The sequence below is a fragment of the Phyllostomus hastatus genome, unplaced genomic scaffold (assembly GCF_019186645.2).
Source record: "Phyllostomus hastatus isolate PE091 unplaced genomic scaffold, TTU_PhHast_1.1 phas_scaffold_216, whole genome shotgun sequence".
In the NCBI taxonomy this organism is placed as follows: domain Eukaryota; kingdom Metazoa; phylum Chordata; class Mammalia; order Chiroptera; family Phyllostomidae; genus Phyllostomus; species Phyllostomus hastatus.
The window spans coordinates 2,375,798-2,445,880 of NW_025334018.1; the positions used below are offsets into that span (position 1 = coordinate 2,375,798).

The window sequence follows — 70,083 nt, forward strand, 5'->3', positions numbered from 1 at the left end:
AAGAGCAGCTCTGACCTGCGTGGCTCAGTGGGTTGGGCATTGTTCTGCAAAGTGAAGGGTCATCAGTTCAACCCCTCATCAGGGCACAGGCCTGGGTTGGGGGCTGGTCCCCAGTTGGGGTGTGAGAGGTAACCAACAGATGTTTCTCTCCCTCTCTTTCTCCCTCCCTTCCCCTCTCTCTAAAAATAAATAAAAGCTTTTTGAAAAATATTTTAAGAGCAAAAAAAGAGGTAAAAATAATTCATGATCCTATCACAAAATGATAACCACTTGTAACATTTTTATGTATTTTCTTCTAATTATACTTGTTTGGTTCTTTTTTAAAAAAAGATTGTATTTATTTATTTTTTAGACAGAGGGGAAGGGAGGGAGAAAGAGAGGGAGAGAAACATCAATGTGTAGTTAGTTGCCTGTCCCACGCCACCTACTGGGGACCTGGCCTGTAACCCAGACATGTGCTGTGACTGGGAATCAAGCTGGTGACCTTTTGGTTTGCAGGCTGGCACTCAATCCACTGAGCCACACCAGCCAGGTTGAATCATATTTGTAATTAGAATTGTGTTATGCATATTATTGTGTAGCCAACTTTCTCCTCCCTTAGCATCATAAACATTTTCCCATATTAAATGAGATATGCCATAATTTAATCAATCCGCTATAATGTAACCATCTTAGATGGTTTAAGTTTCAATATATCAAAGAATGCTGTGCTGTAAATCCTTTGTGGCGTTGTTCTCTCTTCCTCTAGGGAACGACCCTCCCTCCCTCCACGTGACAGGTGGGGTTACTGGATGGTAGAATCAGCCTCGCACTGACCAGACCTTGGGCTCAGGACTCTTGTAAGGACACTAGACCCCTTTCCCCTCTACCATGGGAATTTGAATTCTGAGGGCAGAACCCAATTGGAGCGGAGTCACCAGCTGGCAGCACCCTGGAGAGATGGCCACCAGTTTCTGGCACTGAGGCCCTCCAGAAGGATCAGTGCGTCATCTTCTCCAAGTCAATCATCTCATTCCTTACAACCCTGAGTGTCACTCAGCATCTCCCAACAGATCCCTACTTGCTGAAGCTCCTTGGACTGTGTTTTGTCATTTACAAAGATTCCTTCCTGATCTGTTCTTGCACCTAAATCTTTGTGCCCATGTTTATTTCCTTGGAATGTATTTCTAAAAGGGAAGTTGCTGCATCAAAAGGTAAGCACTTTGTACAGAATCTTTTTACATGTGGCTTAATGTCCTCCAGAGAACCTGTACCAGTAACAGAAAGAAGGAGTTCCAAGAAGGAGAGAGAAAAGTGGTATACCCTGCTGGAGCCAACGGTCCAGGGTCCAGAAAGCAGCTCAGCCAGACTCTTGCAAATCAATGCAAAGTTGTCCTTACTGTGACTTGCAGAACCTCTCAGTTGTCTTTCCAACAGTGTCACATAAGAGAAGCCCTTTCTCCAAAAGAATAATATGGATTGCCAGATGCAATATGGTACCCTGGACTAGATCCTGGGACAGAGATAAGGACTTTAATAGAAAAGTCAAGTAAAATCTGGGGCTTGGCTAACAGTTATATATTAATATTCATTGCTTAGTTTTGGCAAATGTGATGTAAGATATTAACCTTAAGGAAACTGGGTGAAGGGCAAACAGGAACCCTTTGTACTGTGTTTGCAACTTTTCTGTAAGTTTAAAACTGTCCCCAAATTAAAAGGTTGTTTAAAGTTGTATTGTACCACACGGGCTTGTGTGGCTCGGTTGGTTGGAGGGTCGTCTTGTAACCGAAGGGTTGCAGGTTTGATTCCTGGCCGGGGCACATACCTAGGCTGCGGTTCCGTGTATGATCCCAGGTCTGGGTGTGTACAGGAGGCAACCAATCCATGTTTCTCTCCCTCTTCCTCCCTCTCTATCTAAAAGCAATGAAAGTCCTGGCTGGTGTGGCTCAGTGGACTGAGTGCCAGACTGCAAACCAAAGGGTCAGTGGTTCAATTCTCAGTCGGGGCATATGCCTGGGCTGCAGGCTGGGTGCCTGGTGGGCGGCACACAACAGGCAACCACACAGTGGTGTTTCTTTCCCTCTTTCCCTATCTCTAAAAAGAAATATATAAAATCTTTAAAAAATAAAAGCAATGAAAAAATTCCTTTGGTGACGATTAAATAATGTTGTATTGTTCCAGTCCCATTAAGGAGTAGACATGTGACAGTCTTACCACACCTTTGCCAGCAGCAACTGTTTTTAAAATTCAGTCCTTCAACAAATATTTATTAACTGCCCTCTCAGATGTGCCAGGCACTACCTGGGGTTCCTGGGCTCCATTATTAACAAAAGCAGACACAGAGCAAGGCCCAAATGGCACTGACAGCATGGCAGGTAAAGACAGGTACGTTAGCATGTTGAAGTTGTGAGCGCTTTGGCAAAATCAAAGAGCATAATAAGGGATAATACGGTGAAGGAGACGAATGAGGGGCGGGCTGCAATTTTTAATGGGGTGATCAGGAGAGGTTTCATCGAGGAGAAGACATCTCAGTGATGACTTGAAAGAGGGGAAGAGTAAGACATGTACACATCTGAAGAAAAGGCTTGAGAGATAAGAGGTGGAAAGACACATCATGTATGGCCTTGTAGATGCCATATGAGGTGTGGCAGAGACACTCACCCAAAACTTCATGTACTCTGCTACATCTCCCAGCTCCCATGCAGTTTAGGTGGGACTATATGACTCGTTTGGGCCAAAATGTGAGTGGAAGTATAGTGTGTCACTTCTAAGTCTGGCAATAAAAATCCCAGCCTTGGCTGGTGTGGTTCAGTGGATTGAGGGCCGGCCTGTGAAACAAAAGGTCTCTGGTTCAATTCCCAGTCAGGGCACTTGCCTGGGTTGTGGGCCAGGTCCCTAGTTGGGGGTGTACAAGAGGCAACCAATCACAAATAGATGATTCTCTCCCTTTTTCTCCCTTCCTTTTCCTCTCTTTAAAAATGAATACATTAAATCATTTAGAAAAAGTCCCACACGTGCTTCTCTGTTCTTTCTCTCCCTGATATGGTACCTGTCCCTGATGGTGCAGCTACAACATGGTAGCGCCTCTGTCAGCTCAGGTCCCTGAGTGACTACAGGGTGGGCGAAAGTATGTTCACAGTTATTCGTATGGAAAAAGACAGGCAGTTATGATTATTATGGTGGCTTTATTAACTCAAAAGAACGTCACAATGCAACTGTAAACCTACTTTTGTGCACCCCCCATGGGGAGCATGGCCCTCCCTACTAACCTGTGTGTGACATGTGACATGTGTCATGGGCTGTCACCAGCCAGTAGCACCCTGGAGAGACAGCCACTGTCTGGCACTGAGACACAGTGTGTTAATCTACCAAGAGAGGTTTTGAGGGTGTTTATCACTGTAGCGCAACTTAGCTCATCTGCCCTGACAAGGAAGGACTTAGCTCTCACTCCGTGTTAACTGAGTCAATTGTTGTTAACTGGAAAAATGCAAGAGCATCCTTGTTTAGTTTCCATTTCTTTGATAATTAGTAAATGTGACAGATTACACTTTCTTTTTTTTTAAGATTTTATTTATTTATTTTTAGAGAGGGAAGGGAGGGAGATATAGAGAGAGAAACATCAATGTGCGGTTGCTGGGGGTCATGGCCTGCAGCCCAGGCATGTACCCTGACTGGGAATCGAACCTGCGACACTTTGGTTCACAGCCCACACTCAATCCACTGAGCTATGCCAGCCAGGGCTAGATTACACTTTCTAAGATAGCCATAACAAAATCTGCCATCCCCCATGCTTTTCTTATCATGACATTGCCAGCTATCTGTCTCATCCCACTGGAAGATCGTCAGGGCCAATAAAACGTGTGGAGCTGTCCTCTCCGGTGGTAACAATGTCTTCCTCTGGAAGATTTCCTAAAGGACCTGCTGGAGGCTCTTCTCGAAGAGGGTCCCCCTTTTCAGAAACATGCCTGTGGTGGTTTCCTCGTTTTGTTTCCTTTTTCACCACAGATCTGCTTGTAAGCAGATAATGTGCCATGAACACTCCTCTCTGTTAGTGAAAAGCTTCCACGCGTGGGGTCCATGTTTTCCAATTTTATAAGGAGCAATAGCTTCTGTTAAACCCTCCACTGTGAATTTCTTCATCTTTTTCTCCTCAGTTTCCTTTTCTCTTGCCTCTCCTTTAGCTGTGTGTTTCTGTCCCAGTTCCCACGCCTCCTCGTCAGCCAGTCCTCAGGAACCGCCTCCGAGAGCTCCTCGATGTCATCCTCAACCACGCCGGGTTAAAGTTGTTTGTGGTTGACCATCTCAACCACAGCTTTGGTGATTTCTTGTAACCTTTGTGCTATAACATCATGATGGCTTTGACATCACTGCTGATAGAAATTTTTTTTGGCTCCCTTATAATCTTACAGAGCCACCATTGTGTGGGCCGTCTATTGCGGATTGAAAATCCTTATGCAGTACCTAACTGCATGTAGCAATATTTGATATTTGCATGTATCGCCACAATGATGAGAAGTACCTCTCAGTCTTGAATGCTTACATTCAAATCACCTATGAATCTTGTTAAAATGCAAGTTGTAATTAGCAGGTCTGGAGTGGGCTGAAATTCTTGGCAGTTCTACGGTCTCCCAGGTGATGCCCACACTCGAGTAGCCAGGCGCTGGCCACCCCCAGAAAGCTCCAGAGGACCCTGCCTTCTTCTGTAGCCTTCCGGAAGGGGTAGGGTGGGGGAGAGGGCCCCAGCTTGGAGTTTTGAAAATCTCTGAAACATTTCCCTCCTCTGAAACACTGGAGCCTCCTATTTTTACCTCCAGTCTTTTTGACACCTCTTCTATTCTCCAAAATTCCTCACAGCCGGGGGCAAGGCCCCCATAACCATCTGTGCACATTCCCTCCGTGCCGCCCCTGAGCGTCACAGGGTGGAGACAGGAAGTCATTGACGAATGGGCTGTAGATTTGATTCTCACCTTTCCAAAACTTCACTTCTCTTACTTCCACTTTCAATATCTGTCTCAGGAGGAAAACAGGGAGAAAATAGGAGTTGGAAATGGTTTCCCCTTTGTCTGCTGTCACCAGTACCCCACCTGCTTCAGCAGAGGACTCTTCTCGGGCCCTTTCTTGATACTCTTGCTTATTCTAAATGTGACTGGCCTTCCCCTGGCCCCTGCCACGGCAAAGAGAAAACTCTAAAATGTTCCACAAACCTCTGCCAGGCTTTGGGCTTCCTGGTACTACCCCAACAGGTTTCCACCCCTGTGAATTTGCTCTTGTTATATGTGGCCCTCTCGTCCTGCAGGGGATGGAGAGGGGCTTTGCTGCAAGGCACCATTATTTGCATTACCTCTTGTAATCTTTGCAGCACCTTATGAGTATCACTCTCACGCTGTCACTGAGGAAACTAAGGCTCAGAGAGGGTCAATGACATGCCTAAGATCACACAGCTAGAAATGACTGAGCTGAGATTAGGTTTTAGCTTTGTCTGACCCAGCCTTCTCTCCTGGCTTTCTCTAAACCTGAGCAATTCCAAGGTCTGTGTGTGACCGTACCAGATCTCTGAGTGCCCGTTTCTTCCTCATTAGCACTTTCAAACATTGAATTCATGAGGGTATTGTCCTGACTATGCTCTGTAGTCCTTGGTCACTCTGGTACCCCTGTGATCACACAGTGAGGGTTCTAGTCCTGGGCAGCAGTGAAACCGGATTCTCCCTTCACCCTTCAGTGGGTACAGACAGGCCTGGGCTGGAACCCCAGGGCTGCTTCTTGCTATACGAATATGACTATGCTCTTTAACCTCTCTGATCTTCATTTCATCATCTGTAAAGTGAGGGTGATAATTCTGTGTCAGGTAGGCTATTGTATGATGATGAAAATAATGTGTACGATGCCTTTATGAGTGCCTGGCACAAAGCAGGGATGAAAACAAAGCAAGGGCATACCCCTTTTGGCCCCAACTTCTTCTCTTTCTCATGGGTCAGGCCTAAGGCAGCCTCTCACTGGCCTGTGTCTTCTCAGCAACACAGCCCTCCAGGGGCAGGTCTGTTGTGATTGAGATAGAGGGCTCGCAACCTCCGAGCCCTTACTGAGAGGAGGGGCTGAAGCACACACTGTTCCCTGTTGACTGGGGACCTTATCAGCATAGACAGCGAGAAGTTATTAACCAGTCCGTGCAACACGTGCGAGTGGAGAGTCTGGTGGAAGAACCAGAGCCTAATGGGACTCCAGCGGGCAGACTGGAACTATGCAGGAGGGGCTAGGTGTGGTCCAGCACACAGCCCACCCCTCGTCTCTTCCCCAACACCCTATCATAGGTGCCCAGTAAGTGTTTGTTGAATGAAAGTACTCATTGTGAATAGGGGCTGAGACAACGGGAGAAGAGTGGTGATGGCCCGGCGTGAACCATGAATGGCAGCCGAAGCTACTTCCACAGCCCTGCTGGAGATGTGGCTGGGTAGGTGACAGGGCTAAAGGAGAAAGAACAGTCTTTCTCATTGATGGTTACCTCTGCAAGCTCTTGTCAACGTAAAAATTAATTTAAAACAGTAGAATAAAAATAATGAAATACAGTGGAGAACTTCAGCTTTGAGAACACAGACATCCAGATGGGCGAGGGACCCTGTTGCCAGGCTGCCTGTCCTCTGTGGAGCCTCCATCTGACGAGGAGGCTGGTGCAGGTCACAACCAGCTTCTCTTTTTCTGTCTCCTAACAAGCTGCCCCCCTCAGGCCTCTGCATTTCCACAGAGGCTTCTCTACCTTTTAGCAAATGGGGCAGGCAGGTCCTTGACCCTTCCTATCACCCTGTAAAAGATGTTTAACCTGGTCTTTCGCCCCCTTGCCCCTGCCCCTACCAGTCCTCAGAGTCAGTCTGATAACTGTCATAAGGCACGTGCACACAATCACGACATTCTGGAGAAAGACCACACACTCACTAACATGCTTAGTGAGTGATGGAGACACCCCTCTTCTAGGTCATGAGGAAGATGGGAGAGGGAGCCTTGAGCTTTGTCCACCCTGCTCCTTTCCATCTCCCTGCCTTCCCTGTATCAGTGGTGCCAGGGCTCCCTCCTATGTGCCCCAGGCACACAGCCTTCTGTTGCTTAGCAATGGCGTGCCTCTTTCTGGACTTCAGCAACCACCTTGAAGTTCTAGTAGCAGCCACAGCAGGAAAGCCAGGCCGCACCTCCAGGAGCTGCTGCTGCTGCTGCTGCCAGGCCAGGCCAGGCCAGGAGTAAGAACAAGCCCAAAAATGAAGCCCAAGTTTTCCTTTTAACACTCAGGACTCACAGTGGCTCTTGGAAAGTCCTGCCATGCTCCCCTGGCTCCCTCACCTACATTGGGCTTCTCACCTCATGTGTCTCCCCTTCTCTCTGTCCTGGGGCTCTGAATCTGTCTCTGTGGTCTCTCCTTCTCTTGGAGCTTGAGGCCCATTGTCCTTTTGTCCATACTGTAACACCATATCCATGTGTCTCTCTCTGGGTCTCTGTGGCTGCCCCCGCCTTTCTTTGGGCCCCTCCTGCTTAGACAGTATAAATTACAGTCTTCCCTTCACTAACACAATCCCCTTACTCACTGCCTCCAAAGGCACGACCCCATGTTGCTGTAACAAACAGGATCACACCCCTTGTTACAAGAGAAAGGGAGGGCGGCACAGAGGAGGCCCCCAAGGAAATCCTGCTTTGGCCACTTAGCCTGCCTTGGACTTTAGCTTCAATGGAAACTGACCTTAGGCTTCTGGCAAATGAGAAGAGGACTAGGCCCGACAAAGCAAGCAGGTCCTTCCTGCTGCCTCCTCTCTATCCTCTCAGCTCCAAGATCAGAGGCTTCAGAAGAATCCCTTGAAGAAGCTCGCACCTGTGACTGGTATCAGGCACCTGCATGCTCCCAAAAGGGTGCTCCCAGTCCCCAGCTAACAGAGTGCTCTCCGTCACCTGTCTGTATCCCCTGACTTGCCCTCTTTACTCATACTCCCTGCCACCCCATTCCCTTAGGCCTTGGTGCTTGGGTCTGACAATATTGTCTCTGGGTTAAGAACCAGGACAAGAAAGCAGTCAGCAAAGAGACAGCTGAGAGAAAATACTTACAGATCAAAGGGAAAGAGGTGGAGCTCAGCTCCCAGGCAGGCCTGGCTTGTCAGATGCTGAAATGAGGGCATGAGGGAAGCTTGGGGAGGGGGGCGGGTCCTAGATTCTGCCTTCTAGCAGAGGAAGCAGGCAAACAGCAGATGGAACAGAGGAGGCAGGAGGCCAGACCAAGTGACCTCACCCAAACTCTGTTGCCTGCTGCTATTGCAACCTGGCGAGACTCCCAGCTCTCCTGGGTCCCCAAGTAGGAGAGCTTTTTATAGTTCACTCCCCAACTTTGGTTTGAATAATTAAACAAGATGGACAGAAATAGCAACTGGACAGCAAAGGCAGTTATTTTGGGGTTTTCTGGAACACAGAGTGCTCCTGGGCAACACCCCACCCCTTTAGGGGGAGGAGTCAGCATCAAGGAGGAGGGAAGACTGGGAGATTCTTTAATCTCCCCCTACCATCTCCCTTCCTCCCTCACCCTTCAGGAGGGTCTCACTGCTTCTTTCAGGTTTTCAAGAAGGGAGAGAGCTTTCACTACCTCTTGCTCATAGCTCCTCCCCTGACAGGAAGTCCCTTCTATTGTCTGTCAGCCCTTCTACTTCAGAGATAGGAGCAAGATATTGACAATGAAATCAACAAGCAGCTGCAAAACAGGCTGAACCAGGACCAGGGGCTACTGCTCCTCTGGCCAAGAAGCTGGAATCAGGTTTAAGAGGTCTTGTGCCTCCTGCCCCCACTGTAACTATTGTAAAGCTGTGGAGGGAATGTAGGTTGGGGAGGGGGGTGAGAGGCAGAGCTAGAGAGAGGAATTGGCAGAGGGTGGAGGGGCAGTACAAACTAGGATCCAGAAAAGGAAAGGCCATACATGGAGTAGTGTCTAACTGAGGAACTCTGAAGGGGCAAGAAGCCCTCCTCTTCCTGCTCCCTTTTAGTGTACTGCAGTCCTGGCAGAAGCCCAGCCTGGGTTTCCTGGGACAGGGGTTTAGCAGCTGAGCTGGGGATGGGGAGAGGTGAGGAGGCCCCCTCAGGTCTCCATTGCAGGCCAGTCATTTGCAGCTTGTTTGCATAATACTTTTGGTTCAACCACAGAGATTAGGGCCTCACTTCAACTCTACCTGAGGTTCTACCACAGAGCTTAAAACCTGGGCACAGAAAGGACATTTCTATTTTCTCCCTTTGGGTAAAACTTCAGGGGTGGGTTTGGAGGTCAGATTTCAGGAAACACTGATATCATTTATTCATTCCTGTTTATTCATTCAGCAAACATTTTAAAAGCACCAGCTATAAGCCTCCCATTGTGTCGGTGCTGGGAATAATTAGTATCAGCAAGGTCCTTGACTCAGGAAGCTCATAGTTCAGTGGGGGAAATGGCTATCTTAAAACCTATTCCCCATTATCATTGTGCATTTGCTATGCAATACGTATCATACAAGTACTTCAAAGAAATTGTCCCATTTAATCCTCATAGCAAGTCTATGGCCTAAGGAGCATTAGCCCCATTTGACAATTATTAGAACTAAAATGAAGAGACTTATTCAAAGTCACTCAGCTACTAAATAGTATAAATGGGATCAGTACCCAGGTTTACATGACTACAAGTTCTGTGCTCTTAACACTGCCCTGGGGTCACGAATGTGTGGAAGGAAGATACAGGTTCATTGAATGTTGTGGGTGGGTGTTCAAAAGAGAGAGAGATTGTCTTTAGCTGTGGGTATGTGCTACGCATGCTCAGTGGGGCAATCAGGGAAAGAAAGCCTCCTAAAGGAGGTGGCTTTGTAGTGGCCTCTATTCATATCCACTAAGTGTTTTTTTGTTGTTGTTGTCATTTTTTTAATCCACTAAGTGTTTGTTCACTTGGTATCCCCAGCACCAAAAACAAAACACTCAGTGGATAAAAAAAACGACGACAAAAAACCAAAAACACTTAGGGGACATGAATAGAGGCCATGCTGGACAGGAATAGAGGAGAAGCTGAAATTGTAAAAGGGCTAGTCTTCATGCCAAGTCTTCTTCACCCTCAGAGTTGTCCTGCTCCTTCTGGGCCTTTCTCCCAGGCACAAATACTCAAACTTCTAGAGGAAAGACTGGCCCCCTATTCTGGGAAGTCCTTCCTAAGATCCATCCTGCATTTCTTCCTTTTCCAATAGACTTTCCTACCTTTCATTTTACTTCTCATCTTCAAGGCCAAATTTCACAGCAGTAACCGGGTAGTCCGAAAGCTTCTGGCCCTTTAAGGCCACCTTCTTCCCCCCACGTGCCGTCTGGTTGGGTTGGCGACGCTGACGCACGCGTGACGTCAATGGCAGCTGGCGTGGTCTGGGCACGAGGAGCGAAGTTGGAATGGGGGTTGGGGGCGAGAGCAAGAAGGCTGTCATTTGCATTTAAAGGGGCCATTCCCGGATTAGTGATCGGGACTTGAAAGAAATGTGTTATCTAGCAAACTTGACGTGTTGGACTACGGGCAAGGACATGGCGTGGTACAGCTGAAGTCTCTCGTGGAGCCAGTCTGCAATGTCAATTATGTCCTTCCGCGTAAAGGGGAAATAGTCCTTCGGTGCCCCGGCTGGAAGCACGTGACTTGGAGGGGGTGGTGGGGAGGGGAGAGAGAAGGAGGGAGGAGCTGGGAGAAGACTGTCAGGCTTCGTTTCAGCTGCCCCCACCCCCACATCCTGCCCACCCTCCTGCAGCTGCCACCACATCCTGCCCAGGCAGGGAACTCATGTGGGGGGCACTGACCTAGGACCTGGCTTTGGCACCCCTTCCCTGCCCCTTTCAGTTGCAGGGTAGGGCCCCTGATCTTTGCCCCAGCCGGCCTACCCCCTGGCACAGCTTGGGGCACAGCTCCCTGCCTGACTCTTCTCCCCTACCCCACACTTCCGGCCTATGGAACTTGTCCAGAACTCCAGATCAGAGACCCCATTTCTGGGCTAGTACAGTTATCAGTGGACGAGTAGAAGTGTTCAATAAAGTTTTTATAATCTTAACCCAGATGCAGTAATACACACAGAGTCATGTAACAGCCATTTGCTGAGTATGTCCCATGGCCAGGCCCTGCAGACCCAAATTTGAGTTAAACTGCTGCCCTGAAGGAGCTCAGGATCTGGTGAAGAGGAGTCAGACAGACACCAAAACTGTCAGTACAATATGGTTTGTACTGGTGGGGCAGAGATACACAGAGTAGAGAGTACTATGCACAAGTAGCGGCACCGGTGGACATACAAATCCATACGGAGAATGTGTACACAGAAGGACCGCCAGTACTCATGTTGATGGCCCTTTCCCTGACAGCAACATGTACAACGTGGGGAGAGATTGGGGACTTTGCTGGGATCACCGAAAAACTGGAGCAGTGATCTGCACAACGAAAGGGATGGGATGGACGGAGGCAGGGGGTAAAGACTGTTCACCTGACTATGGGGAAGGCAAGAAGGGTCACCAAGCAGCCAGACAGAGACTGAAACAGCAATAATGGCTCCCCAGAGATATGAGACAATGGGCAGGAAGAGAAGCAGCCCTTGGGGATGAGGACCTTTCCAAATTAGGTTAAATTAGGGATGCTTGGGGAGGCATGAAGAAAGGGGGCTATTGATGTCGCTTTGCCGTGGACTTATGAAGATGAGACTGTACAGGGGAGTTTATATATGCTTTGTAGGAGTTAGGCAGTTGTCTTTCTGACTCCTGGGATTTTTTTTTTTTTTTTTTAGCAACTTTGGGCTGTTAGATGATTTTCTATCTCTAGGGAATATGGGGTGGTAGCCAGAGGGAGAGAAGGAAGAAGGAGATCCAGGTGCCTGAGACTGCTCAGCCATTTCCACCTAGAGGATTGTGGGATGGGTAGTCCAGGGGCTAGAAGGAAAGGATGCAGTGAGCCACTTTCAGGAAGTCTTTATTATAATCTGATTTCTAGCAACATTACTCCCTAGAATCTTTCTTAGTCCTCCATGGATATATAAATATATAAATTCTGCCCGTCAGTCTCTCCTACTCTGTCTTTTGGTGAATTATCATTACAGCATCTCAGGGTCCAGGACATTCTATCTCCCTTCTTGACTCTCCCCCCAACCCCCACATCCCCGCCCCCGCCCTCTTCATTTGTCCCTCCTGCTCCTGGCCCTTTAAAACACCCTCCCAGGTGACTCACCTTCCTTCCTCATTCCTTTGTTAAGGACCCAACATTCCAAGGCAACTAACTGGCCAATCACAGCCTTGGCAAACCTGCCTCTGGCTTGAGATTGGCTGGAGCTGTGGTTGGCGGGAGGCTCACCACCTCAGGTCTATAGGAGATTGGGGAGGGGGTTTTTGGGAATCAGCCCTGGGTAAGAATTTGTTCAAGGGCCGCTTCTGTTTTTGAGACAATTCTTCTAGTAGAGCTGGGGCCAGAGAGGTCTCTGGCTTGGGGAACCTCAAACCTGGAGGCTGGTGGAGAACCCAGTTCTCTAGGTCCCCTGGGGGCTTGGCTGCCCCACTTTTTTTTTCCCCCTAGGACCCAATGGTCTGAAGGCTGAGTTCCCAGGCGTGTTCCTAAGAAGCCTTTTCCAGCAGCCCTGGATCTCTCCAGTCTCAACATTCTGCTTTCCCGACATCGGAAACAGCCGGAAAATAAACACCCTGATGACTAAACGGTTTCTCCAGCAAGAGCCTGGGGAAGCACTAAAAATAGAGGCTACAAGTGAGGGGAGGTTCCCCACTTGAGGGAGGGAGGGTGCACTTTCCCATCCTGCTGCTAACAGATCCCCAGGCCTGGCACAAGGCTGTTCTTCTCAGAGTCCTTGGGGACAGGGCAGATGGGCTTCTCTGGCCTACCCTTTAGGGCAAGCTAGCCCTGCCTGGTAGGGAAGACTGATATCTTCTGGTGCTGGGGCCCCATCTCCCAGGTATAATGAGGAACTGAGAAGCTACATTTGGGGACAAAGTGGGATACTTTCAACCAGGTTTCCTGAAGGAGGAGCCAGGTGGAAGGGTTGGAAACCGAGGCCAAGGAAATAGGAGTCTGCTAGCTCCCTGTCTTAGAACATTTAAGACAAGCCTTCAACCTATTTGTAGAGCAAGTCTCCTGAGCTTATCTCCTTTGAGGCTTGTATGTCATAATGGGTCTAAAGGGGTCTTTGCAGTCTGGCCCTTGAGTTATTATAATGCAACATGAGGTACTGTTCTAACCTATCTACTTATATGAACTAATTTAATCTTCATGCCAACTTTATGAGTTAGGTACTATTACCACCGTCTCCAATTTTACCCATGAGGGTCATGAGGTACAGGGCAGTTAAATAATGTGCCTGTGTTTGCAGTCCATAAATGGTGGAATAAGGCTTGGAACCAAGACAAGCTTGACTACTACAAAGTTGATGCTTCGGATCACCATGATATGCTGCCTCCTGTATATGCTAGTCTTTTCAGCATTTAACCCAGAATCAAGTCTTTGTCTAGTAAATCAAACCCAGCTACATAGAAATCACGGTGTGAAGAACTGAGTGCCTTTATGTTCTGCAAGCGTCTTTGAGATCTAAGCCAGATCCCATTATTTCCTCAAGCTCTGGGTAGAAAGCAGAACTTAGAAGGTAACAGAGATAGAAGCTGGAGAAGTCTGACCCGTAAGGCAGCCACACTCTTGTTTAGGGCATGTGAAGATTCACCACACCCTGGAGCAACCAGGAATTTTTATTTATTTATTTTAAAAAGCTACTACTGCTCCTTTAATAAGAAGCTTTGAGGCGTTTCCCGAGCTGGGGAAAATTAGGGTCCCGCCCCTTTAAATTGCTCCCTTTGGCTGTAAGTGCTTTGGGGCCCGCAAGTCGGGGATTAGGTCACCCAAGAACTATGAGCTGTCGCTTTAAATTGCTGGGCGTCTGTCGAGTCAGGCCCTGGTAAGGGAGGGGGTCTGTCACAGGTAGAGGGAGCAAACGAGCTCCCTAGGTAACCCCCAGAAGTGAATGTGTCCCTTTAAGTGAGCTTCAGAACACAGTAAGTGGGGGAGATAGAATCTTTTAATCGCTTAGTGTCTATCCTTAATTTATCTATCTAGACTCCCAATTCTCCTGGGGCTTCGGAGAGTAAGCTGTCGGGGTAGCTTTGGTGTCTATGAGAGCATGCACACAGCGCGCGGAGCCTCCCGGAAAAGGACTGTCTTAAGTGTAAGGTGGCAGCAGCGCTAGGCGGCGACGCGGAGAGCTCTGAGGGGACACCAAGAGCGCGGCCCGATCCCTTTAAAGGCCTCTGAGCCTCACCTCCCTACTTTGCCACCTCCCTACTTTGCCTCCTCCCTCCCTCTCCGCAGGCGGAGGGATCTGCAGCTCATGGTGCTACAGCCTAGCTTGGGCAGGAGATGGGGTGGGGGCCGACCCGACCCGGCCCGGCGGGCTCAGGGAGCGAGGGGCGGGGCCGCGTCTCTGGGCCCGCCCCTGCCTAGGGCCCGCCCCCGAGCTCCATGGGTTTCTCCCATTGGCCTCTCGCCTGTCCATCACCACTTGTTTTCCCACCCCTCAAGCTAGGCTGAGCAGTGCCTACGTCGGCCTTGACTCCCGGGGGCTGGAGGAGTTACCTTTGGAGCCTGAAAGGAGGAAGGAAGCAAAATATCAACACAGCCGCGGCGGCTCGGGCGCTCGGCCCCGATCCTCCGCCTGCCCGCCGCACGCCTGCCCGCCCCCCACACCCACGACGGGGGCCCAGGTTCCCCGGCACCGCCCAGGGCCCGCGTGGACGCCGGCCTCATTTATTATTCCCCCGCCCGGAGCTGCGGCTTCCCGGTGTTGAAGATCCCCCGGACTAGAAGCGAGGGATACCTCTTCCCAGCCGTGACACTCCCCTTCCCCCAGCAGGGCCGGTGAGTAGAGAAAAATAATGCGCTTGTCGCTTTAAGAGGCCCCCTCCCCCACCCCTCCCTGGAGTTGAGGTGGAGGGTGGTCCAGACCGTCCCCTTGGAGGGGTGGGATAGGGTGGCCTCCTGGGCCGGGAGGAACTCGCGAAGCGGGCTGTGTTTTCATGTGGCGTTGGTGGGAGATTACATGGGGGACTGTTTGTGTTGGGAGTCGGCTGTGGGGGAACAAGTGGAGCGGTCTCTAGGGTCGGGGTGAGGACCCGCAGCTTGGGAGTATGCCGGACTGTTGGTGTCCCGGTGTTCCGATGGTCTTCAAGTGGTCTGGGAAGGGACGCCATCCTCAGAGGGGCCTCCGGTGACAGCCGGGAGCGACTGACATTTTAACAGCCGGCCCCCCTCCCTCTCCCTCCTCGCTCAGCCTGTTCCCTCCTCCTTGGACCGAAATGGTGCAGAAGGGGGCCTGGGAGGGCGGCGGGAGGGTGGGGGCGGGGGAGCCGCAGCTGTTTGGGAAGCGGGGGAGGGAGGGGGGCATGTTGTTCAGATGACACCCGGGTGGTGGGTTGGGGTGTGTGTGTGTGTGTTCGTGGCCCGGGTTTGCCGGTGCTTCTGGAGTTGGGACGCGGAGTCACCGCGGAGGTGGACACGCAGGATCCTTTTTTCGAATCTTCTAGCCCACTTCCGAGACCCCTGATCTAGTTTGTCAGCAGCCCCAGCTGGGGAACCCCCAGCCAGAAGTTTGCAGCTGTGTGACATCTGGGCAAGAGTTCTCCAATCCCTCTCTCCACCTATGGCGGGCTGAACTGAGCTCAGACTCGGGGGTCTGGGAGTGGGGTGGGGGCTTTGGGGGTCGGAGGGGCAAGGAGTCTAAGATACAGCTAGTCTCTTCTTCCATCCTATCAGGTTTGGGTCTTGCAGAGATGGGAGAAAAGGGCCTCCATTTCTCAGTGATTCAAACCGACCTCTCTAAAGACTCCTTTGAGGTCTCTTGTGAGAGGAAGGCTCCTAGGTGTAAGCAGCCTTGGAGCCACCGGCTAAGTTATCCCAGATTTGTCTTGAGTGGGAGGCTCGCTGTAAGTCCCCTTAAGTAGTGCATTGTTGATGGGTTAGGGGAGGGTACAGTGGGTGGATCCTGTGTCTCCTATTCTTTGCCCAACTCCCTCTTGAGGTTTCCTTATAGGCCCCGATTTTGAGGGTGGGGGAGAGTTGGAGGGTGGCTCCCCTTTCCCTTCCCCATGGCCCTTCCCTCCCCCTTCCCCATCCCTTCATTGGGTCTCCTAGGCAATTCAGGTGTCAGCCTTGACTATGGGAAATTTGCCATCTGGGGCAGTGACCTTGGGCTGCTCTGGCCTGCAGATAGAAGGGGAGCACAAGGTTGAGTGTTCTGAAGTTAGGGAGCTGTCTACCTCCCACTCCCCTCCGAACCCCCAACAGTGGCCAAGAACATCAAAAAGGCACATGTCAGTGTTCACAGATGTCCGCCCGCCTGTGGCTGAGGGTCACACCTGCTCCAGGTCTTAGTCTGGCTGCTCCAGCTCCCATGGCCTGCCTGGGAATGAGTTTCCTTCTGTCATTTCCCAGTGTTGGGCAGGAGGGGGGGTGGGATGGGGTGGGAGGACTGTGAGGGTGGCTGAGGACCTGTTTCTGTGAAGCTTATGTGTAGTTCTTTCCCCACTTGCCGGAGCATAGGTATTTGGACCTTTGGGTCTCAGTGATCATATCCCCATTGTTGTAACTCCCCTGCTCTCAACATACCGTGTGTGTGTGTGTGTGTGTGTGTGTGCACGCGCGCGAGCACACGTGCAAATATACGTTTGTAAGGGTGGGGGGTTCTGCTTTCTTTGGGGGAAAAGAGAAGCTTTCACTCATTCCCCTCTAGAGACCAGAAAGGTTGAGCACGTTATCTAAGATCACATAGCAAATCTGTGTCAGAACTTGAGTCCCACCCCCAGTTTTTCAGACACATCTTCCTGATAGGGAGAGACCATGGAAAGGAAGACACAATCCTTGTTTTTGGAGGCCCTGGTCCAAGGGAAGAAGCCAGACCCAGTCAGAGAGCATTATAACCCGTGTGTTGGGGGACGGGCATGGGAGGCTGGCCTGGAGCTTCTGTCTACTGTACCCAGTGCCTGGAACAGGGAGGTGGAAGACATGAAAGGATGGCAGGAGCTGCCCATTGTCCACTCACCTCTGTACCTGCTGCCCTTGCACTGGCAGGGCCTGGGCTTCCCAGCTCTGTCCCTCTTGGCTACTGGATCTTCTCATCAGCTAGGAGATACACTAGTCTTTCTGACTGCTGTTACATAATCTCTCTCCAGCAGGTTTTTCTTAAAAAAAAAAAGAAAGAAAGAAAAAGTCTTCCTTAGGTCTTTCTTGGGAGGTGAGATGGGGAGAGAAGGTGAAGGGTAGACTTCCAGGGAGACCAGTGGCAAGGTGGTTCGGAGAGGCCCCTGGCCCCTAAGGTGGATGGGGAAGAGGCTGTGGGTTTAGACCCTCATCGATTGTTATCTAGGCCCGCCCCCCCAATCCTTCCCTGGGATGGTCTCTGCTGTGGGTGTCGCTGACCCTCTGTTCATCCTGTCAACTTTCTCCTTCTGCCAGCTGGGCCCCCTTCCCTCTCTGGTTGGCACTGGGTCTGGAATCTCAGTGCTTATCTTGGTGCTGGCCTGGTGGGGGTGGGTGGGCCCTGTGTCAAACACTTTGCCAACCACTTCTGTACCTCTGGGGACAACGGGAGTAGGGACAAATGGGTGGGTCTAGCATTTTCCTAGTTTTATTTGGAGCCAGGACCCTTGCTTCTCTCCCCTTTCAGTCCAGAGGGTGGTGGCCTTACTGGGGAAAATGAGTCCATGAGGTGGGTAATAGTGGTACCCACCTATTGGCCACAAGTCAGAGCTGCTACTCATCTGGGTTCTGTCAGTGAGTATAAGGACCAGGTGTGGGCCTAGAACCCGTCATCAGGGGTTAGATTCTCGGTCTTGTGGCACTGGTGGCAGATTATCCCCACTGCTTGGGACTGTGCTGGGACTCTAGACTTTCTGAGGCCAACTGGTTTGAGGCAATTATCTCCCTTTTACAGGAAGGAGGAGATGGTGGCGAGGCCAGCATAACCTCAGCATCACTGTAATCACTGGTGGCTTTTATGAGCCAGTCATGGGGTCGGAGTCCGGCCAACTGTCTGTCCCTCTGTTCCAGTTTGGTGACTTACTCATGGGAGGAGGGGGAGGTGTTAGGTCCTAGTAGCTCTGTTTTGGAAGCTGGACACCTTGCTCTGTTGTGGTTGATACTGCCCTGTCTGTCCGTAATTGCAGTAGGCAGAATAGAACTTAGACCTCAGGAAGAACTTCCCAGTAGAGCTAGTTGTTGGAGGGAGATGTCTCTAACTTGACTTCAGAAAGAAGGGGATGTCAAAGCACTTTCTTCTTCAGTAGTTCTTGGTGGCTCTGCTGAAAGCCCTTGAACTTTGGCCTAGTGGGAATGGTGCAGTTTGGCTCCTGGAATATTTGTTTCACTTCTCTCCCCCTGCCTGGGGCTGAAAGTACTCTGAGGAGAGCTTGTCCTGGAGCTGTGGGATGGCTGGCCTGTGGACTAGCAGGGGGACTGGGTGGCGGTCTGTGCAGATAGGTATGCCCGGATGCACGTGGAAGGTCCACAGCATTTAGTGGCACACGTGTATGAAGGTGTGCAGCAAATGCATGTGGGTGTGTGGGTACCCACGGAGCAGCTGCTGCCCTGTGGGGGAGTGGGGGGCAGGGATATTGAATGGCAAAGATGATTAAAGGATTGGAGACTGGGCATACAATGGGGGGGAGGTGGGAGGCAAGGATGTGAAGGTCATGCAGGAACTCCGAAGACACAAGGGCTGACTGGGTTATGAGGGATGGAGATTAGACTACAAATGGGCAGACCTAGAACATGGCTTATGAGTTGCGGAGCCCTGGCTGACTTCCATTACTGTCCCTTACATCTCCACCCTCCCCCATTTCTCTCTCTCTGTGGCCCTGGCTTAGCCTGCCCATGCGTCCTTGCATAAGGCAGCTTTCCAGGTGTATAGGAGTTTCGCCAACCATGCGGTGATCAGAGCACCCGGGTGTTTGGTGGTTTGTCCCAGGTGTCTGCTGCCCTTCCCATTCACCCTGACGAGCCATGTCCAACCTGAGGTGTCTGGGTTGCACCTGAGCCCTCGGACATTTGGGGGCAGATCCCTGGCTTGGGTATTCTCCAAGGCCCTTCACATCTGATTTTTCCTTTTCCTGGAGCTGTGGCCACAACCTCCCCTTCTTGAAGCCCAGCCTTGCTTCTGGCCAGGCATGGAGGCAGGGAGACGCAGGCATTGACTGCACAGAACCCTGATAGTCTGGAAGGAGGGGGAGGGGCGTTGTCCCTACTGTCTGATCTTCTCTCTCTTCTGCTCTAGGCTGGGAGGGGAGGGACTTGTCCAGTGCTCTGGCCTGTTGCTGGCCACACCCAGGCGGGACCATATTTACTCATTTAAACTCACCCTCCTAGGAGGCTTTGGGCTGTAGCCTGGTCACTGACCTTGGCTTGGTGCCTCTGGCTGGGTGCTCTGGCTGCTATCCTAGGAGTTTGGCAGACCAGGGAAGCATATAGAGAAGGAGTGTTTTTTTGCCCCCGGTCAGGAGAGCTTTACCCCACTCCCCCTATTTTCCAATGTACTTTGGAGACCAAAAAACTAAAACTTTTGAGATCCCTGGGGACTGGAGGAAGGAAACTTCCATTTGTTGTGTGCCAAGCTCTGTACTGGGCATGGAAACATATGAAGACTTGTTTATTTTTCTCCACAATTGTTTTTTATAGCTGGGGAGACTGCATCAGAGGTTTCAGTGACTTGCTCAAGCTTTCCCAGTGAGGAGGGGTTGCGGGCTTTTGTCTGAGGTTAAGGAAAGGGTCCTGTCTTGTAGGGGACAATGGAACCTGTGGCCCAGGGAGACCCTGAAAAAGGAGGAGGCTATGGTGAAGGGAAAATGGGCCTGGTAGGATTTCCTGGCAGAGGGCAGAGGATTCAAGTTTGGCGGCAAGTGGAGAAGAGGTGCTTTGTTTCCCTGAGAAGGTATTGTCTTCTTGTGGAGTGCCACAGGAGAGAGCCCCAGAGCAGGGCTATGGAAGGAGAAATGAATGACACACAGAGACCCCTCCTGGGGAAGCGTTAGTATCCCCTTGAGTTGCCACATGAGATGGATTGAGGAAAGAGGCTAGAGCCAGAAGATTCAAACCACCAGAGACCTGGGCTTGTGTGAAGACAGCCAGCATGATGGACAGGAGCCTCCCAGGCTCGGAGGTTCTGGGAATCTGCCCTGCAGGGAATGTGCGATAATCCTAGGTGGAGGGAGACCCTGCCCACTCTTGATCCAGGACAGGCAGGGGGCACGGTGCTCAGCAGTCAGCCCACCTCTGTCACTTATTCTTGGTGACTCTGGGCAGGTCCCTGCCCAACTCCAAGTTCGTTTTCATTTCTGTGGAAGAGATACCTCATGTGGGAAGGAAAGGAGGTTCAGTGGGAAAACAGAGTGTGGAACTCAGCACAGAGTGGGTGCTTAGAACATGGGTGTGTCTTTTCTTCTAGACGTCTGGTTTAATCTGGCCCAGGGCTTGCTGGCTAAGGCCCCCACCCAGAAGGTGGAGTGGGGGCAGGTGGTGTCCCAGGTAGGGACTCGGTGTGTGTGTTAGGGAGGAGAGGGGGCCCTGAGGGGACCTCCAGGCCTAGGGCTTAGTGTAACCCTGGGATGGGCTTGGGAAGCTGAGCTCAGCCCTGCACTCCCCAGCCAGTTGTCTGCTGATCTCAGAACCCCTCCACACTTTGTCCCATGAGCTTACCAAATCCCTGCAGCTTCATGTTCTTGATTTCCCTGCTCCCTCCCCACCAGCAAATACGGGGAGGTTGAAGGTTGGGAGAACAAGAAATGAGACAGCTCAACCCAAACCTCGAGGAAAAACCTGTGGGGGGTGTGGAGTGTAGAGGAAGGGTCTGTCTCTTTTTCATGGAGTCTTCCCAGTCCAGTTGGTCAAGTAACTTGGAGGCATGGGGATGGAGCCAAAGACCTTGCACCTCAAGTTTTTTCCTTTAAAGCGTGCATATGTTATGTGTTTGGTGAGGGATAATGGTGGGGGGTAGACCAGGAGAAAGGGCTTATCTTGAAAAGGTGCTTCAGGCTTCCCACTCACATCTCTCTTGACCTCTGATCCCCTTTCCTCCAGGCCCCACAGCTGCCGGCCTCTCTAATGACTCCCCTATGCATCCCCTGAGGCAGGCCCAGGAGGCCCCTGCTGCCTGGGTGGGAACAGGTGTCCAGGACGGCTGCTCCCTCTTGTCTTGCCCACCTGTCAGTCCAGTGGGTGGGAAGCTGATGGGGAGGGGAGGGGAGGAACCTCTTGGCCCCCTCACCTGCTCCCTGGGTGGGGCCTGGTTATAAAGTGTAGCAGGATTGAGAGTAGACCACAGGCAGGACTTTCCACTCAGAGGAAGGATAGCTCCAGATCCCATAATGGCAGAGAAAGCTTGGTAGGCAGAGGTCGTTGCTGACAGAAACCAGAGGGGTCTTTGCACAGTGTCTTCATGAAAAGGTGAGAGGCTGGGTAGTGGTGAGGAGCACAAAATGAATCTGGGGGCAAGTATTTGCATAGCTGTGTGCAGATCCCCTCCCCCCCACCCCTGCCCGCCAAGGGCCCCCTCCATCTGGCTGGGCATCTTAGCCTCACCTGGCACCTTTCCTGAAAGCAGCAAGCTAATCCTGTAAGAGCTGCCTGGTTGGCCTTCTCAGCAGCCCATGAAGCTGACTGCCTGCCCTCCCCTGCCAGGGGCTTAGAGGACTGTCCTTCTGAGTCAGGAGGAGACACAGCTGCCCTCCTGAGTGGCCCCTTTAAATCCTCCGTGGCTTCCCAGGGTCATGTCGTCTCTACTGGGATTTGCTTTCCCTGATTGGATTGGCCTTTTTCGGACCCCCTGTCTGTAATTGTGGGTGGGCAAATCACACTCTGATCCTCCACCTTGCCTTTCATCAGAACTGGTGCAGTCTAGTCCAAGGGCCCAAGCCTCAGGCCCCCTCCCCATTCTCCTTGCTCTCACTGACCCAGTAGTCAGGGCCCGACTCCCTTCATCTACTTCAGCCAGAGGAGCCTTGCCCTTGTTCTGTGGGTGGGAAGAAAGGATCTTGCTGCTTTAAACAGGGGACAAACCAGTGCCCTGGAAGAGAGTGCTCCTGTGAGACTGCCTGCTGCCTGCTTTTCTCCACATTTCTCTCTTCAGCCTGCTCTTCCTGTGGCCAGGAGCCCACACGCCATTGTTAACCCTACCCTCATTTCCAAGGGAAGTCCCTCCTCTGATCTACCCATCAGCCCACCCGCTACAATGGCAGGTAGCCCAGACCCGGCACTGGTGTCATGATGCTCACCCCAACGGCTCTCAGGCTGACCCGCCCCCAAGGCCCCAGCTGCCACTTTCACTTCTGTCTCCTGAGACCCCAGAGGGAAGTTGGGTGGGGAGGTGGAAGGTGACACACTAACCGTCCCAACCGCTCCCACCTCTCCTCGGCTGAGGCTTGGGATGGCCTGGGTCCTGTCTGCCACTCTCATCTAGGTGACTGAAATGGGCTTAGGTTGCAGTGCAAGGGTTGGCTACAGTGAGAGGGATGGTGGTTAGATAGCAGGAAGGACCTCCCAGGGTTAGAGACCACTGCTGGGCTTTCATTGTTGTAGAGGGTGTGGCTGAAAGTGTACATGCTGTAACTGGACAAGCAGAGGCTAGTTTGTCTGACCTCTTCCAGTTCCCGTTGCTTGGAGTGTAATGCCAGAACCTCCATGCACTCCAGTGTTACTAGCTGTCCCTGCTTGGTTGGGTGGCTTCTAACAAAGCAAATTTGAGCCCTGGAGACTATTTTGAGGGCAAAAACTCCACCCTGGGAAGTCCTCTCTGTAGTCATGCATCTCTCTTGCTTGCTTTACTAGGCCGTTTCCTCTTATATGGCACTCTCGGGAGCAGGCTTTAAAAACAGGGATAGAGGTAGTTTACCACCTACCTCATCCTTCTGCTGCCCAGCCTCTGCACCAAACAAGGGAATGGAGACTTTTTACTGGGAAGCCACAAGGCAGTTGTGGAGCCAGCACCCTTCACCCTGTGAATTTTATCTAATTCCTTTTAAGTACATCTCCCTCAACCCCCATCTCTACCTGGACAGGGACCTGGACAAGAGTGGAGGGCCCAGCTGGTTGAGAGCTCCAGACGGTACAGGGAAGGGTGGTTATTGATCATCCATGAATGCTTTGGGGAGGAGAAAGATGGGACTGGAGGCTTGAGGTACCAAGAACTCCAGTTGGAGTTCCCCAAGTGCCTTAGTTTTGCTGGCTGGCCCAGGTCCTGGATTGAAAAGTTGGGCCTGGTGGAGTAAGGTCAGAGACACTATGCAAATCCCCATGCAAATGAGAGGTAGTGAGTCATTACCCGATTGGCCTGCTGGGGTGGAGCGTGAAGCAAGGCTCAGGCTTGGGTTCCAGAACTGGCTTCACTAACAACCATGACGCTAACCTTGGGCCAGTCACTGTTCAGTAACCAGAAGCAGGACCCAAGCCCTGGGTCTGATCGGCCTTCCGGGTGTGTATGGGGTGGGGATGCCTGAAGCTGCCCCCAGGGCCTTGTGTGCCCCACTTGGCACCTGACCTGGCTGATCATAAGCCTCTGTCAGCCCTTGGCCATCTGTTGTGGGGGTTACTGTTCAGAAAGCACCTCCCTCTTCAGCCCCCTCCCCACTCTCTTCTGGCCCCCACATTGCCTTCGCTCTTAAAGTAGAGGACAGTGGACACAGCCAGGTCATCTTAGCCGTTACCTCTCCATGGAATCACACAGTCCTGACCTTTTTTCTTTTTGGGCTTCTCTGAAGAGCACAGGAACTGAATGTTCAGGCTGGAAGGGCACTTGAGTACCTAGTCCACTTTACACATCTGTTACTGGCCAGTGGGTGAAACCTGGAAGGAGCAGTGACTAATTCAGGGTCACACAGTGATTTAGGGCCAAAGCAGGGACTATACTTAGGTCTCCAGAATCCTTGCCCTGAGCCCCCATATTTCCCTGGGATGCCACCCACCCCTTTTCTATTAGAATTCAATCTCCTGTTGCTCCCAAATTCTTCCTGAGGTCAGACTGGGTGGCTCCAGGAACTTGCAGGGGTTTGAGGAGGTCAGCCTAGGAGTCAGCCCAGAGGCCACCAACGGAAGGCCAGAGCCGGGGTGGGAGGTGCTGGAGCCTGGGAGGGTGGGCTGGCCGCTGCCTCTGTCAGGAGACAGAACAGCCTCACAGCTGCTGCAGGAAGGATGAGAGCTAGACTACAGGAAGGACAAGCTGGGGCGGGGAAGCCGTGGAGGAGGCTCAGGAGACAGACCCTCACTGGAGAAGCATCTCCTGGGCAGAGAACAGGATGACCCCATCCCAGGAGATGTGCCAAGGAGAAGAGGGTGGGAAGCCTAGGGTGGGGCGAGAGAGTTGTCCAGCGGAAGCTGGAGGGAGGGCTTTCAGCCTGGCTCCCACACTGGGCGCTCCTTTTGGCAAGTCAATTCCTGTCCCTTAAGCTGAGGCTGTAAAGCCCTGCCTCCTCCTGCATTCCTAGGGTGCCTGAGACCTGAGACCACCCCTGCCCCAGGTCCAGCTTTCTTGGACTGGTCCTTCCCCCTCCCCCTTAGCCGACAGCCCGCCCCCAGGTCCCTTGTGGGTGAGTTAAAATTAGCTCAGTGCCCAGGCTAAAAATAGCCCCTGCCCAACCCTGAGGCTGCTGGGCTGGGGGAGGGGAGTCCCTGAGGAAGGGGAAAATAGTGGGAACCAGGGGTTTGGGTAGTGAGCCTGCCAGACAGAACTCTGAAGGCAGGAGGAGGATGGGGGTGGGGCCCACCTGTGCCTTTGAGAGCCAACTGTAGAACTCTGGGGTGAATGCAGGGAGACTGCCACGTGGGGAGGGATGGGGGAGACGGGGAGAATGGAGACACTGAGCAGTGGGTGGGGAACAAGCTGGGGATGGTAAGAATGGAGCTGGGGGGAGGGGCACTGCCTTTGCTCAGACTTGGGAGAGGTAGTGCCCCCCACTTCAGGACCCAGTGTTTGTGAAGGAAGGGTTCCCCATCCAGGGCTCCATCTCCTGGTGTTTGGGGCTGTCACTGGGTTCATCTTCCTCCCATCTTCCAGAGCTCCTCATCCAGTGCCTCTGGTTCCAGGGAGGTGGTCCCAGGGCTGCAGTTCAGAAAGTGACTGAACTGTGGTGGGAATGGAGGCAGTACCCAGGGGTACTGAGAGTGCCCTTGGGCCTTGTGCTTACCTCTGCCCACTCTCAGGACCTGCCTGCCTTCAAGGTTAGGCATAATCCAGAGCCTCAATGGCAGAAATGATCCTTCCAGCAGGGGAGGAGGAAGCTGGCTTAGGCAGGCCCCCAAGTACCCCCTTGCCACCTTGCCTCTCCCTGCTCTCGCTCAAGGGGGACCTGCCCTTCTCTTGTCTGTCTCTTGGCCAGAGTGCAAGTTCTCAGTGCAGGGATGACGTCCTGTTGAATTATGCCCACGCGTCAGGCCTGGCATCAGGGTCCTGTGTCTGTTCTCCACCCACCCTATCGCTGTCCCTTCCCCTCTGTCTGCCCCTGCCCCTCCCCTCCATGCTCTCCTTGTCTGCCTCTGCACCATGCTCAACCTTCCTTTTGGCTTCTTTACCTCTTCTCTTTCTCCTTTCCTGTGTCTGTGTGTCTGTCCCCCTCTGTGTCTGCCTCACCCACGCCTCCTCCCTCATTAGTGAGCAGGCTGCTTGAGGCCGCCTGACTGTGGGGGTGACAGGTGGATTGGATTGTCACCCCCTCCCCCAGCTCCTGCTGCTTATTTCATGCCCTGCAGCCCAGCCACAGGGAAGGGGCGGGAGGAGGGATGACAGCTGTCTCCAGCGCCTCCTACCTTCCCCTCCAGTCCACAGCCTGCCGCCCGGAGCAGCCTGGGAGGGAGGGATAAAAGGTTCACTTAATGAGAGCTGCCTTTCTCACCGTGTGGAAGAGCAGGGTTGAAGCCACTGCTCTGTGATGGGGGCTGCTCACTCGGCCTCTCTGGGTATCTGCCCCATATGACCTGCGCTGGCGTGGCAGCTCTGAAAGCAGGTGCCTTGTGGTTCCCCTGAGTCTGTGGAACAGAGGACAGATATAGGTGGAAAGGTATGGGGGAGGGGAGGCAGGTACTCCCCTGACACTGGCCATTGGAAGGCACTTCTGTGGCTCCCCAGGAAAGGCAGCGCTGCTGCAACCGAGTTCCAGGAGAAGCTCTGACCGCTCCCCGCCCCCACTGGCCCCAGGCCACTCTTACACAGGAACTGAGATAGCATCATTCTGAAACCCCAAGAATGGTTTGAATATTGCTCAGGTACCAGGAGGTGTTACATTGGGGGAGGCTGAGGCCTGCTACTTCTGCCATGCCCCCTCCAAACCCAGACCCCTTGTAGGGTACATTTTGCATACTATCTGCACCTCATTTGCATGTTCATATAACCCACATGTTCCTATTGGGTCTGGTAGTACAGCTTGGGAAAATGGCTGTCCATGGGATCCTTCTGGATCTCCCACGTCTCTGGTCCTCTTAGCCCCTCCTTGTCCAAATGTTGTCAGATGAGCCTCCCACCCTTCGTCCTCTCTGCTCTCCATTTGCAAAGGCTTCTCTGCTGCCCAGCTGCCATCTTCCCTCCCTCTTTGCTCCTCTGTCTCCACTGGGAAAGCCTTACCTCTCCCTGCCCCACTGCCCACCCCAGGCAGGAGCTGCTTCATCCTGTCCTGCCCACACTGCCCCACTGGGCGAATCAGAAGCAGTCGGAGACTTCCAGGGGGTACTTTTGTTGACATGGATGCTGCCAACTGAAGGGGTCATAGCTGTGGCCTGAGGTCAGGATTGGGCAGGCCCCTGGACCATCAGCATGAAGGCCATCCTGGCTAACCGCACCCCTCCCCCCCATCTCCATGGCAGTCCTAAGCCCTTCCAAGCCTTGTACACCAGGAGAAGTAGCCAAAAGCCAGTTCATCTGGGAGGGCTTCCTAGAGGAGGGAGCAGGTGGGAAAGAAGAGGAATGGGAGAATGGGGCCAAGGCAGACTATGGAGAAAAGGCTCACATCTGGAGAACAGATGCCAAGGCCTCTGGCTCCTGACAGTTGGTTAGGTAATTAGGCAGAGTGCTAATAAAAAAGAAGGTCCAGGTGCTCATTAAAATCTCCCTAATTGGGTAGGAGGAAAACTTGGACAGGATAGGCCCCTGTACCTCAGATAGCATCACTTTAGGGTCCTTTGTGCCCATCCAGGCCCCAGCCACCCCTTCTTCCAAAGTCAGAGGTCAGTTCGTGGTTTTGCCCCAGGGCTTTCTAAGACTGCAGTAATGTAGAATGGAGAGCAGAGAGGAAAGAGATTGGTATAGACTGAGCCTGTTTTGTGGGAGGGCTCCTGGTTAGATAGGAGAAAGGACTGCCTAAGGCAGGGGCATCTCCTCCTCTGGCAGTGTCGGCAAAAAGATAGGAGGGCAGTGGAGAAGGGGCCATGAGAACGTGGAATTATAAAAAGTGTGTTCGGCTACTCTGGCAGGGACTGGGGGTAGATGATGCCCTGACTTCCCTGTCAGAGTCTGTTGGATGGGTCTCTCTGGCTTCCCTGTCTTTTCAGCCCTGATCCCTCTCACATCCCAGCTCCCCCAGCATGAGGCGGGGGTGGGGGGGCGGTGTAGGAGATCAGCCAGGGAGCTGGTTGCCAGGCGACAGTTGCCTAAGCAACCCCATCCTCTCCATCTCCATGTGCTCAGGGCTGCTCCTTAGAAGACTTGAGAGTCTCATCCTCTGTACCAGCCAACCCAAGGGTGGAGAAGGTTGAGGGCGGAGGTGGTTGGAAGGTAGATGGTTTCCAACTAGACAAGCTTTAGGCACAGCTGGCAGAGGAAGTGTTCTGTTTCTACAGAGGACGGAGAGAGGAGCTGGTCCTGCAGCAGGGCTGATTGAAGGACCGCAGGGACTTCTCACAGGGTCACAAAGATGAAATAGTCCTGTCCTCCTTTTAAGATATTTCCTGAGCTCCTCCTTCCAGGGGATGGAGTGGTGAAAAAGACGGATGTCGTTCCTGCCCTCACAGAGCTTTAGTCTCACAGGGGAGCCAGGCATGAAATAGAAGCGCAGAATTGTGAGGATCTGCAGCCATGACAAGTGCTAGAAAGAAAACGAGACACCCTGAGAGCAGATAATTGGTGGAACCAGAGGAGTGGGGTTGGCTTGCAGGAATGACTTTTCTGAGGGTCACGAGAGCTAAGAGATTGTTCTCTCCTGACTTGGAGGAAGACAGATTATTGACCACGAGTTGACAGAGGTTGCATCTCATCAGGAATGTGCTTGTGAACAAAGCGTGGTGAGGTGGAGATAGTAAAGTGGGAGAGGGAGGGCGTGTGGATGCTATAAGCCAGAGGGGTTCTGTGTTGACTGCACTTATTAGTCTGGATTGGGGTCTCCAAGGCAGACCAGAGAATCCTGTTTAGGAAGCCCTCTTCTTAACCCCACCCTGCACCTTTGGTGTGCCCTCCCCACCTCTCCCGCCGAACTCTAGAAAAATACTGCCTATGGATTGCACCAGGAGGCAGGGGAGCTGAAATCTTTGTGCTGGAGCCTTTGTAGTGGGGGTTGGCAGAATTGGGTTTACAGGCAAGGAATGCAGGGGGTGGGCGGTTCTGGGCCCAGGTATCTGCTGGGCTGCTCACGGTTGGCAGGGCTGGTTTTGGTGTTGTCTTGGGGCCTTCGTGAGGGTGGACAGTAGGAAACTCAGGCCCCCTGGAGCAGGTTGAGAACAAGGAAAAGGGGAGCATCTGTGTCTGGGGAGAGGGAAGGGCAGAGGACCCTTCCTGGAATGGGAAGGAGCTACACGGCTCTCGGAAGATACCTAGACAGAGTAGACGCTCTCGTTCCAGCTGGGCTAGGGGAGGCCTGAGGGACAGCCCGAGTCGTGGGAAAGAGGGGAGAGGGGTAGCCCTGGCTCCTCCCAAGTCCACAGATTCCCTGCCTTCCCTCCCCCCATCCCAAGATGCCAAAGCTGAACTTCAGCACCTATTGTGGAACCTTGGGGGCCACTTGGCCATTGGAAATAGGGGCTGGGGAGGGGGTTTCTAATTACAGATGTCTGTCATCAGACACCGCAGGGACACCTCTGCCCACCTCCCTCAGTTTTGTTGTGGGGTCTCTGGCAGGGACTCTGTGGAAGGGGGACTCTGGAGGGAAGGGCTGGACTTCTGTGGTCTGGGCTCCTCTCAGGACCTGTTCAGAAAAGTTTTAGAAAACAGGAGCCCTGTTCTGAAGGCTCCACCACTGGCGCAGAGACTTCTAGAATCCAAGAGCTCGAGGGACCCTGGGTCTCATGCCTCCAGCACCCCCCCCAAAGCCTATTTGGGCACTGCCCACGCTTGAAAGCCTATGCCTTCTCTGGCTCAGGCTGGGCTCTCACCTCTGCCCCCTCCAGCCCAAGGTGCCTCCAGCGTTGTACAGTACAGTGCCATTCTGGCCCTGGAGTGGATGCCCTTCAACTAGTGGGTGGTTCATGGGTGCACTGAGACACAGACCCTCGCCTGATGCCTGCGTGCCCTCGCTTCCAGTAGCCTCATTTGTGTACATCGATAGGCTCTCTATTCTCCCTTGTGCTTCAAGGTGAGCAGGGTTGGGGAGCAATATTCAGACTGAGCTTGGGTTCTAGACTTGGCCCTTCCCTTTAGGGCAGGAACCTGCAAGCTGCAGCCCGTGTCTGCTCTTGCAAACCTAGATTCCTGAGTGCACAGCCGCACTCAGTCGTTTGTGTGTCGTCTGCAGCTGTGTCCTGCCGCAGTGGCAGTAGAGTGGTTGCAACTGTACGGCCTGCAAAGCCTGGAACATGTTTTATTTGGCCCCCCACAGAAAAAAAATGGCCAACCTCTGGTCTAGAAGGGTGATTGATTGAATGATTGATTGATTTATAGCAGCAGAACCCTTCCAAAAAAGTTGTAGGCTGAGGCCCACTGAAGGAAGCAGACTGGTGTGGAAGTGGTAGGTTGAAGAGGTAGGGCGTGTGTGGCCCCAACCCCACTCTGGGATGCCCAGCTCCAGGCTTCCATGAGGAACCCTGCCCTAGAGTGTGCTTGGTACAGGAGTGCAGCAACACTCCCGTCATGGCACAGGTGCACTGTGCCAGCTATTCGTGGACTTGGCAGGTGTTCACTCAGCACATTCTCTGCACCACGCTGTAGCACAAGAACCATAGTTCTAGGCCAGAGGGGCAGCTGAGGAGCTCAGGTGTCTCTATTCCAGGAGAAGGAAGTGTGTGGGGTATTCTCTAAGACCCAGACCCCTAGGAACTAGGGAGCTCTGTGTGCACTGTCTGACCTGGAACCTGAGGGCAGTAGCGATGGTGTGGAAAGGGCCTGGACCAGAGTCCTGGGCTCTGAGTGCAAGTGAGGCCCAGTGTGTGCCTAGCTGTGGCATGCCATCCCCTCAGTGGCCACTGTGTCCTCATTTTGAGGATGGGTTCAGACGCTGACAGCCTCTCCTGGAGGTGCTGTGGGCCTGGCCCGTGTGCCCAGGGAGCAGGGCTGAGGGTTGCTAGGGCTAACGGTCGTCTCCCTGTCCCCCCAGGAGGCTGTACAGAAAGTGTCCTGCAGACCATGAACTGAGCACCGGTCCCGGACCGTTCATGAGCACAGTGTGAGGCGTGCTGAGACCCAGCGCCCAGTGATCCCCTCCCCTTCCTAGCACTGAGGATCCCAGAGAAGATGGGGAGGAAAAAGATTCAGATCCAGCGAATCACTGATGAGCGGAACCGTCAGGTGAGGACATCCTGGATCCATACAGTGTGGGTCAGGGCAGGGAGCTGGCCTCTGCCTCCATTCCTTGCAGCCACTCCAGCAGCACTTCCTGGAGGAATTGTACTCTGGAGGCTGTTATGGAAGGGGAAGGGCTGCGCTGGGAAAAGAGGAGCCCCGCCTCCTTGCAGCTCTCTGAACCCTGTGTCCCGGAACTCCCACTGCTGCCACCAGGCAGACCTGGGCCCCTGCCCAGGAGCCGTACAAGCCTCAGGACACACCTGGGCACGCCCCCTTTCCCGAGATGAATCCTTTTCCTCTTCCTACCCCAGGGGAAGAGCCAGGAACTCCCTCTGTTCTCCTTCCCTGACCTTGTTATAATCCCCGGAATAGTGATGTGGAGGTCTGTTCTTCTGAATCCTCTGCCTTCAGTGAGTTTGCTGTGGGCTACGTCATGGCCATGTGTTGGCAGAAGGGTTCTGCCTGTTTCTTCCCTAGACTAGGGGCTCCTGAGAAAAGAGCTGTGTCATCCCGAGATGGTAGCTTTCAAAAAGGGGCTGTTTCCAGCTGCCTGTAGGTGGGGGCTCCTAGGCAGGCCTTGACTGAGCCAGATCTGGCTGCCCACCCACCCACCTGCAGGTGACATTCACTAAGCGGAAGTTTGGGCTCATGAAGAAGGCATATGAGCTGAGCGTGCTGTGTGACTGCGAGATCGCGCTCATCATCTTCAACCACTCCAACAAGCTGTTCCAGTACGCCAGCACCGACATGGACAAGGTGCTCCTCAAGTACACTGAGTACAACGAGCCGCACGAGAGCCGCACCAACGCTGACATCATCGAGGTGCGCCCACACACGTGGACCCCACCCATCCCCGCCTGCCTCCGAACACTGTGTTGCCCGTGCAGCATGCATGCACGCGTGGGCCTGCCCGTGCGTGCACATGTGTACACCTGCCCTCATAGCTCCACACCTGTGTGCACAAACACAGGAGCTCACATCTTCTCACACAAATCTGGGCCGAGGAGAAAGGAGGGGCAGTGAGTGGGTGCCAGGTAGGGCTGCCCACCCAGCCTGCTCCCACTGCAGCCCTCTCTCGGAGTCTGTCTTCTTGTCTGTTGTGCGTGACGCGACCTCTCTGGTTCCTGACTTTTCTCAGACTCTCTGTGCCTGTCTTCTCCTTCTCCAGCTTTTAGTCTGCAATTGCACCTCTTCCTTTCTTTGTCTCCTTCTGTTTTCATCTCTCTCGTTGTCTCTGTCCCTTCTTGGGTCCCCATGACCCTGTGTGCTGTTTCAGAGAGAGCTGCCGTTGTGGGCTGTTGAAGGGCCCAGGCTTTGGGGTCAAGCTCTGGCCTTTATTGGCTGCGTGGCCATCTGGGTTAGCCTTTCAAGCCTTGGTGCTCACCACCTCCACGAACTGGGGCCCATGCCTGCTCTGAAGGGTTTTGTGGGAATTAAATGAGATGGTCCAGTTCTTGCTCCTCACGCTGAGGCTGTGTGCACGGGCATGTGAACCTGTGCCGGTGAGAGGGGCGCAGGGTGGGGCACAGGCCTGCCTTCCTGGAGTAGTGAGACTGTAGTTCAGACTTGGAGGGGAGGAAGCTCCCTTATTTTTGTATTAGAGAAAACATTTAATCAGCAGTGGAATGTAAAATTTGCATTCATTTTAAATACAAAACAAGTGTCTATGAGGATGTTTTGAACATTGAGAGGGCAGCTTTAGGATCTGCCCCAGACCCACTGCTGTGTCCCTACTTTGTATGGCCACAGTGAGAAGCTCCGATGTTCAGCAAGGACAGCGTATGGGGTGGCACATGGTAGCTCAGTAAATGCCAGTCCCCTGCTTGTCTTCTCCCTCTCGTCCCTCTCTCTCCCTGCCTCATCTCTTTCTCTCCCCCATCTTATAAGCAGAACCCAGGGACTCAGCTGGGCAAAGCCAGCCCTAACTACCTCTCCCTGGGAAACACTCAGTGCCTCTGCCCGGAGCTGGTCATGGGTGGTAAGGCAGGGACTGGCCAGGGCACCACCATCCCTCCCCACCTCCAGAGCCATCCCCACCTTGAAAGCACATGTCTCTTTGCCAAGTGTATTCCCTAGGCTATGCCCACCTTTCTTTTCGTGTGACTCCTGCATCTGGTGCCGCCCCCTGCCCCCCCCCCTGCTCCCCACACTGGCCACATCCTCACAGTGTCCCAGGAGGGGAGGGTGGCACTGAGGGAGGGGGCTGGGGAGATCCTGGGACCCCTGAGGAAGGAGGTTGGGGAAAAGCTAGAATGCTTTGGAAGAGCTGGAAGAACTCCAGAGAGATGGGCCCATATGAGGACTCTCACCTCTGCTGACAGTAGTGGTGTGGTTACAGACCCTGAGGAAGAAGGGCTTCAACGGCTGCGACAGCCCGGAGCCCGACGGGGAGGACTCGCTGGAACAGAGCCCCCTGCTGGAGGACAAGTACCGGCGCGCCAGTGAGGAGCTCGACGGGCTCTTCCGGCGCTATGGGGTGAGCCCCACTCACTCTCTCTCTGTTGGCCCCCCTTCCGGCTCCTTCCCCCCAGGCGCTGCACAAGAAGCACAGGGAATGTGAAAGCCCTGAGGTGGACGAGGTGTTTGCCCTGACCCCCCAGACGGAGGAGAAATATAAAAAGATAGACGAGGAGTTTGATAAAATGATGCAGAGTTATAGACTGGCCGTGAGTAGTAGCATGGAGGAGAGCCTCCTTGTGCATGGTGTGGCTTCGCGCCCTGGCCCGGTCCTCTGCTGCCTCTGATGGATGTTCTGCTCTGAGCCATGCTGGGGCTGTTGGTGACTCCTGAGCAACCTCTCTGACCTTGGTCGTGATAAACCTGTGACCCTTGCTGAGCCTCACTTGGATGGAGCACAAGCCGGGAGAGGCCTGGAGTGTCCCTCTCACCAGCAAGAAATGTATGGATGACGTGAGATCCTTAGGTGACAAGAATATAGAGAATGAGCTCTTGTCTGGATCTCTTTTGGGGACAGCCCCCCTTGGGCCTCTGGGACACTCCCAGGCTCAGATACTTAGTAGCAGTGTTCAGGGGAGGCAGAGAATGCCGAAGGCAGAGGCAGTGAGGCAGGGTGAACACCCTGTACAGGAGGCCAGATGGGTGAGAGATTACAAGTGAAATAATGTCCTGACCCGTGGCGCAGGCCTGTAACAGCTGTGTGTGTGAGTTTGAGTCTGTACTCAGGGCCTCTAACCTGCTCCCTGTGTGTCCTGCCTGGCTGAGGACTAACCCACCTCTACTAGGGGGGTTCCAGGTGTCCCTGGTCCTGTCTGTAGTGAACAGAACCTTGTTCCCATTCTCTGGGCCAGAGCTGGATCCCAAAGCATTCCCACCAGCCTACTTTCTTGGTGGGAGTGGCAGGCAGGACTCCGAAAGGGCCCAGGGTGGAGAGACCGAGCTGCTGGCCCTAGGACACACTGCCCAGCACAAGGAGAACCCTTGCCTGCCTTCTCAGGCAAAGTGGGTCTAGGGTAAGGGGTCACCCTGGCCTGACCCTGCCTTTCCGTTTTCTGTCTAGTCAGCTGTCCCGGCCCCAAACTTTGCCATGCCTGTGACAGTGCCCGTGTCCAACCAGAGCTCACTGCAGTTCAGCAATCCCAGCGGCTCCCTGGTCACCCCTTCCCTGGTGACATCATCCCTTACGGACCCACGGCTCCTGTCCCCCCAGCAGCCAGCACTACAGAGGAACAGTGTGTCTCCTGGCCTGCCCCAGCGCCCAGCCAGTGCAGGTGAGTGGGCTGCAGGCAGTAGGTGAGGTGGAAATGAGGAGTGATGGGGACTTGGGGTTCCATTTCCAATAGAGAGTCTTTCCCTTCGTCTGCATAGCATTTGCCCATTTATTTGTCTCCTGAGGAAAGGGACTATGACTCTTCTTTCTGTTTAGTCCCTAAGACTCACTCCGGAGGGAGGGGGTGTCTTCTCAGCTCATCAGTGTTCTATTTGTCCTCCAGGGGCCATGCTGGGTGGTGACCTCAATAGTGCTAACGGAGCCTGTCCCAGCCCTGTTGGTGAGTGCGGCTGCCCTTGCCTGAGGGTGGGGCGGGGAGCCTGCCTGCTCTGGGGCCACAGGCCCGGGAACCCAGAAGGACCTAGATTACAGGAGAGGAAGATCCCAGGGCCTGAATTGGAGGTCTAGTCTGAGGATTTCTAAGCCCCAGGATTTTTGTGTCTGTTGCAATGATTGGTGTGGAGCTATAGGCTCAGGGAATTCTGGACAAACCATAAGAATGGACTGACATTTCCATTTGGAGGTGAAGATCCAAGTTTTTTCACTTGAATGAGGGGAGTCTGGTTGGGATTTGGAAGATGTGAATGCATCTGGCGTTGCCAAGTGACAGTGGGCGCAGACTCACACACATTTACACATACACACAGACATTCTTACTGAGGGAAATACCCAGACATTAGGTGTACACTTGGGTGTACACATCTGTGAGTTCCAGAAGAAAGGCTGCTCCCCAGCTCCGATAGCTGATAATCCCTCTTGCCCTGTGCTGGTGATTGTGACTTCGAATGTCACCATTGACGTCACCCTGATAGTCCTGCCATTCCCAAAGTGATCCGAGAACTGGGATGGAGGCAGCCACACTTACAGGGCAGCAGTGTGTTCTCAGGCAACAAAACAAGGTGACACTTCCGATTGTAGTCACCCCTTGTGAATCCCCCATCTTAGCACCAGGCACCATATTTTAGCTCTTCGGCAGTGATTGTGTACAGGGTCAGGAAATGGGGGAAACGGGTGAGTACCCGCCCTCTCCAAGGAGAGGACCAGAAAAGTGCCTGCAGACCTTAAGGAAGTAGTGATACTTGGGGGCCCTCAAGCCTGGCATGTGGAAGGGGGTAGGGCCCTAGCTTGGCTTACATCCGGCCATGTGGCCGTGGAGAAGTCAGTAACACCTCTGCCATCCGGGCATCAAGTTTCCTCTTCTGTGCATAGGGCTGATGATAACGTGTGCTGTCCGCCTTGAGGGTTAGTGTGAGGATTAAATGAGATGGTACGCATGTGAAAGCGCCACAGAGGTTGTGGAGTATGGAGCAAATGTAAGGGTAGTTATTGTGCTTGTTGTCACCAGCCTAATTATGGTCTGGTGATGGCTGGACTGTCAGCCCCGCGGTGTCAGGAACCCCAGTGAATGACTCATCTTCCCCAGAGCTGTGGGCATCTTGTCACGTGCTGGTCCACATCACCGGATCCCCAGCTGACTGTGAAGGGAGCAGCCTGAGTGGTAGATTTGCCGTGGTGAGCAGGATCCTCACTGAGGCCCAAATTCTGGGCTGCTACCCCTTTGCCAGCCTGGGTCATTGTGGGCCCAGTCAGGGGCCAGTAGGGGGATCAGGAGGTTTGGACTTCCTGCCCACGGAGGCCAAAAAAAAAAAGATGGAGAAGACTTGGCTGCAGAAGAACTTCTTGGCCATTGTGGTTCCAGTTGCCAGTTTTTCCTCACCAGCCTCAGAGCCCCTGCCACCCAGCCCTGGCACGCACAGCTTGGAGTCAGGAGGGCGAGCCCAGGGATTTGGCAGTGAAGGGCGGGGGGTGTTTAGGGGAAAACAGAGATCTCAGTACCTACTCGAAGCCTGAGCATGGCTTTGGCAGGGCCTGGGTGACAGGAGTACTGGCACGGGGGCAGTTAACAGGGCTGAGGGGTGGTTCCATGTTTTCCCTTTTACCCTCATCTCCTTTTATCCAGGCAATGGCTACGTCAGTGCTCGGGCTTCCCCTGGCCTCCTCCCCGTGGCCAATGGCAACAGCTTAAACAAGGTCATCCCTGCCAAGTCTCCGCCTCCACCTCCCCACAGCGCCCAGCTTGGAGCCCCCAGCCGCAAACCTGACCTCAGGGTCATCACTTCCCAGGGAGGAAAGGGGTTAATGCACCACTTGGTGAGTGGGGTCTGGATGGAGTGAGGGAATGGGGAATGGGAGAGTAGAGGGAGGAAAGAGCCGACTTCCAGCGGGAGAGATGAAGGATAACCTACCGTGAGGACTTCCCAAGAAAGATCATGGAAGTATGGCTGCGAAGAAATCCCAAAGGGCTTTACAGAAGGTTGGAACACAGAAGTACCAGCCTCAAAGGCAGTAAAAGGGAAGAGGAGATGGTGGAAGAGAATGTTCTGTGACAGGAAGGAGGATAGGAGAGATCTGATCACAACAGAGGAATGGGAATTCGATGGTGAGGGTTTCCTAACTGGTAGACAGTGGGAGGTAGGATCGTCTGGAAACCCATCAGGACATTGTAAAGCTCTGTGCTTCTAGGCTGCGGAGCTGTCCTGCTCCCATGCAGAGAGGTAGATGGATGGCTATGGGGACAGGTGTGAAGGGAAGGTGGAGACAAGGGACTGAACCATCCTTTGGTTTTATTTCTGCTCCCAGACTGAGGACCATTTAGATCTGGTAAGTGAGGCTGTGAGATGTTTGCCGTGGCTTGGAATTTTAGGTCATCCCATTGCTCTGTGGCCCCCAGCATGGAGTGTGTGTGTGCCCTTGTTCTTTGGCCTGTGTGTGTAGTGTATTGTTGTTTATTTGGTTATTTGCCAGAAGCTATGCTTAATGCCAAGCGGGATACAGAGGTGAATGGGGTAGGGGTGAGGGGTCGGATATGCATGTGTTTGGACTGGTATGATATGGATGTCTTATTGTGATGTTGCATTCATGCAAGCACCTTTCTCTGTGTGTTGTGCGTGTGCAAGAGGAGTGGGCCACACCTTGCCCTAGGCTTTGTCCCGGTATGTACCCTGGGATATGTCCCAGAGGCTGGACTGCACTTGCCCTCTGACTCTACTCAGGCCCACCGAGCATTCTTGGAACCCAGGGCAGAACTCTATAGAAGGGGTACCAGCCAGGTAATAAAATCCATTTTCCAGGGGAAGCTGAGGCTTAAGGCAAAGCCAGGGTTGCCCTTGGTGGGAGGCCTCCTGCTCCCCACTGCCACCTCCCCACCCCCTGTCTCCGCGCTCCCTCTGGCACACAGCCCGTCTCACAGGCACTCAGAGGCACACGCAGCTGCTCTCTCTCTCTCTCTATCACACACACTTGTATATTCACCCTCATCCAGGAGTGGGGCGGGGGCTCCTCCCTCTCTCACTCCCTGGTGGGAGGCCAGTGAGGCTGGAAAAGGCAGGCAGGCTTTGGCGGCCAACACGGCGGCAGTTTCGGCCCCAGTGTGGAGTTGGAATAAACAAGTGAGTCAGCGGCAGATGGAGCTAACAGCCCCACACACGTGTGTGCATACACGCAGGCACACGCATTCCCCTCACAGATGCCAGCACGCTTCTTCCCAGGCATGTGCTGCAGTGTGATGGATAGAGAGCAGATTCCAGAGGGATCAGCCAGGAGGAGAAGGGAGAGGAGGCTCTCCCTTCTCTCACTTTGCAGTAGGAGAGCTTGGTGCTGGGGCCACAGGGCAAGCGTAAGTGCGTCCTTCTCTGTGTGTAGGTGTGAATGGACTTCTGCGGCATGTTTCTCCCCATGGCTCTCAGTGTCTGTGAGTGCACCAGCACACGTTTATGTGTTCGTGGGGCCTCTGTGCTGAGGCCTCCCTCTGGGCCTTGGGACTCAGAGACCCTGGATTGGCCTTGCAGTGGAAGGCCAAGGTTGAGCAACCCCTCATCTGCCACCTCTTGACAGACCATTTTCTCCCACAGAACAATGCCCAGCGCCTTGGGGCCTCCCAGTCTACCCATTCACTCACTACCCCAGTGGTTTCCGTGGCAACGCCGAGTTTACTCAGCCAGGGCCTCCCCTTCTCTTCCATGCCCACTGCCTACAACACAGGTGAGTGTTTGGGTGCCTAAGCTGTGAGCATGTGGCTTTCGGACAGGGGAAGGGGCAGAGAGGGGACATGAGATGTTCTCTGGGGTACACCCTGGTCCAAGGAAGGCCATTGATTTGGGAGAGGCCCTTCTAGTTAAAGTTGCCAGGTTTAGCCAATAGAAACTTAGAATGCCCAGTTAAGTTTGAATTTCAGATAAAACAATAATTTTTAGGTATGTTTCAAAGACATTCTTCTGCAATGTATGTCCCAAAGACATACTTATGCTAAAAAATTATTCATTGTCTTATCTGAAATTCAGATTTAACTGGATATCCTTTTTTTTTTTTTTGAGGAGGGGGAGTTTTCATTTATTTTCTTTTTCTTTTTTTTAATATATTTTATTGATATGCTATTACAATTGTCCTATTTTCACCCCTTCACTCCCCTCCACCCCTCTCCCATCTACATTCCCCCCTTTAGTTCATATCCATGTGTAATAAGTTCTTTAGCTTTTATATTTCCCATACTCTTCTTGCCCTTCTCCTATTTTCTACCTACCATCTATGCTACTTATTCTCTGTACCTTTTCCCCCTCTCTCCTCCTCCCATTCCCCTGTTGCCAACCTTCCACGTGGTCTCCATTTCTGTGGTTCTGTTCCTGTTCTAGTTGTTTGCTTAGGTTGTTTTTCTTTTTGTTTTAGGTGTGGTTGTTAATAACTGAGTTCGCTGTCTTTTTACTGTACATGTTTTTTATCTTCTTTTTCTTAGATAAGTCCTTTTAACATTTCATAAAATAAGGGTTTGGTGATGATGTACTCCTTGAACTCGACCTTATCTGAGAAGCACTTTATCTGCCCTTCCATTCTAAATGAAAGCTTTGCTGGATAGAGCAATCTGGGATGTAGGTCCTTGCCTTTCGTGACTTAGAATACTTCTTTCCAGCCCCTTCTTGCCTGCAAGGTCTCTTTAGAGAAATCAGCTGACAGTCTGATGGGAACTCCTTTGTAGGTAACTGTCTCCTTATCTCTTGCTGCTTCTAGGAATCTCTCCTTCATTTTTACCTTGGGTAATGTAATTATGATGTGCCTTGGTGTGTTCCTTCTTGGGTCCCACTTCTTTGGGGCTCTCTGAGCTTCCTGGACTTTCTGGAAGCCTATTTCCTTTGCCAGATTGGGGAAGTTCTCCTTTATGATTTGTTCAAATAAGTTTTCCACTTGTTTCTCTTCCTCTTCTCCTTCTGGTACCCCTAGAATTCGGATGTTGGAATGTTTAAAGATGTCCTGGAGGTTCCTAAGGCTCTTCTCATTTGTTTGAATTCTTGTTTCTTCATTCTTTTCTGTTTGGTTGTTTCTTTCTTCCTCCTGGTCCACTTCATTGATTTGAGTCCCAGTTTCCTTCCCATCACTGTTGGTTCCCTGTGCCTTTTCCTTCATTTCACTTAGCGTAGCCTTCATTTTTTTCATCTAATTTGCCATCAAATTCAACCAATTCTGTGAGCATCCTGATCACCAGTGCTTTGAACTGTGCATCTGATAGATTGGCTATCTCTTGGTTGCTTAGTTGTATTTGCTGTGGAGCTTTGATCTGTTCTTCCATTTGGGCTATTTTTCTTTTTAGTCTTGTCGCGCCTGTTGTGTATGAGGGGCAGAGCCTTAGGTGTTCACCAGGGCAGGGCACCCCATTTGCTGGGTTGTGGTGCTGTATTTGGGGGAGGGGTCCAAGAGGGAACAGTGGTGATTGCTCTGCTCTCTGCTGGATTTCAGTCCCTTCCCCTGCTTCCCACAAGCAAAGTGGGCCCTTCTGGTGCTGATTCCTGTGTGGGTTGGCTTGTGTGCATTCTAGGACCCTGTGGGTCTCTCCCATGGACTCTCCTGTGAGGCTGGGAGTTTCTTCTGGCACCTCAACCCCAACAAGTGTTTTCATCACTGGTTTGAGGCTTTATTTCCCTGTGCTGGGGCCCTGGGTTGTGCAGTCTGTCCCACTCCCCGGTTTCACCTGGTTTATCTGTGCTCGAATGTGGGACTGCCCGGTTAGCCAGCTGCCTTGCTCACTGTGCCCCTCCACAATCCGCCACCTGGCTGGGTCTGCCCGCAGCTGCCTTGCCACAATTCCCCACTCCCACAGTCAGTCCCCCACATTGTCTGTGCCCATGAGTCCTTTGTTTGCATTTCTTTGTTGCCCCTTCCCCTTCTTCCCCCATTATCCCTCCCCACTCCCCTCTGGTCACTGTCAGTTTGTTCTTTATTTCCAAGTCTGTAGTTCTGTTTTGCTCTTTTGTTTGTTTTGTTGATTAGGTTCCAGTTATAGGTGAGATCATACAGTATTTGTCTCTCACTGCCTGGCTTATTTCACTTAGCATAATGCTCTTCAGTTCCATCCATGCTGTCGTGAAGAAGGGTAGGAGCTCCTTCTTTCTTTCTGGTGCATAGAATTTCATTGTGTAAATGTACCAGAGTTTTTTGATCCACTCATTTACTGATGGGCACCTAGTCTGTTTTCAGCACTTGGCTATTATAAATTGTGCTGCTATGAACATTGGGGTGCATAGGTTCTTTTGAATTGGTGTTTCAGGATTCTTAGGGTATGATCCCGGTAGTGGGATAGCTGGATCAAAAACCAGTTGAAAGCCAGTCCCATCTTTAGTTTTCTGAGGAAATTCCACACTGTTTTCCACAGTGGCTGCACCAGCCTGCATTCCCACCAACAGTGCAGTACACTAGCAGCAGCGTTTTCAGGTGACTATAGGTACATAAACAAAACCCTAACGAACACATTGCTGCCTAGTTATTTACTGTTTACAGTCCTTGGCCCCAGGTCAGGTTCTGGCTGTGGTGGATCTGTCTATGGCCATGTCTTAGGCAAGGAACAGGCCTGGCCCCTTGTTGACACTGGCTGCAGAGGTCTGGTTGTGGTCATGCTAGAAGCAGATCAAGTGGGCTGCCAGGTGGCCTGCAGACCATGTTCCTCTTATCTAAGAAGAGCCAAGCCTCCTGGGGGGCCAAATCTCCAGGTAGGTGGGGCTGGAGTGTGCTGGGAAGGTGAAGGGCTGGGAGTTGAGTCTCAACGATTCCCTCACTGAGAGACGTCGGGCACGTGATGTACTGTTCTGTGATTGGCTTCCTTGTTTGTTAAATGAGTGTTAGAAACAGTTGGTTCTAGGGGCTCCTTTGTGACCTTGCTCTGCTTTTTAAATATACCTGTAAGCATCTCAAAGCTCCTGGCTAACATTATGAGGCCAGAGGCAAGCATGTGCCATCTCTAGGATGAAATTTAAAGGTAATAAAGAGCCTGGGATCTTGTCTTCTCTCTGCCATTGGCTTTCTCTGTGACCTGCCGTAAGTTCCTTAAACTTTTTTTATTGTTATTCTATTACAGTTGTCTTGATTTTTTCCCTCTTTGTCCTCCTCCACCCAGCCCACCCCCACTCCCATAGTCAGTCCCCACACTGTTGTCCATGTCCATGGGTCATTCATACATGTTCTTTGATTAGTCCCTTCCCCTTCTCTCCACCATTATCCCTTTACCTCCTCCCTTCTGGCCACTGTCAGTCTGTTCCATGTTTCCATGCCTTTGGTTCTGTTTTGATTGTTAGTATATTTTGCTTATTAGAATCCTCTTACAAGGGAAATCATATTGGTATTTGTCTTTCACCGACTGGCTTATGTCATTTAGCATAATGTTCTCCAGTTCTACCCTTGCTGTCACAAAAGGTAGGAGTTGCTTATTTCTTTGTACCAAGTAGTATTCCATTGTGTAAATCTGTCACAGTTTTGTGATCCACTCACTTGCTGATGGGCACTTAGGTTGCTTCTAGCACTTCGCTATTGTAAATTGTGCTGCTATGAACATTGGGGTGCATAGGTTCTTTTGAATTGGTGTTTCAGGTTCCTTAGGATGTAATCCCCACAGTGGAGTTGCTGGGTCGGAAAGCAGATCCATTTTTAATTTTTTGAGGAAATTCCATACTGTTTTCCACAGTGGCTGCACCAGTCTGCATTCTCACCAACAGTGCACTAGGGTTCCCTTTTCTCCACAACCTTTCCAGCACTTTTGTTTGTTGCTTTGTTAATGATAGCTTTTCTGACAGATGTGAGGTGATTTAACATTGTAGCTTTTAATTTGCATCTCTTTGATGGCTAGTGATGCTGAGCATCTTTTCATGTCTCTGGGCCCTGTGTATGTCCTCCTTAGAGAAGCATCTGTTAAGGTCCGTGGCCCATTTTTAACTGTATTGAGTTCCTCAAACTTGACATTGCAGTTGCCTCATTTGTAAATTAATAATAACAATAAGTAAATCTTTGGACATTTACTATGTGCTAACTGGTCTGTATGCTTCATGTGTTTTAACTCAGTCTTCATAACATTTGGGTGGTACAGGCAGGATTGTCACCTCCGATTGGTAGAGAGTAAGTAGCTGGTCTGAGTTCACATGACCCGGAAGTGGAGGTAGCCAGGAAGTTGGACCTCATCTTTCATGCCCATGACCTTACTGTTGTGTCGCACAGATAATGCTGTCTTCTCTGCATAAAGACGGGGGGCTGGAGCAGATGGCTCCAGAGCATGGTGGCCTAGTGCCGCTGCAGCGGGGACGTGTGTTTGTGCACCCCCCCCCACCCTCCCCACGGTGCAATCAGTTTATACTTTTTAGGGGAGACATTTTCTAAACTGTCCCAAACAGGAAGCAACCTGAAACATAGTAGTGCTGTAGACACTGTGAAACATCTCAGGGTTCTGTTTGTTCTGTGTCAGTGCAAACATCACTGTTTCTTTATTGAGACAGAAATTTGGAAATTAATGAGTGACACCTCATGGTGACCTCGGTCAGCTCCTTGGCCTTTTGGGCTCCAGACCTGTTTCTCTCACGGCTCCTCTGCTCTGGTAGGCCTTTCTGGTGGGCAGACACATGTCTTCTGTGTTCGTGTGTGTGGGCCCACAGCTCAGTCCCTGGTTGCTACTTACGTGTCTACAGCCTTTAGGAGACTCAGGACCTTGCAGAAGGTGGAATGGTCGTCGCGGCAATTTGTTTCGGCTGTGCCGTTCACCCGGCATTTGCCACAAGCCCACTCTGTGTCAGAAAGGCACTTGAAGACTTGGCAGTTGAAGAGTGACAAACATGTATTAGACCATCCTTATTTTTTTACCCTTCTTTTTATAAATTGACACTCTAAAAATGATACCTACACACAGTACAAAAAAACCACTGTTTTTAAAAAACCACCTCTTTTTGTCCTGTTAAAAAAGAAACTAAAACAAAACAGCACGTCATGGTTATTAGGATTTGCATTTCTGAACTGAGAGTGCCATCTTCCTGGGTTTGTGTGGGCCCTTCCGGTTATTCGCGTCTGTCATGAACTACGTCTTCCGTCTCCATGTTCCTCCTGGAGGTGCCCCCACCCCCGCCCGCCTTAGTCCTCTCCTGCCCACTGAGGCTCATCCTTACTTTCTTCCACGCAGATTACCAGCTGACCAGTGCGGAGCTCTCCTCCTTGCCAGCCTTCAGTTCACCTGGGGGGCTGTCACTAGGCAATGTCACCGCCTGGCAGCAGCCACCACAGCCCCAGCAGCCACCACAGCCGCAGCCTCCGCAGCCTCAGCCCCAGCCCCAGCCGCAGCAGCAGCAGCAGCAGCAACAGCAACAACAGCAGCCGCCGCCGCAGCAGCAGCCCCACCTGGTCCCTGTGTCTCTCAGCAATCTAATGTGAGTCCCTGGGGATCCATGCACATATTGGGCAGGGGACGGTGGAGGGGTGGGGAGAAGAGGGGGCTCCTGAGAGCTGGGATCCCTTTGAGGTTGTCTTATCATCAGTGAACAGTATGTGAGGCATCAAATGGCAGCCCTAATGTCCCAGGTATGAGCCTGGGAAACCTGCCCTGAGCCCCTTCCCCAGCCAGCCTGGGGTGGGGGTGGAGTGGGGACCCCAGACTGCAAAAGATGACATGGGATAGAAAGAAAACTAATATGAGTTCTTTCCTTTCTTTCCCTTCACTTGGCCATCTCTCTTTCCTGGTCTGTCTGTTCCCATCCGCTTGTCTCTTCCTCATCCCCCATCTTCTCATTCTCTGTCTTCTGTCACCCTCTGTCTTATCACTGCCCATCACTTTTTTTGTCCTCTCTTCTCCCTCCTCTCTTCTGTTTCTTTTCCCCTGTACCCTGTCCCCATCTCCTGTCGCCAGCCCTGGCAGCCCCCTGCCCCATGTGGGTGCTGCCCTCACGGTCACCACCCACCCACACATCAGCATCAAGTCGGAACCCGTGTCCCCAAGCCGTGAGCGCAGCCCTGCGCCTCCCCCTCCAGCTGTGTTCCCAGCGACCCGCCCTGAGCCTGGTGACAGTCTCAGCAGCCCAGCTGGGGGCTCCTATGAGACAGGGGACCGGGATGATGGAAGGGCGGACTTCGGGCCCACACTGGGCCTGCTGCGCCCAGCCGCAGAGCCTGAGGCCGAGGGCTCAGCTGTGAAGAGGATGCGGCTCGACACCTGGGTACTGTAGCATCACCCCTCCCATCTGCCAGTGTCTGCTATACCCAGGGACTGCTCCGTTGCCCCCAGCCTGTCTTATCTCCCACCTGAGAGGCCTTTTGGCCAGCTAGCCCCTCTGTCAGCCCCTTTGGGGCAGCATTGATGCCCTTTTACCCCCACCAAAGGCTCATTTCCTAACCCTTCCTTCAGCATCAGTCCTATTGCTCGATAACGTCTCCCCTCAGAGCTGGTCCTGCCACCAGAAACCTGGCCCTACAGGGAGAAGGGCGTGGGGGACACATCGCCCCGTAGCCTGGGCCACCCCCTCACACCCCCTTCTCCATCTCCTCTCTTCACAGACCTTAAAGTGATGATCCCCACTCCCCTCCTCTCAGCCTCCCAGATGAAGAGTTGACAATCTCACCGCCCACCCCCCTGTCCTGGGCTCCTCCCGCTCGACCCCCACTTCCTTTCTTGTGCTCCGTGTCCTGTTGACGGTTACATTTGTGTATAATTATTATTATATTATTATTAATATTATATTTTTTTTAATTTGGATTCTCACTTTGGAGAGGAGGATGCTCTCATCCCCTTTCTGCACCCCTGCCGTTTTCACTGGCTGTGGGAGCTCTTTTTTGCGGGAAGGGGGGGACACTTTGCACGTTGTACACATATGCTGCAGGAGGGGGTGGGGCCAATGGGCCTTTGGGAAAGGACAGGTGCCGAGCCCTGCATGCAGAGCCCTCCCACCCCATCCCCCAGATAGAGGGAAATAACCAAAAACTACCCAACAACAAAACCCCAAAGTTGGCTTGATGGTGGGTCTGTGTTTCAGGGGAAAGTGAGGCAGAAGCTCTGTAAAGGGTTTCCGCTTCTGGGCTCTTTCTGTGGCCACAGGCACGTGGGGTGGAGTACCCAGGCCTGGCCCCCACGTGCCCCTGCACACACACACGACACACTCACTGATTCTTGTGTGACTGCACCTCCAAGGTGTGGGGGTGCTGGCTCAGCTTTTGGACTGGGAAGGCTGGGAATCTGAGGCTGGGTGTAGGTTTTGAGGCGGGGCCCCTCTGAAGCACATTTGGAGAGAGAGCCATGAGGAGAGGGCTGAGGAGGGACAGAGGGCTGGGGCGAGGGGTGAGTCAGGGTCCCTCCCTTTCCCAGCATTTTCTCTAACATACACAGTGCAATAGCTCCCTGTCTCTCAGTTGACACCAGCCCTGTAAAGCTGGCCACAGAGAGAGAGCTAGCACAGGGAGAACTGGAGAGAGGAGCATGAGTGAGGTGACTCAGTGGGAGCGGGCCTGGACCACTCCGTGGTGCCTGAGGACTGGAACCCTTGCATCCGCAGGCAAGTGTGAGTGAGGGGACTTGCTCTTCCCTGCACGTACACATCCCCAGAGGAATGGTTGCTGGGATGGGGTCATGAGGATGGGACTGGGAGGTTTGCAGAAGACCTGCCTCCCTTCTTTCCTCCTTGGCCCCTCTCACCAGCCCTCTTCCCTGCTCCTTCCACTCCCGAACTGCTGTGGACCCCACCTTCCTGCTCTTGGCACCCTCATTGTCTGGCTACCTCCTGTCCCACCACCCCCAGGCCACATCCTACCTTCCCTCTTGGCTACTGTAATTGTAAATAGCAACCTTTGGAAAACGTTAGCAGTGTAACAGTCCAGGAACTGTTTTTTTTTTTGTTGTTGTTGTTGTTGTATTGATATGAAATGAGATTCTATTTTTGTCAAAGTATATTGTAATAATAATGATTCAAACGCCCGTACTGTACAGATGAGGTTCTTCTGCTGTTGTTCTTGCTCCTCTCCTCCCCCAGCCTGCCCCTCTCTGCTGCCTTCCCAGGTCCTGAGACCTCAGGCTGGATGACAGATCAAACTGGAGGGCGCAGGCCCCAAGCCCGTGATCCACACCACCCTCACCCGAAGGTGCATGGGCAGGCAGACTGGGGTCTTGTCCCACTCCCTCACATCAGCCCAGCTCCTCTGCCCACGGAGTGCAGCACTCCTTTGGGGTTTCATCCTGGTGGGCTGAAGGCAGAGGAGACAAGGCCTAGTTTTGTGCCAGGTGACTGTCTTTGCCCACCTCTATGACCCAGCCACTAGCAGTATTCCAACATGAAGCAGGGAAGGAACCAGAAGCAGAGGGAGGCGTGTGGCTGCACAGGTACCTAGTGTGTTCATGAAGACATTTGGTATTTGTATGTCCCAGTGTCCCTTTGTACTTGTGTGTGTGTGGCTGTGTGGGTCTCTGAGGCCGTCTGGGCATACACACGAGTCTTTGGGCGAACTGAGCTCTGAAGGCGTCTGTGTGTGTGCATGTAAGCATGTGCCTGGGTACGTGTTTACAGAGGGACAGGTGGCTGTTGCAATCACACAGCCCTGGCCTCCAGCTCCGTGACCCTCCTCCCCGAACCCTACTCCTTATGCCCCGCTCCTTCACCTGTTTCCACTCTCAGCTCTGATGGTTTTGCCTTTCAGTCAGAAAGGATCTAGCAGTTGGTCCTCTTTGCTTCTCCCCGTAGCCCTGCCTCTCCTAGGCTCCACACACAGTTGTGCACCCAGAACCCACACCTGTACACGCACCCCCTTCCCTGGAATTCCCTCTTTTCCTCACCCCAGGCCTGCTTTCAGGGTAAAAGTCAAGTTCCTCTTCCTCCCTAAAGCTTTGTCCTTACCTGATCAGTGAACCGTCCTTAATCACACCCTAACCCCCACCTCCCAGCCTGTTCAGTCTTCCTGCAGGTTTCCAGAGGGAGTTTCAAGAATCAGTGAGACTTGATCAGGGCCGTGAAAGACAGGATGTAGTCCTATGTGTGTGCATCCCCAGAGCCTTGCCCAGTGCCTGGCACATAGTTGGCGCTCAGTAAATGCTAAACGGGTGAATGGTTGAATGATAGGTGCTCAATAAACATTGAATGACTGGCCTTCCCTTCTCAGGCTATTCCCGCCATCAGTCTGTCCACTTTTCTGGGCTGGGTTTGGCCACCATTAAATATGGGGTGGGGGTGAGGGCCCCTGCAATTCACGGTGCAATATTTACCAGTTTTGCCCTCTGCCTTTAATGGCAAACCTGGCTTTTGATTACCATGTGTGGATGTGTGTGTATACTTTCTTCTCTATCCCTAGGGGCAGGGGTTGGTCTGTGAGTGAATATGTGACATTTCTGCAATTCAGTATCCCAAGATTTCTCTTGGGGATAGGGGCTCCTGGCCGGCCAGATGAAGGGTCCCTGGGAACCCAGACCTCAAGTGTGGACTTCATTTCTTCCTCCTCTCACAAGCCAAATTTGCCTCCACCCACTCCTTCCTCCGAATAACCGGGCATTTGCCAAAGTAATCACTGGAGTCATCCAACGTTTCTCTCCCCCCCAGGTTTCCCACAGCTTTCAGGGACAGTGGGCAGGAGGACTCCCACCCACCCCAGTTGAACACACCATTTCCCCTTCCCCCAGCAGTGCACTCAATGCAGCGAGACTGACCCCTGACTCTTATCCAGCCCTCCCCATCTTGGACAGGAAGGAAATAATGCACCTTCTCTTAATGATTATTTATTTGTTTGGAGAGACAGAAATGATGTAAAAGTGTATCTAGAAATATCTATATCTATATATTTTTAACTGATTCTTTGGAATCCCCTGGGGTGGGGTGGGGGGTGAATTTAGGCTTTCATGGAGGAGAAGAGACAGGGAGCCTGGGAACTCCTCTGTTCTCCCCTCTGCCGCCTCTGCCGCCTCTGCCGCCTCTGTCCGCCCCCTGAACAGTTGATACAAGAAATGGGATTTGTATTGGGGGAGGGGTGCTGGAATGTTACATGGGGAATCTGGATTCTCTCTGTCTTCCCCATTCAAGTCCCAGAGGGAGGAAGGGGACAGGCCATGGAGGTGCCCCACCCCCACACCCGACAATCACCCACACTCCTGGGGTTCCTCCTGGGTCCTGGGCAGGGCGAGTCCAAGTGTGTGGCTGTTGATTTGTTTTCAATATTTCTTTTCGTGCTGTATGGTGATGCTTTCTTAGTATTCTACACAATAAGAAAAGAAAAAGTCCTCGATATTCTAATGAGTTTTGTTGGAAAACTCTTTCACTATATTTGTTGTAAAGAGGTTTACTATTAAAAGAAAAAATACACGTTTCTGATACTTTGGCTTGGGTTCTGGTTTCTCTGCTGCGGTCGGCTGAGGAGGGCAGGAGGGACTCTGGCTCAACCAGGGTGCAAGCATCCCGTCAGCAGGAAAGAGTGGTGTTAGCCTTCAGAGTGCGCACTTCCAGGTGACTGAGGTGGGGTGTCAGGTGAGAATTTCTTTCAGGTGCTCTGTCAGAGGCAGGGGCAACTCTAGGACTGGGGAAGGTCATCCTGTTAAGAGCCATAGGAGGGACCCTGGGACACAAAGAAAACAAAAGTCACACTCAAGGCCAGGTCCAGAACAGGATGGTGTGCAGTAAGGCAACAGCATGGTAGGGAACCTTTGGCTACCAAAAGCTTTTCCACAATAGGAACTTGCTCGGGCACTGTTAGGCACGGATGAATTCCACCTTCACGGCGGTCCCCAGAGAGCTCGGTGCAGCAGGGGCATCTGCCCTTCAGCAGTGCCTCTCCATACTCTCTTCACATATCCCAAAGGGCCTCCCCGCTGGCTCCCTCAGGGGCAGGTGACTCTAGCTCCTGCCTCCCCACATCCCGCACAGCTGTTCTGTGAGCAGGTGCACGGGCTGTGGAGGGAAGTGCGCAGGGCTTGGCTACTGGGTTGGCCGCTCCTCTGTACGAGGCCCATGCTAGGTGCTGCAGAGGCAAAGATGGAGTGTAAGAGGCCAATGTCTAGTGACAGAGACGGGCTTGCAAATGCCTGAAGTCCACACTGCATGGTTCATGCTTTGGTTGCTGCACACGCAGGTTGGTGCAAGAGCACATGGGATCATGCAAGTGGCAGAATGTCCTTGTGCCTTGGGTTCCTTCATCTGCAAATGGTGGCAATCTGCCTCCCTCTCGGGGTCATTGTAAACTTCACCTTGCTTCTCCCTCAGCTGGAACAGAGATGAAAGATGAGCTGAGCAGGAAAGGGTTAGGAAGAGACCGTGCTCCAGATGAGGCTCCCTGCTGGCAGCCTGTGGTGGCAGTCTTCAAGATGGTGTCCAGTTACCTCAGTGTGATGCTCATGCTCTTGTGTGGTCTGCTCACATTGTCAGGGTTGGTATGTATGACCCATAAAACTTACAAAGTAAAGCTAATACATGATGTTCCACATGTTGTTTCCCTGTTGAGGAAACTGTGGAGCATATCAAAGCAGCCTGGTTAGCTAAGCTGCCTTCAGGTGTGGTCCAGCACCACCAGTGGGCTTTGTGTGAATAGAACATAAATGTGTTCAGCCAGTGATTTGGTTATTGTGTCTGCAATAGAACCTGTCCTGTCCTGACAAATGCATTATCCATTCATACTTGGGCAACCTTGGAGCCCCTTCTGCTGACAGTCCCTGTGGCGAGGTACAGATCTCTGGACTTGACATAGTCCAGAACTGGTTCAACTCCTAGTTCTGCCACTTAGCAGCTGTGTGGCCTTGGGTAGTTGTAATCTCCCCGAGCTGCTGCTTGCTTATTTATTTATTTTAGATGTTTAAATTTACTTTAGAGAGAAGGGAAGGGAGGGAGAGAAACATGGTTGTATGATGTATACATTAATCAGTTGCTTCTCACATGCCCCAAACTGGGGACCCAGCTCACAACCCAGGCATGTGCCCTGACTGGGAATCAAACCTGTTATGTTTTGGTTAGCAGGCCAGTGCTCGGTGCAATGAGCCGCACCAGCCAGCAGTCCTCAAGCTGCTGTTTAATCAGCTGTAAGGTAGCTGCCTGTTTTCTCTAACCCTCTCCTCCCCCTTCTCCAGTTCATCCTCCTGTCTTTGGCACAGTTCTGATCATCTAACACCTCGGCATTCTCCAGTACCCACCATGTAAAGCCCAAACTTCTCAGCCTGGCTCCCAGGGCCTTCAGAGAACCAGAATAATCTCTCCCAGGCTTAGCCCACACATTCCTGCTGCACATCCCTTGGACTCAGACTGGCCAAGCAGCCCACTCCATTCCTAGACATCCTTGGTGTCTTTGCTCATGTCATCCTTCTGTCTCAAATGCAACAAACATGTATTAAGCACCTGCTCTGTGAAATCCTTTGTTAGGCACCAGGGATATGGAGAGGAGTGAGGCAGCTCCTGCTTCTCAGCAACTCAGTCCAGTGGGGACAAGAGCTAAGGGAACAAACCGTTAACACTTGAGTCACCAGTCTGTTGAGTGTCATAAAGGATGGATATAAGTCGGCTGTGGGATCAGAGGTGAGGTACACTCAACTCCAAGCCAGTGGAGATCAGAGAGTCTCCTTCACGGAAGTGTTGGAGCTGGATTTTGAAAACGTGCAGTTTCCTGGGCAAAAAGGCATTCCTAAGAGCAGGAATAGCATGTACGGTATGGAGAAAGAACGGTGCATTCAGGAAACCCAATTCTGTGGTGCAGGTCGAAGGAAGGAATAGCAGATAAAGCTGAAGAGGAAGGCAGAAGCCTCGTTGTGAAGAGCTTGATTGCCATAAGACAGACTTTATTCTGCAGATGTCTGATCATCCAAGGACTTTAGATAGAGGGTGTACTGGATCATGTTTGCATTTCAGAAAGTTCTGCCAGTACTACTCTCGTGCTCAGTGCTGCAGAGATACAGCTGGAAGGAATGCAAAATTGAGGCCCAGTCAGGGTCCTTGACAACTGAGAGGGTGAACTTAGTAGGTACTTGAGAGGTAGAGTAACAGGACTTTGAAACTGCTGGTGAAGGCAGAGAAGGACAGGGAGGTCCATGATTGCCAAACCTGTGCTTGGACTGACTGGATGGTGGGTGCTGCTGTGGCTCCAGACAGGGCCACCATCTATATCCTGGGATTTTAGATGAACTGAGTTAAAAACAAGGGGAAGCTCACTGGTGCATCCTTTGGGGCATCAGAGGGGAGAAGGGGTGCTCTGCTCCCCAGAGGTGGTTGCAAGGTTAGGCATGGTGGTCGGGTCAGGATTGTGTGAGCCTTAGGAAGATAGGGTTCTAAAGGCCAGGTACCCAGTGCAACCCTAGAGGTCAGTCATTGGTTTTCTTTTGATAGGGAAGATGACACTTTAAAAGGTTGTATTTATTTATTTTAGAGAGATGGGAAAGGAAGAGGAGAAACAGATCAGTTGCTTCTTGCAAGCTTCTAACTGGGGATCTGGTCCAGAACCCAGGCATATGCCCTGACTGGGAATCAAACCGGTAACCTTTCAGTCCATAGAATGGTGGTCAACCTACTGAGCCACACCAGCTAGGGCAGATGACACTTCTTTACTAGGTACCTGCAAGATATGCAGGAGGAACTGTTTAGTATACTTGCAAGACATTAACCCTCTCCATGCCTCAGTTGCTTCCTGTGTAAAGTGGGTTGCTGTGAGACTTAAATAAATGACACATAAATTAAAACCATTCCTGACCCATATATTAAGTGCTCAGTAAGTTATTATTTTTATTACTGCTACTTGTCATTTATGAAAATAGATGAGCTTACTTGGGTAAGGTCTAAAAAACTGCTGTACACCCCTATTTCTGTCTTTGAAACCTTTCCTCTCATTCAGGGTTTCATTCCTACAGCTTTTCCCTCCCCTGTCCTACCCAAAAGGCTGTTATCTCTAATGGGTGTTAGGAATCTGCCCCTTCTTTATAGCACCTGCTTCATGTTTCCTGAAAATGTGGGTACTAGTTTCAATTTTCTCTCTAAAATTGGATTGAAAACTCCTTTAAAAAACATACCACTGCTCTGGCTGGTGTGGCTCAGTGGACTGAGTGCCAACCTGCAAACCAAAAGGTCACCTGTTCAATTCCCAGGCAGGGCACATGCTTGAGTTGTGGGCCAGGTCCCGAGTTGGGGGGGTGTGAGAGGCATCTCATTACATGATGTTTCTCTCCCTCTCTCCCCCTCTCTCTAAAGATAAACATCTTAAAAAACAAAACTGCCTCATCCCTTTTGTGTCTAGCTCAGTGCCTGGCATACTGTATGTGTTCAGTCAGACTGAAATGAGATAGTGCATGTGAAAGTGCACTTACAAACTGGAGTGCTACAAACCCAAAGGATTTTTTTCCCCTCAAGGGCATGGTTTTCTGCATCTTCTACTTTCCAGCTCCAGGAGCACCAGACCCAACGAGGCTGAAAAGGAGTGTGGGTTCCAGTTTCCTGGGCTTATCTATTCTTAGATTTAGCACCTACTGGGCTCCTACTCCTCAAAGAGGTGGCTCTTGGGAGGCAGGGAGCAAGGGTACCATCGGATTGTTCCAGCTAAGGAGACCAAGCCAGTTCCCTGTTCTTCATTTTCTTCTGACTTACCCCTCAGTCCCATGGATTGAATACTTTTCCAGGTTTGTGACTGTGGAAGCTTGTTTTAGGAACGGCTAGCAGATGTGAAAGGGGCACAAGGCGACCCTACCCCAGGCTCCAAAGTGGCTCCTACTGGAGCCCATACATGTTTGCAGTTAAATGATTCTGGGTTATTGCCCAGCTAAGGGACACATTTGGTTCTACAGACCAGATACCCAAGTATGTATTTTACAGTTGGTAAACCTGAGGCCGCAAAGAGGAGGCGACTTACAGGTTCTTCCCACAGCGCTTCAGGCAGTTCCTCGATAGATGTAGTTTTCAAACATAGCCTGAGGCCCCTGGGTTTACTGCTTCCAGTTGGACTTACTCCTATGTATTTAACATCCCTCCTCCTTTGCTTTGGACTCCTTTCCACGTATTTACAGCTCTAGGGCCTCGCTCGGGCAGTTCGGTCTCTCGTAAAATGCGGCCCCTGCCTTAGCAACGTGGTTGCCCACACTCAATCCTATTTTCTGCGCAGCTGCCGCCACGTGCGTAATAAAAGCAGGTGACTACACCGCAGGCTCTAAAGGGGGGGAGGTCACGCGCCTGATAGGCCCCGCCCTCACGTGACCACTGCGCCCCTCCCCTCGCCAGTCACTACCCTCAGCTGGGAGTGGTGGCTAGCGCCCAATCAGTATGCCGCCAGCCAGGGACGTCTGGGGATGGCGGAGCCGTTCGGGGTCGGGAAGAAAAAAATCTCCATCTAAGGCGAAGGGGAAGTAGGGGGAAAAGAAGGCAATAAAGACACTAGTCTAACCTGCCCCTCTAGACCATTAGGTCCCAGGCGGTGAAGAGCATCATTTCAAAGCGCCTCAGCAGAAGTTGGCAAGCGAATACCGCTGTGACGCGGCCAGAAGTAGTTGAGCCCGTCGCCCTTTACACCAACCCCCCCCTTTACTCCCCCTTCACCAGCGGACTATGGCATGACAAAGAATGGGGTCTTTCGGCAGTCATGAACCAACACTTCCTAGCCTAATGCCCGCGACAGAACAGACTCCTCAATCGATGTGCCCACAACTGCAGGGGTGCAAAGACCCAAACCTAGTCCCAACGTCCCCGCTGGAGGGGGGCAGTGGATCTTGCGGCTCACTTCATTGGCTCTTCTAATGACGGGTAGGGAGATCAGCCAACCGCAGCCTAAGACGCATGCGTACAAAAAAGATTGAGCCCCTATGTGGCGGGTGGGGGGCGGGGCGAGAACAGAACAGGGAACCAATTTTGGCTGGTCTCGCCAGGGCCTGACAGGAGGCGCGCATGTGTGGATCTAACCTCTTCCCTGCCCAGTTTGAGGGGCGTATAGCGCCCTCTGTCTTCCTGGTAGTTTTCCCAGAAGTCTAACCTCCAAGAACACTGTGTCGGACCTGGCTCTGCCTGGAGGAGCCGTAAGACTGGAGGAATTTCGGTAGCTGCCCTCACGGACCATACAACCATCCCCAAACAGCCAGAGCCATTAGCCTGGGTGTTTACGCAGAGACTCCTCTGGGCCAACAGTAATGTGAATATTAATTTGATGATGACACTTCTCAGTTTGCCAGGCCTGTCCGCATAAGAAACATCCAGACCTGTGGAGAATTTTATGAGTTTTTTGAGCCAAACTGACATACGCTGGAAAGCAAGATCTCAAATGCTCCGGAAAATAATAGTTTTGCAGCTTCTTTCACACATTGGAAATTAATAGGGTGGGAGAAAGCAAGGCTGGGGTTGGATTTTTAAATAGTCAACAAGATTACTGCTCTTTTGAGGGTTAATTATCCCTGGGAGGGATGTTTCTCCTGGCATTTCAAAGGTGTGTTAACCTAGATGCACATGAACAGGACTGTACTAAAACTTTTCACTAAAGAAGTTACAGGCCTGGGACATGACTACCCACAGTGACCTGCCCTGTTAGGCATTTATGCTGAGATTACCCTGTAAGGTTACTTTCCATAGAACCCCTTCATCTACATGTTATATCCATTATCTCAGGAGCTCCTCAAAACCCCCCTCCAGTTAGGTTAAAGAAGGCTGGAGAAGCTGAAGAGAAGGCAGAGAATGTTGCCTGTGAGGGTAGAGCCTGGACTGAAACCCAGGCCACCCAAGGCAGAAGAGCCTTGATACGCTGCCTCCCTGCTCTCCACGGAGTTTGTATAGTTGAGGTGATGACACTTACGATACAGGAAAAGTGAAGGTAGAATTTCAGCCTGTTTTTAAAATAGACACTGAGTGCTAAGAGGGAAAGATCACTTTGTGCTTTAGTGAAAAGGCTACGCGAAGAAGCAGCTTCAGAGTATATACTTGGATTAGATAAATCTTAGGAACATACTATTTAGTAAGTGAAGAAATCCCAGAACACAAACATTGGAAATAATGTTTAAGAATTTCAAAAACAAGCAAAATTAAGCAATATATTGTTTAGGTATATATGCCCAATGTTTTTAAAAAAAGAAACACAAAGCTCATTAATGGTTACCTAGGAGAGAGACTGGGGGTTGGATGGAGAAGAACAAGTGGATGCTATTGGTAATGTTCCAGTTATTGGGTTAGAGGTAAATGTATGGGTATTTTTTTATTTTTGTATCACATACAACAGTTACTCTTTTGTGTGTGTAAAATATAATTCAAAAGATGCTAGTGGAATCACCCCCAAGAAAATTATGTGTTACATGGTTGGAGAAAAGGGAAAAAAGCCTTACCTGTACATTACACTTGGTTTCCAGAGCATTTCTCCACACATAAGTTTATCTTCAGAACAGCCCTGTAAGATATTATCTTTACGTTAGAGATGAAGAAACAACTGAAAGTTACTTAAGGCCTGTGAACCAAGACAGGAAAGGTGCGAATGCAGGAGGCCAGTGGCAGTTAAATCCCCAGTGTGCCTAGTTTTGTATCTGCAACAGAGAATACGGTCAGTAAACATTTGTTCAGTGGGTAAGTAGCTGAACTCGCTCATTACTTGGGTGTCTCATAGTGAAACAGGCTGCCCTGGAAGTACTTGAGGACCCTGCACAGCAGCTGGCTGACTACTCTCAGGGACAGGAGTATTATTCTCTCTTCGGGTGAAGGTTGGATATAGATAACCTCTAAGGTTCTTTTCAATTAAGGCTGTATGAGTTAATCAGAGGATGAAAACAAAACCGGTATTAAGATAATAAGGCTCTCCACCTGGGTAGCGAAAGTGGTCACCAAAGCAATGCCTGGATAAAGGAGACATTTTGAAGTTAGGACCTATTACCAGAATACGCAGGAAGTGTGTGGTATTTGTTGTTGTGTGAATTGTTGTAGTCTGTGTGAATTGTTGTTGTTGATCCATCCCAACTGGGAGAATGGTCGTGCTGTTTACTGGGTACAACAGGGTAGCAGATGGACATTCATTTAGAAATGCCTAGCAGGCAGCCGAAAACACAGGATAGTGCTGAGGAGAAATAAGGGCTGAAGGTGCACTGAGATGTAAGAGAGAGAACACTGGAGTTTAAGTTGGTACCTGATTTCTAGATGTGGCCTTGTCTTTAATGAACAATTTTGCTTCGGATGTGTCGCTTTGGACAAGTCAACCTGTTGGGACTATTTCCTCATATACTAAAGAACACGTACACACAACAAGAATGTGCCCCATCTCCTCCTCAAGATCTAGTTAAATCTCCTCGTATAATTAAATATACAGATATATCCATTACTGGAACTCTGTTTCCCTCTGCTGTCCCATATTCTGTTCTTTCTCCACTATCTGACTCCCCCTGTCTTACTTTGTGCTAGAAGTGAGTTCTCTGGAAGAAGCCCTGTCTTACTCAAGTTTCTGTCTCCATTGTTAGTCTCTCTGAGACCTAAAGTTTCATGTTTGTAAATTAAGCTAGTTAATATTTAAAGTTCATTTGAGTTATAGAATCCATTATCTAGCTATGTTCTATGGATTGAGAGGATTAAACTATCTGATCTCTGAATTCCTTTCCAACTCCGATTTTATAATATTGAGTTGCAAGTAATCTCATAGAAGTGATAGTTGAACAAGTTCTCGAAAGGAAAACATGTGGAAAAAGATTAAGAACAGGAGCAATCCAGGAAAGAGAAACTATTGAAAGTGGCATGGAGAGATCAGTCTGAGAAGTAAGAGAGATAATAATAGCAGGGGCAACACATTCAGATGCGTCTCGGAGCCAGGAAAACCAGGTAAACGAGTGAGGAGGGCCTGTGCTGTGTGTACGGGGGTGGCGGAGACTGGAAAGGCCGTGCGTGGCCCATCTAAAGAAGTCAGCTGTCTTGTGTTACCAATGTGTGTGTTGCCATATCTTCTAGTTTATGAGATGAAACTGGAAATCCAGTTTTTACTCGAAATCTCATGATTTTTTTAAGACATGACAACCAATTCAGATTCTTTAAAAACTCTATGCAGGTAGAAAAAAATAAAAATAAAACCCTACACCTGTAGGCCAGATTTGTTGGGCCACGAGTCTTTAATCTCTGTTGCATAATACCAAAGAGGAACTCCTCTCTCACCCTCAGTCATACGTGCTTACGTGCAATCTTAGTGGAAGACTCTCCTGTTTCTGTTCGTGCCAGTTCTATGATCTCAGTCCTGACCCTTCTTGTTCTCGCAGGACTTTGCCCTGTTGATCATCCCCGTACTCCCCTCCATTTTCAAGTTCTCCCTTTCTACTTGCATCTTCCCTTTAATCTAAGAACATGCCAAAGTCTCCACATTCTAAAAACACTGCTCCATTCTCCTATAATCCCTTAAAGGGACTTTTTAGAAAGTTCTTTCTCTCTTTATGCCTTCTCTAACAACTTTCTTGACAATAATTGCAGTTGCTATTTCTCTTTTTTCTTTTTTTAAAGATTTTATTTATTTATTTTTAGAGAGGGAAGGGAAGGAGGGAGAGAAAGAGAAACATCAATGTGCAGTTGCTGGGGGTCATGGCCTGCAACCCAGGCATGTACCCTGACTGGGAATCGAACCTGCGACACTTTGGTTCGCAGCCCGCGCTCAATCCACTGAGCTACGCCAGCCAGGGTGCAGTTGCTATTTCTATTCTCACTTAAGTTGGCTTCACTCACTGTAGTTTAAGGTTAGCTTCCACCAATCCACTGAAACCCTTCTGACCAGGGCTAAGGTCTCTGTTGCTAAATTCATTGAAATGTTCCAGCTGGGTAAAACTCCTCACACTTGGAGATAAAGTATTATCCTTTTTTTTTTTTAATCACCTAACTAAAGTGTTCCATCCATGTTTATTGAGCCACATTGGAAAGTGTTTTCAAGAAAGAAGGATGGTCAGCATCATCAAATTTGCAGAAAGATTGAAGACTGCCTTGGCCAAATGAAACCCATTCGATTTTAAGATAAGGAGATTATTGGTGACTTTTGAAAGGGCTGTTTCAGCCGAAGGAGTTGGAAGCCCTGGCTGGTGTGGCTCAGTGGATTGAGTGCCCACCTGTGAACCAAAGGGGCACCAGTTCCATTCCCAGTCAGGGCACATGCCTGGGTTGCAAGCCAGGTCCCCAGTAGAGGGTGTGCGAGAGGCAACCACACATTGATATTTCCCTCTCTTTCTCCTTTCCTTCTCCTCTCTCTAAAAACAAATAAAATCCTTAAACAAAAAAGTAGAAGTTGGAAAGAGTTGGAAGACATATCACTGTTGTTTATAAAGAAAAAAGTTGTGAAGTGATAACAGAGGGTATGGAAGTTTGATACTATACGGGGGAACTCAAGCAAGAAGTATTGGAGGCAATAAGGCCAATTAGAGTTCTTAAGACTGAGAAAACCCTGGCATGTTTGTAGGTGAAAGGAACAAATCCAGCAGCATTGGAGGTGCTGAAGGTGCTTGAGAAAGAGAGCACTCGAGATTACGCCATCAGAGATAGTGGGAGAGAACTGAGAAATCAGCCAAATGAAGGAATCGTTTGGCCTTTACAAGGACATGAGAAGCCTTCTCTTAAGTAGGCAGAAAGGATAAAAGGCATGAGTCATAATTACATACAGACTCTTAATTAAGGTTGGGGAAGGTAATGCAGGAGAATTCCTGTGCATTTTATTAATAAAATGGAAGCAAGGTTATGTCTCCAATAATGGGGTGGTGCAGCAGAACAATAGGCTGCTGGCAATTTTAGAGGTATTATTCTTTGCTGGCTAAACTCCTTTTGGTTCCCTGCATTGCTTCCTGGGGGTTCTGTCTTTAGCTACCCTCTCTTCATTACTGCGTTTCAGAAAGCTGTCACCTATCTCTGCAACCACCTACATGCTGATAGCTCCCAATCTATGTCTGTATCTTAAATCACCCTCTGGAACTCTGTGTATCCAGCTATGTATGCATCCATGTTAATGCATCCAGTTACCTACGTAACCTATCCCCAGGATACTCCACAGGTTAAATCGAACAGGAGCTCAGTATCCTCAGGACTGAAACTCTTGATTTATTTTAAGTAACTTAGTGAGTGGTCACAATATATTCCCAGTTGCCCAAGCCAACAGATACACATCTTCATCTCTCTCTCTCCCTCTCTCCAAACGTGTGTTTATATATGTGTATGTGTGTAGGAAGGTATTTAAAAGAATAGGAACACACTTTTTGTGGATTATGTTTTGTTTTTCACTTAATAATGTGATCGTTTTATCATGCCAATAAATACCTTTCTAAATTTTTAGTGGGTGCATAGATTACATCCTACACATGTGTTATATTCTACTGTCTTATTGAAAATTCTGTTTGTTTCCTTTTCTATTATAAATAGCACATTATATATTATTGCCCTGGCTGGGTGGCCCAGTTATTTAGAGCCTCATCCCCACACACCAAGGTTTCGAGTTCAATCCCCAGTCGGGGCACATACAAGAACCAACGATGAATGTATAAATAGGTGAAACAAGTCAATGTTTTTTTTCTGTCTCTCTAAAATGAATAAATTAAAAATTTTAAAATATCAAATTATGTGTTATACAAATATATTTGTACATATCTTTTATTTCCTTTAGATTGAATACTTAGAACTCAAAATGGAGGGCCAAGGAGTATGCACATTTGAAAAGCTTTTAATACATGTTGCCAAACTGGCCTTCTGAGTTCTGAGAAAAATTGTACCAGAAGTATATGGTAACATTCATTTGCATAGTATTAGTTTTTGAATAGTATTATTTTTAATTTTTACTGATTTAACGAACTGTATCTGACCCTCCAGCTCTCTGTTCCTGACGTTTCGCTAAGTCCATCATCATCCCCTTCTGAGCGTTCCCACAGCTTCCCTGGGATACACAGCTTCCTTCTGAAAGGTAGAGGGGAAGGTGCTGCCAGATTTCTCATAGGAAAAACTCTCAATCTCCTGCACTTTCCCAAAGCTTCTAGCCCCATTTTTTTAAGCCCTGAATTTATTGAGGTGATATTTGTTAATAAAATTACTTAGGCTCCAGGGTACAACTCTACAATACATCGTCTGTATATTGTATTGTGTACTCACCACCCCAAGTCAAGTCTCCTTCCATCCTACTCATCCCCTCTTTACCCTCTCCTACCTCCCCACTCCCCTCTTAGCCCCACCTTTGCTACTCATGTGCACTGCGGGGGGTTTTCATGTGATTCTTCAGTATCTTCCCTACTTTCCTCTTTTCCTAAATTTCTGTCTCTGAGAGGTCATTTGTTCTCTCCCTTCTTGTTAGGGCCAGCCCTCTAAAAGCACTCCTGTTCCTCCTCCTCCTCCCCTAGAGCTTCTCTCTGTGGCAGCACCATCTCCCACTAACAGAGCAGTAATGTCTTTCCTTTGGCAACAAAGGTACTTAAACCTCTCTTAAACAAGAAAAAGAAAAGAAAAATAAGAATTCCATCACCCTTTACTCTCTCAAAATACTACTTTTTTTTTCTTCATGTACCATTAAATTTCTCCAAGGAGTAATCAAGAAGTGTCTGTTGAGCCCTGACTTGTGTGACTCAGTGGACTGAGTGCTGGCCTGTGAACCAAAGGGTTGCAGGTTCAATTCCCAGTCAGGGCACATGCCTGTGTTGTGGGTCAGGTCCCCAGATAGGGGCACACAAGCGGCAACCACACATTGATGTTTCTCTCCCCCTCTTTCTCCCTCCCTTCCCTTCTCTAAAAATAAATAAATAAAATATTTAAAAGAAGAAGAAGAAGAAGTGTCTATTGAGCCCTGGCTGGTGTGGCTCAGTGGATTGAGTGCCAGCCTGTGAACCAAAGTGTCACAGGTTTGATTCCCAGTCCGGACACATGCCTGGGTGGTGAGCCCGGTCCCCAGTTGGGGGCATGCAAGAGGCATCCGATTAGTGTATCTTTCACACATCAATGTTTCTCCCCCTCTCTTTTTCCGTCCCTTCCCCTCTCTCTAAAAATAAATAACATCTTTTAAAAAAACTGTTTTTTTTAAGTGTTTATTGACTCTCATTGACCTCTCTGTATTCTAGCCCTGCTGTCCCAAGTAACCTCAAAGCCATAGTGGAAGTCTGGGTCTCTGCTCTCTTCCTCACTTCTTTGCCACTTCTGATCAGGACCATGCCCTCTAGCCTGAAGCTGTCTTCTGGCTGCACAATTCTGCCCACTTCTGGCTCTCCTCTCAGAACAGTGTCTGTGAGGCTGCATGATTGTGTGCTCCAAGCCTCATCTCTCTCTTTGGGTTTTCTCACTCACTTCTGCGGCTTCAGTGATTTCCTCTACATTGATGATTCACAGCTTCTCTCCTGAATTCCAGACCTAAATTATGCAGCTCACTGCTAGACAGCTCTACCTGGAGGTGATTCCTTAAGTTCCACACCCTGCCCCACAACACACACGGAAAAACCTGCTCCTCCCACCATGCTTCCCAGTTCAGTTAACATTGCCACCACACTCCTAGTCAACGTGCTCAAAACCATAATCTAAGAGCTGCCATGTACTGAGTACCTGCTATATACCAGGTGCTTTCCATACATAATCAAATCCTCAGGCAGAACTACTAGTCCCATTGTTACTATAAAGAAACTACGAGAAAGTGGTGGTATTCAATGCGTCTAGTTAGTGCTAAAGCCTCTATGTGGTATTGCACCACTCAGTTTCTCCCTTCTTGCTCCTTTGTACCCATCCAGCCAGTTTCCAGGTCCCTGCACATCTGCCTCCTGCCTACCTGCCCCACACTAACTCCTTAGGTGAGGCTCTGCTCTTTTTCTCCTGGAAATTAGTAAAGCCTCTTCAACCATAACAGCAAGATTTCATTCTAAAGCATAGTTTTAAATATATCTCTCCTTGCAAGTAAACAGTTGAACTCTTTACCTTGGCATCCAAGGTTCTCCACCCTCCAATGCCAGCCTTTCATCCCTCAGTGCCCTTGTGAACCATACATCCCATCTAGTTGAGAACAGGTCTTCTACACGCCCTGCTTTCCACCCCACCCCTGTCTTTGCTCTTGCTATTGCTTCCCTTTGTAATTCCCTTTCTTTTTTATCTATTCCTCTCTTGTCCCATTTGTGTCTGTTGAGATCGTATCCACACTTAAAGCCCAGTTAACACGTCACCTCTTCTATTATAAAACCCTCCCAGCCCCTGGCTGGTGTGGCTCAGTGGACTGAGTGCTGGCCTGAGAACCAGATGGTCACTGGTTCAATTCTCAGTTGAGGAGCACACCTGGGTTTCGGGCCAGGTCCCTGGTGGGGGGTGTGCAAGACGCAACCACACACTGGTGTTTCTCTCCCTCTTGTTCTTCTTCCCTTCCCTCTCTAAAATTAAAAATAAAATCTTTTTTAAAAAACTCATCCAAATCCTCCAAAGGAGACATTTAGTTCTACCTCTTCCAACTCCCACCCTTAGTATTTTTTGCCTTTCTTTATCATACTTTTCCTTATGTCAGAGATAGTCTTTAAAAACGTGTGTCTGCTCCACTAGTCTCTCACGTTTTCCAGGGTGTGGACTGCTCAGCCATCTTTACATCTCCCACGTTACCCCCACTAGACAGTCTCTAAAGTAGACGTGTGCCGTGCGCCAGTCTTAGTTTGACTGACTTGAACCAGTCAAACCATTGGTCCGTTCTTGTCAGCCCTTCAGCTTCTGCATTCTCGGCTCTGCCGGGTGAGCCGCTGCGCTGTGTTTATGAACAAAATTTCCTTGTAGGCAGGAGTCGCTCCTGCAAGCAGGACTGGATCAGAGCTGCCCCTAAGAAGAGAGATTTTTTTTCCCCCACTGGATTCTGACATAAATAAACTTTGCTTATTTTTACCCAGTCAGCCTATTCTAAAGGAACACAAAGAAACCATGTTCTCTGCTTTGGAGTCACGTGGATCTGGGTTCAGGCTGTGGCCTCACCATTTGCCACCTCTGTAACTTGGCACAGTTACTTAATGTCGCGGTGGAGTCTCTGTGAGTTTTGAGAAATAAATATAATGTAAGCAAAGAACCTAGAACAGTGCCTAGCAAAGATCAGAGCTTAATAAATGTTAAGTACTGTAGTAAGAGAAAGAATACATAAAATACATTCAAACGATTTTATCTATTTATACTTTAATATGAGTGTGCCACCATTTCCACCATTTTTGGAAATTCACAACAGTGCAGGTTAAATGACACTCCTTACCTCCAGCCCCTCTCTCCTTCCTCTCTTCCTCTCCTGTGCGGAGGAGGACATTGCCATAGCAGGGCACCGCCACGAGGAGGAGCGTTTGTGCCACAGAAGGAGTTCCAGTCCCGCAGGAGGAAAAGGCTGCCTGAGTCTCCAGGCCACATCCCCTTTGGGGCACATTGCTCTACAATGTGCTGTTTTATAATACCACTGCTGCTGTCTCCCTGGGCCCTCCTCCTCCTCCTGCTGGCAGACACAGGCTCTCTAATCCTACACTTCCATTCTCTTTTTTCAGACAGCCTGCTCTGAAGGAATATACCCTGAATGGGAACCAGGAGACCTGTAGCTCACTCAGCTTTGCCACTAATTAGCTACAAACTGCTCGCCTTATTTTTTATTTTATAAAGATTTTATGTATTTATTTTTATAGAGAGTGCAAGGGAGGAAGAAACAGAGGGAGAGAAACATCAATGTGCAAGAAAACCATGCATTGGTTGCCTCTCACTCATCCCCTACTTGGGACCTGGCCGGCAACCCAGGTATGTGCCCTGACTGGGAATTGAACCAGCAATCTTTTGGTTCATAGGCCTGTGCTCAATCCATTGAGCCACGTCAGCCAGGGCTCCACTTTTTTTTTAAAGATTTTATTTATTTATATATTTTTAGACAGAGGGGAAGGGAGATAGACAGGGAGAGAAACATCAATGTGTGGTTGCCTCTGTGCACCCCTTACTGGGGACCTGGCCTGCAACCCAGGCATGTGCCCTGACTGAGAATAGAACTAGCGACCTTTTGGTTCTAAGGCTGGCACCCAATCCATTGAGCCACATCAGCCAGGGCTCCACTTAAAAAAATATATTTATTTATTTATTTTTAGAAAGAGGGGAAGGGAAGGAGAGGGAGAGAAACATCAATATGTGGTTGCCTCTTGAGCGGCCCCCATTGGGGACCTGGCTGGCAACCCAGGCATGTGCCCTGACTGGGAATCCAACTGGCAACTCTTTGGTTCACAGGCCAGCACTCAATCCACTGAGCTGCACCAGCCAGGGCTTAACTTTCTTTAGCATCGGTTTCTCCATCTATCCTATGAACCTCACTAGGTTGCTCTAAAAATTAAATATCCTGCCACATTTCAGTACTATTTATTAACTGTAAAGTACCAAAAAGCTTATGCCTTTGTTTAATCTTGTACTGTGCCATTTCTCCCTCCTCTTCTCTTTTCAGTGGACACTCTCCGTGTCCGCCAACCCTGTGCCTCGGGTCGGAAACCCGATGTTAGGAAGGGACTGCAGGGCACCTTGTTCCACTCCTGCTGACACAGAAGAGTGTGTTTGAACCATAGCGAGAGGTATTGGAATTCAAGTTATCTGGAATATTTAGAGGGGAGAGGCTGGAGTCTCTTTAAACTCCAGGGAGAAAAAGGAAGAGAGCACCATGAAAGCAGGGATACCTAGGAAGGAGCAGAGGGATGGGGTCACTTGCCCCATAATTGGTCGGAGGGAAGAATTAGTTTATTTTTGCCAAAAGATTAAGGGAATCAGTAAATGAAAACAATGAATGAAATGTGGTTCCCCTCTAGGATAAGGTATTTTATGGTCTGGGGACACTAGGTGGCAGCACAACGCAGCAAACCAAGAGAGGCGGCCTCCTCTGGGCCGCTCTGAAAGGAGGGCGCCTCCTCTGTATTCCAGACTTGAAGCACCTCTTCCCTTTCTCCGCATATGTTCTCTCAAATGATGACACTCTCTAGTGGTAAAGACATCAGTGCAAGAGTGGAAGAGAAAACCTGGGAGGGAGAAAAATACATATTGCCCAGGGGTGTTCTCAGATAGCCCTTGGGAGCGGGTTCCAGCCCTCAAAAAGGTATAAGAAAGGAAAAATTTGGAACACTGCCAGATAAATCTGAATTAGGTTAAGGAAACATTTAGATAGGACTCCCCAATCTAGACTGATTGGGGAAAGAACTGGTGGCAAGAATCCTTTTTTTTAAATCAAATTTAAAAAATTGGTATTCTGAGAAAAGTGTTGCCTCATCCATTCCTACCTCAGAACTCCTTGCACATCTCTCCTCTGACTTCTCCATTGACAAGAGAGCGTGTAGCCTTTCTCAGCATGCAGTTCAACGAAAACTCTTAATATTATCCTTCCATCAAGTATTGATTCTTTGCTAGAGGAAATAAGTCTGCCAAAAGTCAGGGGCCATTGAGTAAATCCTTGTCTGAGCCAGGAAACTCTGAAAAGCTACTGCGGCTCTAAACAGGGGTTGATCACGCCACCTTTACCACCGTAAAGCAGGTCATGGATGTAGCTCCAGTGGGAAGATGCCACCTTCTCCTTAGCTTCACTCTGCTTGGTTGAAGAGTGACATAGCTCTGTGACAGAAATCTCCCTTTCTATGTCATTGCCATTCTTCCTGTTGTTCTGTTCAACATCTTATTTTTGCAGCTGTCCATGGATGCGCAACCCAGTCATGCCCCTCCCAATCTCCTTCAGCAAGACCGTCCTATCCTGTCTTCTCTGTCTGTGGGCGATGTCTCCCTCGTCTGCTCTGTGTCCTCCAGACCTCACCTCCTCCCATGCTTTTCCTTCCACTGAACCCCCGCTACACTTCCTGTCTACAATGCGTAGAAAGCACTTGAAATGGAACACATTAAAGATCAGTGATTATCATTGCCACTTATAACTGTCTGCAATATCTTACAAGAAATTTTGCATGGTCCTGACCAGTGTGGCTCAGCTGGACATTGTCCTGCAAAGTGAAGGGCTGCCAGTTCGATTCCCATCAGGGCACGTGCCTGGATTGTGGGCCTGGTTCCTTGTTGGGGGCGTGGGAGAGGCAACCGATGGATGCTTCTCCCACACATATTGTTTCTCCCTCTCTTTCTCCCTCCCTTTCCCTCTCTCTGAAAATAAATAAATAAAATCTTAAAAAAATAAAGAGAAATGTTGCATGGATCATGCCATTCATTCATTCAACAAATATTTACCGAGTGCCCGTTATGTGCCCAGCACTCCTCTGAGCACTTCCTAGAGAAATAAACCAAATAGGCATGATCCCTGCCTTCTTGAAACTTTCAAGGAAGCTTATGGTTTTCGATTGAAGCCTACACATGCACTGCTGTGTGTTAGAATTTCAGCTGGTCCAACCACTCACCCAAAACAGAAATTCCTCCATCTACGTCTTTGGTGTGTGGCCATTCTTAGCCTAACATTCTGTATATTTGGTCTTTTCCAGGCGTGTGTACATTCTTCATGCCAACCCTAATCTGCTTATTTTCCATTCACTGATTCTCCTGCACCATTAAGTAAATCTTCCCTTCTTCCCACAGTGTTCCACTAAATAACTGAAGACAGCCCTGGCTGGTGTGGCTCAGTGGGCTGAGTGCCAGCCTTCGAAGAGAAAGGAAGCAAAAGGTCTTCTGTTCAATTCCCAGTCAGGGCACATACCTGGGTTGCTGGCCAGTCCCCTAGTTGGGGATGTGCGGGAGGCAACCGACTGGTGTGTCTCTCCCTCTCTTTCTCCCTCCCTTCCCCTCTCTCTAAAAAGTAAATAAATAAAATCTTTAAAAGAAATAATTAATTAATTAAGGCGAGATACCATATCTCAGGCATCCATTGGTTTTTCACAACGCTTTGTTTTTGAAGAGTTCCTCTTTTTCAAGAATCGTTTTAAGTATTTCTCATGTCAGGCACTCATTTAACCTCCCTGTGAGCCCCGTGTGCTGTGAACAGCATTCACACTTCACTGATATGAACAAAGATGAGACGGGTGAAGTGACCCACCACTGGTCCCAGTGCCACATGCCTGGTGTTTGGCAGAGCCGCTCAGCATTCTGGCTGGTCACCTTCTCAATGCTCTCATATGTCAGTATCTTCAGATGAAATCAGTTAAAAGAACAATAACAATCTCTCTACATTCTGCAGGTCCAGGCCCTGTCTACTCTTCAAGGACAGCCCAGCTCCAGCCACCTCCTTAATGAAATCATCCTGATTCCACAGTACCCCAACTGAGCGTTATCTTTTCCTCTCTCCACAGAATGTCTGTCTCATTTTCTGAGCACACACCGTATTCCGCTACAAATGCCAGTATTTTGTGCCCTTGCTGCAGTCTGTAATCAGGGCACGGCCCTCCCCCTGGGTATCTCCTAGTGCCCTGTACCCAGAGGGGTCCAGCAAACACTTATCAGATGAACAAATCTTGTAACTGGGAGTTCATGTTTTGTCCCTAAATATATAAATGCTTTACACATCCCTGTGAAATTTCTGGAGCAAATCCTTTTGGACTCCTCTGTGGTGTGGGGCCCAGTCCCTGCTCGTCTGGCACAGTATTTTGTATGGAGCAGCCACCAGGAACTGTATTTATCTCGCTGATTTTGCACAGCAGTTCTAGGAGCCAGGCATGGTCTGTGCTTTACAAAGGAGGAAATGGAGAGTCAGAGCTCCAGTAACCAGACGCAAGATCACAGATAGTCAGCGGCAGAGCTGGGATTGATTCAAAATGACATCTTGCCGACTCCCTTCACTGTGTTGTCTCGGTCACTCTGTTTGTTTTCTAAAGTGAACCATGTACCGCAGCCGGAGACCAGGAGTGCTGGGCCGCCACCCCACACGGATGGCTGTTTGCAGAGGAACAGACCGGCTGCTGGGAGCCCTTTTAAATTCTCGAGCAGATTAGACAACAGCGAAGAATGATGGTTGGGGGACAGAAGGGAATAAAAGTAAGGGAATAAAAAGAAGACAGGCAGAAGGTGTGAGAAGAGATGGCTTTTTGTGTGTTAAACTCTCTTTCTCCTGACTCCCTTTTGAATGACTCTCATTTCCTTTAAGTCTTTGCTCAAGTTCCACCTTCTCCATAAGGCAGCGCCCTCACTCCCTTGTCCCATCTTACATTTCTTTTGTTTTCTGTGGCAGTTACCATCTTTTACCGGTAACTCGCCTGCTCCCCTTCCTGAGCCTGACCTGCACTTGCCCGTTGTTCTTCTTGCTCCTAACCATCAGCTTTCCAAGAAGCTCCTCCTAAGCACCCCCCCATTTATGAAGCCCCCTATGACAAATAAAAGAATAAATGTGAAGCTTATAAAATAAATGACTTTTAGATGGAATCAAATTAGCGTTTGTGTAAACGTTCATGTCTTCTCCCCAACAGTTCTGCCAAGGTAGCGATGAAACTTAGATTTCAGTAATTATTTTCTGACAGTCACAGGTGGGAGAAACTCAGAAGAGACTAGAGAGAGAGACCAAAAATGCGCTGGGGCGACGACAGCCTCAGAGCTGAGACGGCAGGACGGTGGGGCACGACGAGGCCTGTCCCACCCCTCCACAGGAGGCTGATCCTCAGAGGCCCCCAGGGCCCCAGGCCCGCCCCTCTCCCCATTCCCATCGTCGCAGGCTCCCGAGAATAATGCAGGTCAGGAGCGTAAGTGACCTTTCACACCTCAGACAAACTAAGTTTGTTTTCTCCCTTTCTGTTCAGCCCGCAGCAGGAGGGCGGGGGAAATGGGATGGGCCTTGTCGAACTTTCTCCAGCTACAATACCCTAGAGGAGTTGAAGTGGAGGGAGTAAAGGATCTATTTATTTTGGCTCAGGAAGGACAATGTAAGCAGATGGTCTTTGATGGGATTAGCGGCGTAATCTCCAAGACCCTGGTAAATTGGAAAATGATCCATTATATTCCACGAACCTTTGGCGGCTTCAGCTCCTGGGGAAGGAGGGGCAGGGCCCCGGGCGGCAGGGAGGGGAGCACCTTGTTAGAAAGGACCCCCGTCTGGGAGCAGCCACATCCCGCACAGAGAATTGGGAAGAAGATTGTTAGCTCTGCACTGGGAGCCCCTCTCTTCTCGAGAAAGCACAGAACTAAGAATTCTCCCTGTGACCTTTCAGAGCCTCTATTTTCTCCTTTTTTTCCCCTTCCTCTCAATTTCGCGTGGCGGAGTGTTTTCACTACCATCCCTTGCCCCCAACCCTTTCCGTCCCCAGGACACGTAGGGGACTCTTCTTTAAAAACAGACTATATTGGGCCTCCTGCCTTGGAAGGTCGGAAAATTCTTAGAACCCAAATTATATTTCTGTACTGTAATTTCAGGCCATTTCCCACTACAGTGCTACAGCCCAGGAGGACCCCTCCACTCTCCCTAAACTTGAAAGCCAGGCAGAGAAAGGGCTAGGGGGCGGGGCACTGGGCAAACTCCCCCACCCCGTGCAAGTGGGGAGCAGGGATTGGGAAGAGGGAGAACTGTGAAAGGGGTGGTAAGGTGTTAATGAACCCCTTTGTTCAGCCCTCCATC

At 50.6% G+C, this 70,083-nt stretch overlaps 1 protein-coding gene across 4 annotated transcripts; it reads left to right on the top strand.

Annotated features, from left to right (window-relative positions):
• The first annotated feature begins 13,925 nt into the window (after positions 1–13,925).
• On the top strand, positions 13,926–49,041 carry MEF2D (myocyte enhancer factor 2D). Of its 4 annotated transcripts, XM_045816432.1 has the most exons (13): positions 13,926–14,010; positions 14,534–14,869; positions 30,496–30,686; positions 31,302–31,505; positions 33,022–33,159; positions 34,201–34,411; positions 34,634–34,690; positions 36,371–36,561; positions 37,051–37,071; positions 38,322–38,451; positions 43,886–44,129; positions 44,606–44,912; positions 45,250–49,041. In XM_045816432.1, exons 3-13 carry the CDS (start codon positions 30,633–30,635, stop codon positions 45,259–45,261), a joined length of 1,569 nt encoding a protein of 522 aa, XP_045672388.1. In that variant the 5' UTR covers positions 13,926–14,010; positions 14,534–14,869; positions 30,496–30,632; the 3' UTR covers positions 45,262–49,041. The 4 variants fall into 4 exon arrangements, with proteins under 4 accessions (XP_045672388.1, XP_045672390.1, XP_045672391.1 ...); XM_045816434.1 differs by lacking the exons at positions 13,926–14,010; positions 33,022–33,159 and adding an exon at positions 33,215–33,349 and having other exon boundaries at positions 14,538–14,869; XM_045816435.1 differs by lacking the exons at positions 13,926–14,010; positions 37,051–37,071 and having other exon boundaries at positions 14,538–14,869.
• Positions 49,042–70,083: the final 21,042 nt, after the last annotated feature.

Coding starts and splice junctions, on each gene's coding strand:
- MEF2D (XM_045816432.1), top strand. CDS start 30,633: ATGGGGAGGAAAAAGATTCAGATCCAGCGAATCACTGATGAGCGGAAC. Junction 33,160..34,200: donor GGCTCTTCCGGCGCTATGGG/GTGAGCCCCACT, acceptor TTTTCTGTCTAG/TCAGCTGTCCCGGCCCCAAA. Junction 37,072..38,321: donor CTGAGGACCATTTAGATCTG/GTAAGTGAGGCT, acceptor TTTCTCCCACAG/AACAATGCCCAGCGCCTTGG.